The 72,089-nt window shown below is 35.4% G+C and overlaps 4 protein-coding genes and 3 long non-coding RNA genes across 7 annotated transcripts; 2 read left to right on the top strand and 5 right to left on the bottom strand.

The window, feature by feature from the left end:
• Nucleotides 1–784: 784 nt before the first annotated feature.
• LOC128243641 (uncharacterized) lies at nucleotides 785–10,488 on the bottom strand. Its single transcript, XR_008262864.1, has 3 exons — nucleotides 10,311–10,488; nucleotides 3,215–3,614; nucleotides 785–1,037 (listed from the first exon to the last, which is right to left on the bottom strand). It is a non-coding gene; the product is annotated as an uncharacterized LOC128243641 (long non-coding RNA).
• Nucleotides 10,489–11,646: 1,158 nt separating this feature from the next.
• On the top strand, nucleotides 11,647–19,253 carry LOC128243622 (uncharacterized). The gene is made up of 2 exons (XM_052961499.1): nucleotides 11,647–11,778; nucleotides 17,925–19,253. Exon 2 carries the CDS (start codon nucleotides 18,161–18,163, stop codon nucleotides 19,088–19,090), a length of 930 nt encoding a protein of 309 aa, XP_052817459.1. The 5' UTR covers nucleotides 11,647–11,778; nucleotides 17,925–18,160; the 3' UTR covers nucleotides 19,091–19,253.
• A 22,483-nt stretch (nucleotides 19,254–41,736) lies between these two features.
• LOC128244425 (arylalkylamine N-acetyltransferase 1-like) lies at nucleotides 41,737–45,243 on the bottom strand. The gene is made up of 2 exons (XM_052962433.1): nucleotides 45,181–45,243; nucleotides 41,737–42,375 (listed from the first exon to the last, which is right to left on the bottom strand). The coding sequence occupies exons 1-2, from the start codon at nucleotides 45,241–45,243 to the stop codon at nucleotides 41,737–41,739; spliced, it is 702 nt and encodes a 233-aa protein (XP_052818393.1).
• Nucleotides 45,244–47,068: 1,825 nt separating this feature from the next.
• On the bottom strand, nucleotides 47,069–50,496 carry LOC128243642 (uncharacterized). The gene is made up of 2 exons (XR_008262865.1): nucleotides 50,359–50,496; nucleotides 47,069–47,890 (listed from the first exon to the last, which is right to left on the bottom strand). It is a non-coding gene; the product is annotated as an uncharacterized LOC128243642 (long non-coding RNA).
• LOC128243646 (uncharacterized) lies at nucleotides 48,822–50,346 on the top strand. Its single transcript, XR_008262872.1, has 3 exons — nucleotides 48,822–49,229; nucleotides 49,436–49,504; nucleotides 49,780–50,346. It is a non-coding gene; the product is annotated as an uncharacterized LOC128243646 (long non-coding RNA).
• Nucleotides 50,497–53,383: 2,887 nt separating the features above from the next.
• On the bottom strand, nucleotides 53,384–60,608 carry LOC128243618 (uncharacterized). Its single transcript, XM_052961495.1, has 5 exons — nucleotides 60,305–60,608; nucleotides 59,555–60,117; nucleotides 59,286–59,444; nucleotides 58,430–58,520; nucleotides 53,384–56,319 (listed from the first exon to the last, which is right to left on the bottom strand). The coding sequence occupies exons 2-5, from the start codon at nucleotides 60,092–60,094 to the stop codon at nucleotides 53,651–53,653; spliced, it is 3,459 nt and encodes a 1,152-aa protein (XP_052817455.1). The 5' UTR covers nucleotides 60,095–60,117; nucleotides 60,305–60,608; the 3' UTR covers nucleotides 53,384–53,650.
• Nucleotides 60,609–60,747: 139 nt separating this feature from the next.
• LOC128243633 (arylalkylamine N-acetyltransferase 1-like) lies at nucleotides 60,748–62,303 on the bottom strand. Its single transcript, XM_052961514.1, has 3 exons — nucleotides 62,286–62,303; nucleotides 61,824–61,897; nucleotides 60,748–61,626 (listed from the first exon to the last, which is right to left on the bottom strand). Exons 2-3 carry the CDS (start codon nucleotides 61,872–61,874, stop codon nucleotides 60,976–60,978), a joined length of 702 nt encoding a protein of 233 aa, XP_052817474.1. The 5' UTR covers nucleotides 61,875–61,897; nucleotides 62,286–62,303; the 3' UTR covers nucleotides 60,748–60,975.
• Between the last annotated feature and the right edge of the window lie 9,786 nt (nucleotides 62,304–72,089).

The raw sequence follows: 72,089 nt of genomic DNA, 5'->3' as shown, positions 1-72,089 counted from the left end.
TTTGCAAATCAGACTGCTGACAAAAGATCAGATCGCAGATTTGTAGATTTCTGTTCGAAAATTAATGTAATGGCATTCAACATCACTTCTTGAACTTAAATAAGAAAGTATGCAGTCTTATGACACTATTGTTCATGCATTTTCGCATAAATTGGCTCTTTCCAAGCCAAAAAATAAAGAAGTTCACTTCAATCTGTGAGAGTGCAGCTTTAAGTCAATCTTAATCTTAGGGTCATACATCATTGACTAAATTCACTCTATTGGTCAGTAATCCGATTAGCTGTACATATTATTCTCTGATTCAATTAGTCTGACCAATATTAACAGCCTAGTTTCAGTCTAGCAAATAAATTCAACACAAGTTGTTTAATTCTTCTGAGACTGACAAAGAATTAAAAACCCACATTCATGAAAAATATTTTCGATATATGAAAAAAAAACACACAAAAAATAGATTCAAGAATAAAAGAAATATGCATCCTTTAATATATATTGCATATAAACAATTAATTATCTATTATAAAGTTAACCTGAGTTACAATGTTTTATCTATAATTATTGCCATTTATATTTAATAGTTTATAATTATCATGTCTATCAAACAAACCAAAAAAATGTCATTAAATATTTGAGATAAGCACAGGCTGACACAAGAACTAAATATTTAAGTCAAAGTTGACAAGGCAAACAGTTCCTACCATGATATATATATATATTTATACACATGTATGTCAATAATAATCGAAAATTGTTCCACCGCCCCCCCCCCCTCCCCCATCGTGAATCTGCAACGCGTTCAGTAAAGATGAAAGATGTTTGCGGCGAACGTTTGCTGTTTGGTTTCCCGCTTAACGTATATGCGCTGCGTTGCAACAGAGATATAAAACAAAACGTTTGCGAGCGTTTTGTAAACGCTCGCCTGACTGAACGCACTGCTGATATCCTGGCCTCAGAACACTTTTTACATATCCCTCTTCCTCCTCTCTTTAAAATGATCGTCTTTTTGCCATTACTCTGTCCTCTCCATTGAAGTTAGCCTGCAATTTTAGAAAGGAAAATTTTAATTTCACACAAAAATGGCACTTGTTTATACCAGCACATTTGGCATATGACAAGAGCACCACCTGCGGGTTCTGAACGCTCGTCTGATTATATCCTTTTATTGTAAATTTATTTCATATTGTACATTTGAAAGTGAATATTCCAATGTTTAAAAGTGATAGCTCTGATAGTTTGCTTGTAAGCCGCCTTCTAAGCACATTATTTTATTAAACTTAAAATAATTAGACTATAGTCCACAAATACTAAAATATCCCCCATCCTCCCCATTCCCTTCTAAATGAGTTTGATATATTGAAGGCATAATCCTTTCATTTTCTATGAAGAAGCTTAGTGTCCATTTCTCAAAATCAACCAAAATTCACGTTTTTTACCCTAAAAACAGGTGAGACTCAATATCTTTAGGGTATAATGTGAAGAAGGGTATAAGATGTACAAGTTCCCCAAGTTTCAAAGTGACAACTTTGATAGTTTTCATGTAACTGACCTGAACGCAAAACTTAACCCCAAGGCAAGGATAACAATCAAGTGATGACAATTGCTGCTTGTCATTTTTTTCAATAATGTATGAATTTAACAGAGTTTATTAAAGGGACTAGACACCAGATGATACAATTGCAAAAAAAATAGATAACTGTCAAAAACTTACATACAATTGATATACTAGTGTATAACTTTTAATCTTACTTTAATAGCTATATAACATTGCTTAAGACACATAATTTCACAGCTTTTGCACATATTGTCGATATGAAACTTTCTGGGGTGTGTTTACCACATATAATATCCCAGTAAGTTTAAAAAAGCATCAGTATATTTATCAGTATTCATAAATGGATATAATATAAACTTGGAAAACTTAATTCACTATTTTTACACAATGAAACCCAAATGAGATAGTCAAATGATTGCTCTGTTTATTTTAATCATGTAAAATTATTTATTATATACCCATCATTTATCCACACGTAATACATATCGCAAAATACAGTAGTCTGTATTCCACTCTAGTGCACTACAGCCGTTTTCAACTCTTGTGACGTCACGTCATAACAACTTTACAAGTGTCATTGCGTGATGTTAAAATGATGTCATAAAACAAAATAATGTGTCCTTAAAGGGACTGTGTCACAGATTTGCACAAAAAAGTTTTTTCTGTAACGAATCTCAGGACAATTATCTAATAGAATGTGTTACGCTTTGATGTCATAATTGTAAAAAAAGTACCAAAATGTAAAAAAAAAAAAGATTGTGTCGGAGAACGGGTCAAACCCGCGTCGCAAAAATTGAAGTCCAACTTCACGTGATAACACCTTCTAGCCAATCTCGCATGATTGAATGAATTCTACCTTGAACACATACCCAGTAATCTTTTTTAATGGAAAAATACTAAGTAACTGCTAATAACTTAAATAAATTGTAAACTATGTGGTACTTCAATTAGTACGTTTCAATGCATTGTACACATCGATGCCAAGTTTATGTCATTTTTCGACAATTTGTTTTTTTCGCTATTTCATCATCTGTGAGACAGACCCTTTAAAATGACATTTATTATGAAAACATGTGGCTTTTAAGTGATGTAACAAGTAAATTAGTAATGTATATATAATAAAAGGGTTATTAGTATGGCGTTTTGATCCGGGAGGTTTGTGCCTTGTGAAATCCGAATCTGCAAAAATCCACTCAAGTTAAATACAACCTCCCGGATCAAAACACAGTAAGTAGTACTAATAACCCTTTTGTATTATCAGCCTTCTAAATGATCACATCGACAGTTCTAGGCTTATTTTGAAGAAATACTGTACTTGCCAACCTGGTGTCTAGTCCCTTTAAGTTTATGGCTACATTGCACACAAATAAAGTAGGTTATGTTGCATGAACATAATCTTCAATAAAAAAAACCTATTCAAAATATATTGTTGAATACTTCAATAATGTTTTTTGAGACATTAACAAAATAAAAAGACAATAAAAAAAGTCATATGCTCATTGACTTAAAGAATCCATGATAGCAAATTGATTGTTTAGTTTTATTCAATTACATAATTTAATCAATGACGTTCTAATGAGTAGGTCATATTTATGGAATAAGACAAATAACTATATCTTATATACATGTGTATGTCAAAACTTTGCATTCATATATACATACCATTCAACTTTGTCTTTGGTGTTTGTTGCATTTGCAAGTCTAGAAGAAGATGATGATGCTGGTGTTCTTAAAGAGTGTGTTGCTGGTGTTCTTGTAGTTCGAGTAGTTTTATTCGGGTAGCTGTTGTTGCTGATGTTTGTGTTTAGGATGAATTTGTTCTTGAAGCCGATGTTTTTGTAGTTGTCCCTGCAGGAAGTGTTGATGTTCTGGGGTTGAAGTTGTTGTTCTTGAAGATGGGGTTGGTGTTCATGTTCTAGTAATCAGAGTTGTTCATAAATCTGGAGTTGCTTTTGTTTGTTTTTGTCAGAAGTATTGTAGTTCTTATACGCAGGGTTGTTCTTGTAAATTAAGTTGTTGTGTCAGAGGTTGTTTCAGATTCCCACTCAAATATGTCGAAGGCCTTAAAAATAAGAAAATGTGAAGCTGTGACAAGGTTTTTTAAATGACAAAAAAGTTTCACATTTTAATTATATTTTTTCTTATTAAATTTAAGTTAACATTTTATGCTAAAGTTTAGAATGTTACAGAATATATATATATATATATATCCCTCCTTAGTTGAACCACCACTTGAAAGATTAAAACTTAAATTGTCACTATCAAGATGTGTTTTATTACCCCCAATTAACCCCCTAATTCACTCCATTTGTTAGGTTTAGAAGTGTTACTATGGAGACCTTCAAAGCCAATATTTTTAAACTAGTATTTTGCTTCAAACACTTTCAACAGAACCTACCATAAATCAAGAGTTGAAGTGGGCCCTGGGCCCCTGACAGCCAAGAAAGAACTTTACATTTGCAGGGCTTGTGGGCTTGTGATTATTTTGATCACTGATATGATAACATGGACATAATAATGCCTATACAAATCTTTGTTTACACCGATCTGAATTTATTTTTTTCTTCCTATTTTTTTTTGGCGTTTTGATCAAAATGCATTTTTTCAGAGACCTAAAATAATACCCTGATACAGGTCAGTTTGCTAAAGAATTATGGTCGTCCAAAAAAAAGTAATGCCTACCTATCTACCCTTTTTTGGGGGGATGTTAGTAGAAACTAAGAATATTTGTTTCGCCTAATCAAGGATTTAATTTGAAGACAGTTTTGCTGCTTACTGTATATATTTTTACTTTATTACATTGCATTGTGTGGGAGTAGGATTTGATATATTGGTGCAAGGTATTTTGATTATAACAATTCTAGGAAGTTTATCAAAATGCTAATCTTTATGCAAGATGTGTCATGTTTGGTGTCATTATTTTGCTTTTATAATTCACTTTTATATTTAATAATATATTGATAAATTTGTATCAATGTAAAAGTTTAATTTTTATTACAAGCAAATGAGGAAAATCAAAATAGTTCCTCAGTTGGTAAGATCCATCTACATTTCATGTCAGTATTTATCTTAGCTCCGCCCCTTTCACTGGACTTGACATTGCCCCTTTCACTGTTTTTGACATCTGAATGGCTGAGTTAAAATTGCCTTTTAATGTTCTTTATGAATGACAGTTTTATACAGGGAAAGCCTGGTTAATGTGACAATCATTATTCTGAAAATGGTGCTATATAATATGGTTATGAATAGGCTTATAATTTATTTAAGATAATAAACATAATCTGCAGTTATGCACTTTAATTGATCAAAATACATGTTCCTTAATTATGCTTAAAATATAAATCCTTATAATATTGGAAGAGATACATGACTGTCAATTTAGAATTGAACTTCAATTTCATAGCATTTCACAGAATTGATTAAAATAATTGCTTATGGTCATGTTGATTTATAGGCTAATAGCAAAGAGGGAAAAAAATAAGAAATATATATAATCATATGGAAAGGAAAAATTGAGGTGAATTTTATGTGAATATCTTAAATGTATAATTCTCCATTTTGCTAAAGTGGCTAATTGTTATTTAATTCAGATGTTTTTTGTTTTTTTTTGGTACATTTTATTTTGGCATTTTGATATTATTTCAAGGATATTCTGGATATGCAGTTTTAATGTCTTTTGTTTGATTAAAAAATTAGTTTCTATTTGTGTAAGAAAAGCCAGACAAAACTATAATTATTGTTATTATATGCAATTGTTTAAACCTGAGAGTAAGATAACATATTATTGGTCCCAGTTAACATAATTTTGCTTTAAGTGTCTATTCATTATTTTTACCAGCTTTCTTTGTACAGTGCACTTAAAGCTGCACTCTCACAGATTGAACGTTTTGACAACTTTTTATTGTTTGCCTTGGAACCAGCCAATTTTTGCAAAAATCCATGGAACCAGTTATATAAATAAAACTACTAACAAAAAATCCAAAAATGATATAATATGCATTTTCCTTAAAAAACATCAATTTTTCAAACAGAAAAATGTGAAAATATACGATCTGATTTTGTCAGCAATCATAAATTTATTTGCAGATATCTAGGCAGAAATTTGCTCTTTCCAAGACAAACAAAAAAAAAGTTGTCAAAATGGTATATATATCTGTGAGAGTGCAGCTTTAATGTCATCTTACACCTAGATTTTAGAGTAATTAACAAGTCTTACTTTTTGTTTTTAATTTTAAGTTTAATTAGGTTATTATAAGGGCCCTTTCCATATCTTGATTAAGATTTTTTTTTTGGAAAAGTTTAATTATGTTCTCTCCTACTATTTTCTAATTGTGGACTTTTTGTTAGAGAATTTTATCTTCATTATCTCAACAACAACAGGATCAGAGTGGCATAAATGCAGCCATAGAGACAATTATAAACAAAATACTTCTAAAATAGACCTGCCACATATAAAAAATTCATATAACTATACATGAAATAGACTTAAATCATACTGGATTTGCAATTGCAATATTTGTTATCGCTGATTTAAAAGGAACACTATTCTTAGAATAAAGGAGTGGAAATCCTGAACAGAAGTCTCTGACTGTTGAAAAAACTACATCAGCCAACCTCAAATACTCTAAGGCTGACCAACAGTAATCTTTCAGTAGGAACTGAAAACAAGGAGGCACACTAGGGGCGCTACTGTGCTATTCCCCAGTCATTCAAAGTACCCCCTGTGAACGCGTTAGCGGACTTGCGCCCAATTCTTAGCAAAATATTGTGCATGAGTGTAGACATTAGACATATATATTTAAGATATATATAATCAAAATGTGAACTTATTTGACAGCTTCAAGGAATGGAGAGAACTCAGCGGATTATTTTGTTTCGCCAAGGCATGTAGGAAAATGAATCCCATTTCATCATAAATTCTGTTTATTGACTAGTCACTTTAACAATAGTAAAATCTTTCAACTAAAAAAAATAATATTAAGCTCTGCAATTTCAGAGTACCATCCACTCATGATATATTATCATTTATCATGGTGTAATTAATTAAGTCATTTTGACATCCTACTGTTAGTTTTAAAATAATATACTAAAGTAATAATTACCGGTACATGTACATTACCATGACAGTCACGCCAATGGGAAGACTTATTTAGGGACTGACATTATAATTCACCAGTCAATTGTAACCACAGCCCCCCCAGGTCCGGGGAATAGCCGGGACTTTGACTTTCGGTCCAGCCGACCCCGGGTAAAATCCCCTCCCTGCGGGGACGAACTGATGGTTAAACCCCGGCCAAACGCCCCCGCACCCCAGAGACTCTATATAAGGCCCAATCTTGGCTTAATTTGGCCCTTTGACAAAACCACCGCGGTCACCCGGCCCTGCGGGGCCACCTGGAAAGTAAAAACACCGCCCTTTTCTCCGGCTATCCCCGGTATACCCCCAGACCTGGGTGGGGGGGGGGAGCGTGGATACAATTGACTGGTGCATCCATGGGGAGACTTATTTAGGGATATAACATTGGCATACAATTATATAGTAATTAGTTATCCTGACATGTACTTTACACAGATTCGCTACATGGTGACAGTTACTCTGGGACGGACATTACATTTACAAACACTATACTAATAGTATTTCAGACATGAACATTGCAAAGACACACACCAGACACCCTTAGGGTGACTTAATTAGGGACAGACATAACACTGATATACAATACAGTAATTAATTATCCTGATGTGTACTTTACATAGAATCCCTACATGGAGACAGTTAATCAGGGACGGACATTACATTAACACCACTATAGAAATAGTAATTCTGAAATGAACATTGCAAAGACACACACTATGGGGAAAGTTAATCAGGGCCTGTCACACTAAATTGGCATACACTATATAGAAATAGTTATTCTGAAATTTATGAACATTGCAAAGACATACCCCATGGGGACAGTTAATAAGGGACGGACATTACATTGACATACACTATAAAAATAGTTATTCTGATATGAAAATTGTAAAGAAACACACCATGGGGACAGGGATTTCAGGGATAGACATTTCATTGACATACATTTTAGGAATAGTTATTCTGCCATTATCATTGTTATAACAAATGCCATGGGGACAGTTATTCAGGGACGGACATTACATTGATGTATACACTTTTATAAGTACTAGTTATTTTGACATATTAACATTTTAAGACAAGCGCCATGAGGACTGAGTTATTCAGGGACAGATGTTACATTGACTAGACTTAATTGACATACACTATAGTTATAGTTATTCTTACATGAACATTGCAAAGACACACACCATGAGGAGACTTATTTATGGACAGACATCACACTTGACAATAACCATATACTAATAATTATCCTGACATTTACTTTACATAGAATTGAACCATTGGGACAGTTATTCAGGGACAAACATACATTGACTAAATGACATTATACTATAGTAATAGTAATTCTGACATGTACATTGTAATGACACACCCAATGGTGACAGTTATTCAGGGACGGACATAACATTGACACACACTCCAGAAATTGGTATTCTCAAATGTACCTACAAAGAATCTCACCATGGGGACAGTTATTCAGGGACAAGCATTACAATTACATACAATATAGTATAAATAGTTATTCTAAAATGTACTTTATAACAAAAAATGACACTATAGTGACATTTATTCAGGGACGGACATTACAGTTGACTTTCAATATATAGTAATAATCATAATAGTCATTCTAAAATGTATGGTACATTACAAAGACACGTGCCATGGGGTCAGTTATTCAAGGACGAACATTACACTGACATATATATACTATAGTAAGAGTTATAAGGACATTTAGTACAATGAAGAGATACACCCCATGGGAATAGCTATTCACGAACAGACATTACATTCATGTATACAACTTACAAATTAATAATTCTGAGGACAGGTACATTAAAAGTAATCACATCTTTAAACAGTTATTTAGACCAATATAACAGTGACATATACTATAGTTATAGTTATAATGACATTTACATGGAAAAACACACACCATGGATACATTTTTTCTGAGGGAAGAATTTACATCTAACAAGCACAACTATGCTACCAGAAAGTCCAAACAGTAACAAAAATATGTCAAAACATGCACATACTGAGTCAGTCATCCAATTAGACTTTTGAAGGTACAAGCCCGACTTCTAACACTAATGCTTGGCATTAATTTTTTTATCAAGCCCTGCTAAATAAAATTTGGGCTGGTGTCAATTTTGACCACTGCAGTCAGCTAAATATGCCATAAATATATAATAATCATGCGCCAACCTGCAGATCATATATATAGGCAAAACTTTTGTCTGTGTCATAAGAAGCTTACTAAATCTGAAATCTGGGGGCAGATCATGACAGTTTATATTGCATTAGGATGTTGAATGCGCAATTACAGGCAAAAGACTTTCATGAAAAGAATAAATACTTTTAATAATAATGTTGTTTTTTCTCACCGTTTTTTTAGGAGAGTGGGGAGACCATGAATACCAGAGGCCTTACCTAGGGTCCTTGGGGTACAAGTCTAAAATAATAGACGTGTTATACGGGTTTCTTCCAATCCCTAATGTCTAAACGGGTTTGTGTAAAAACCAGAGGTGTTTGAAAAATATTGAAATTGTATTAAGTGCAGTATTTTATGGTTGAAATTGATCATAAAGGCTTATATTCATAATTTACCATACATGTAAAAGAAGTTATTTTGCACAAAACAAGCATTAAATGCATTAAAACACATTTACCTTTCCAATAAAATGAAAGTTGACTGACACAGACAACAATTATGCCAAACGGAACAACTCGACACAATCGTAATAAGTAGGCCACATCCGACAAGCTTCGAGATAGACCGTCAAACTCATAATTATTCGTTGGGTACTTATTTTTGTGTACGGAACTAATATAAAATAACATAATCTGGTAATATTACTTGTTTTTATGATATTTAATGGACGCAATATGCTTTAACCCGGAACAACTACCCACTTTTGGTACAAAACAATTTGTACTTTAAGGATTTGCCATATCAAAAATCATAAAAAAATCTGTCAACGTACAATTATTTGGACTACTTGGGGTACGGGATCATTTGGCAGGGATTTTATCGGCAGTTTGTCCCCGCAGGACAAGGATTTAACCTGGGCTTGGCTTGACAGAAAGCCAAAGTCCCCGCTTTTCTCCGGACCTGGGAAGGCTGTGATTACCGGAGGCCTTACCTAGGGTCGTTGAGGTACGGGATCATTTGGCAGGGATTTTACCAGCAATTCGTCCCTGTAGGACAAGGATTTTACCCGGGCTTGGCTGGACAAAAAGTCAAAGTCCCCTCTATTCTCCGGAACTGGGGAGGCCGTGATTACCCGAGACTGGGTGTATACCGGGGATAGCTGGGAAAATGGGCCTTTGCCCGGGCTTAGCTGGACCGAAAGTCAAAGTCCCTGCCATTCCCTGGACTGGGGGGGGGGGGGGGGGGGGGGGGGGTGCGGTTACAACTGACTGGTGCATAACCAAGAGTTGTCCTACTTCTTAGCCACAGGTGCAAGTCACATAATCAATAATCGCCTTATATATGGGATAAGTGTATTAAGATATTCTTATTAAAATTGTTTGTGTCAAGTAGATCTACCTGTGTTCTTAGCTGATACATATTCAACAAGCCACACAAAAATGCAATAGAATAAAATATATATGACTTACCATGGAAGTTAGGGATATATCCATTTTGCAAAAATTAGTGTCATTCAGTCATTCTGATTCATCGTTCTGCAAAGCTCGATGATTTTGTTTATCTTCTATGAAAAACAAAATAATTCGTCTGACACATTCGTAATTTTCCAGCATGATACATGTACCCTGGTATTGATTATTGTAATTGTATGTTTGTGTTAAACCGGTTTAAAGTCAGATTCAAGTACCAATAATTAAACAATTTTAAGCAATATCATCTTTTTAACGTTACAACTCTTTAACGTCACGTATAATTTTCATTCCTGCATTATTTTTAAAGACGGTTAAAAAAGGAAGATTTTTTTTTAAAAAGGTTACATTACACTATTTCATAAGTTTCGAAATTAGTTAAATTACCTTTAATAATATCATTTACATAACTAACATGGTTGTTATATTAAACATATAAGATACATATGTAGTAACATTTGTTTTTGCTTTAAATAAAGTGCAATAATCGCGTTTAAATCATAAATAGTCAAAACAGGTTTTGCTGGGTTTTTCTCCCGTAAAAAACATTCATAAAATTTCTATTGTTCTTTAAATAAAAAGCAAGTATTTCAAAATCCTTAAACAAGTGATAATTAACATCATAACAATAATATACTAGCTTAGAAGTGGGGTTTTTACGGATTTTGCATTATCGGTAAAATCTTGGAGTTTTATCCCGCAGGAGAAAAACCCCGTACTGAAAAGCGGGGTTTTTTTGTTTCGCGTTATTTCACTTCCGGTGTCGAAGCATATTGCTCCTTTTGATATAAAATGTTGTTTTGAGCTAAAATAACTTGAATCGTGTATTATTGAAACCCCGCGGGATTTTTCCCCAGCTTTTGAAAAACGGGAGAAAAATCCCGCGGGATAGTGAAAAACCCCGTGTTTTTCTGCGAAAACCCCGCTGGGGCCCGAAGTTGGCGGGTCAATTAGACAAACTTCCAAAAACATTTCGCAAACAAAATACACCAAAATCATACCTTAATGAAGCCTTCTAACTAAAGTATAGGCCAGTATTCGATTACACCGTATTTAAAGGGTACTTGAGTTTGCGAAATCTAGGATTTGCAAACACAAATTGGAGGTCGTTCTAACCAAATATGTAGCAAGCAATATATCAATGGAATAAATTCAATAGAGCGAACACAACGTTTTGTATCATTCTTAGTTCTTAACTAATTAATGATTTGAGAAAAATGAAGCCTTGTTATAACCGTTGAACTAATAAGTCTTGGCAAACAAATATTCCAGCCACAAGTGTTCTATTGTAAGCCAATCGCTGTGTTTCGAGAACAAAGTGTACCTCAAGTGTCTAGCAGGAGTATCTGCTTCTGCTTTCACATGCATCGACCTGGTCCCTTAACGAGAAGCGGTGTTTGCTTTCATTCAAAATCGTTTTTATAGCACGAAATGGATCTCTGATTTTTGGATATGATGAAATAATCTTGTAAGTGTTTCTTATTATTTTTTATTCATGATTTTGTTTGAGATATTCAAGGCATGATTGCTTCAATTTCAACTGTGATATACTTGCGTTAATAAGCTGAATATCCGGTAAATGGAAGGAATCACTGAAAAAAAAACTTATTTTATTTGTGCTGTAATTAAATGTTGACAAACAAAAATATGATGTTTACACCTTGTTTAACATTCGAGAATTTCCTTTGGAAATAAGGACACAGTTGTGTTGTGTATTATCCAGCATGCTTCTCGGCTGTGTTCTTTCAAGTATTATGAGTTATGCACATTCTTACAGTAACAAGAGTACTTCAAACGGATTTGATATGTGGTTAATAACATACAAACTACAAAAAAATAACGATCATGATGTGTTTATACCCAGCAATATGTTTCCCATTCATCCAAAGAAAATTGTAGTTCTAATCAGTGTCTACAAGTGTGTATGTATATTACTTATCGTTTCAAAAAATGTAAATATTTAGATGAATAAAATTACCTATTTATATTTGCATAGTGCAGGACTTTACTGGGATGACCTTGCTAAGTTTGTGTATCATAATGATCAACAAAAGAATGCACAGTTTTGTACTGAACTGACTTGATTGGTTATATATTATATTATTATTATTATATTGACTACATTTTGATATATGTTTACACATCCATTTTAAAATCTGGTTTAGGACGTAAAATTCAACTTCAAAACAGACAACCGTACTATTAAGTGCACACCTTAGTTACATTGCGCATGTGCAAAGGGCAGAGCGATTTATGAGAAGTAGACGACTGGACCAAGTCACGTTGGCCGTCAAAATACACCATGCCATATGAATATAAGTGTTTTTATTCACCGTCAAATCTGCTCTACATGATATGGAGCTGCAGTGCATTTGGTAAATCCTCGATTGTCATTGGTACACAAATTAGTGCAAGCACCAGGAAATGATGCGGTTAAGTACCATTCTGTATTAAACTGGCGGACAAAAGTATGAAATCTCATAAGTAACAGAACTTATGGAAGTACCTCGTACAGCATGTTTCATGTATTTAAGGCTCAACAAAGAATTTAACGGAAACGTACTTATCATTTTGTATCGAATATAAGTGTGTTTGTGAAAAAAATAGAAGTTCATTTGTAAGCAAAGTGATTTTATGAAATTTGATTTATTACAGCTTTAAAGTTTTCATGATTTTGAACAGTACACAAATAAATTCATTCTGTAAGCCCATTAATCCACAAATAAATGCATTATTGGTGCTCATTTGTTCATAAATGAATGCATTCTTGATGTTCATTGGTCCATAAATAAATGCATACAAAAGCGCACTGTAGCTGAATAAAATAAATTTAATGTAAGTTAATCTCTTATACGGGGAAAAGAACGAAACTCAAAAGAATACCATCATCGGGGTCAAAATCATGATAGTTCAAATTTCATACGGGTGTGACCTTCAAATTGTGGAGAAGCCGAATTAACAATCATCAGTTGGATCTTTCAGTAACAAATTATATGTATTATAACTGCCGAAAAATGCCATGTCAGCCAATATTAACAGTTTTAATAAATATTTATACAATACCATTCATAAGCAATATTAAAGCATAAACACTTTAATTACAGTCACCTTAGAGCTGCAAAGAGAATCAGTTTGTTAGTTGTTGTTGTTATGCAGAGATTATTATGCACAGGAAACCGTCTTTCTTTGATGTTTTAATGGCTTTAATTGCTGTCTACACATTACATATAAACATATTAACAACACCAGATTCTAAACTAAGGAGAGAGTAAACCAGTGTGTGTGCGTGCGTGCGTGCGTGCGTACGTGCGTGCGTGCGTGTGTGTGATAACCAGTGTGTGTGTGTGTGTGTGTGCGTGCGTGCGTGCGTGCGTGCGTGCGTGCGTGATAACCAGTGTGTGTGTGTGTAATAACTTTAAAGTAAGAAACTCTAGTAAAGTGAACGAAACGGGCTATACATATAAGTGAGGTTGTGGGTATGTCTCTGATATCTGGTTGATATGTCGTCAAACTGTCATATTCTGCCAGTTGGCTTGACAAGCCTGCCTAAGGACTCTCTGAGCTTTTGGAAAGACCTTGACCAGATGAGGAGTCAAATTTGAAAGTGTTTCCCATTACATTGCCTGAAGTGGCCACAGGATCATCGTTAAAAGAATGCACGAAGAAATGGTTCATTAACCGAACTACTTAAATGATACGATAATCAGCATAAACACTGAAATGAACATATTCAAATGGAATCATTGACCATTGTATATATTTATAAATAGGAATGATCTTAAAATGTTTCAATATATGAAGAAATATCGCAGATTTAATCCATTAATATATTTTTATTTGCAACATGTAAATTGATATTTTGAAATATGAAGCAAGACAAAAGAACACACAAACACTTATTTGATTATTTTGAATTAATGATGTGTTATCTGATTATTTGCTGATTTTGTTAGTTGTTGATATCCAATCTGCACTCAACGCGTTAAGTATTCAAGACCACCATCAGTAATTTGAAGTATTAGAAATTGATTTAATATCAATTGACAAAAAGGCAAACACGCTTCTTAATGTAATAAATTATATTTGTTATATCAAGCCACTTTTTTACCAAACTACTAAATTATAAATTATAATTAAGTTCATATTGCACAATTCTGTCAATTTTAACTACTGAAATTGATATAGCGGATTCTGTTAATGAAATATTTAAAGAAACAATTCATACTGAGTTTAAATTGTCGGTTACAAACAGAAACTCTGAAACAAAAAACTTAGCCCCTATACATTCAGTAAGGAAAAAGTCCCTGACATTTTGAATATAACATTCAAACAATAAACTGATATTAGATGTTGTTTTAACCAATATATTCACAAAACTGCATTCCTCCAATGAATATAATATAATGAAATCTACAGGGACAAGCCAAGTAGTCGAAAGAAAACAATAGAAGAACACTTTGAGGTCCAAACAGCAATGAAATAGAGTCACAAATGTATAAACACCATATAAACAACACACTCCTCAGGCAAACCGCACACTCGTCAAAATAATTTTCCATCTTTTAATGCACCAGTCAATTGTAACCACGCCCCCCCCCCCCCAGGTCCGGAGGTATACCGGGGATAGCCGGGGAAAGGGCCGTGTTTTTACTATCCAGGTGCCACCGCAGGGCCGGGTGACCGCGGTGGTTTTGTCAAAGCGCCAAATTTAGCGGAGATTGGGCCTTATATAGAGTCTCTGGGGTTCGGGGGCATTTGGCCGGGGTTTAACCAACAGTGCGTTACCCGGGATTGGCTGGACCGAAAGTCAAAGTCCCGGCTATTCTCCGGACCTGTGGGGGGGGGGGGTTATAATTGACTGGTGCATAATATTTGTCAACATATTTTGGGGTTATTTAAACCACGATACCGTAGAGCCTTTTACCTTAATAACTATCGGTATATTTTTGCAAGACAAAAGGACAAACCAAAAATTTGCTTCATACCTTAACGACAAAATACAATTATCACCTATCGAATTATTCAAACAGAGCGACTGTGCCAATTCGATGTACTTTTAATACAGTGCAAACTACAGGAACGATCCAAAAAGCCATTTATTTGCTGTGGACAACGAAACTATAATGATGAAGCAGATTATAAATTATAATAAATGTTTGGTCAGAACGTATCGAGGTAATAAGGACTTAAAAGACGTATGCAATTATCATTTATTTTCTGTTTCTGAGGAAGTTTTTCCTAATCTGCTTAATCATAAATCCCATGACAGCGTTATCAACAGTATTGCCATGAATGGGATAAACAATTACTTTTAACCCATTAATTACGACCGATACAAATCTTTGAATTCAATATCTGTAATCGATGTGTCTATGTAAATGATTTGCATCAATATTTTCTAAGTAGCTTGGTTGTAAATGGTATTGTTATTAACAAACATGAACCTGATTACAGGTTAATTGATTTTTTAAAGTTATTTGTACTCCTTTATGCGGACGATACTGTTATATTGTCTGAATCTGCTATAGATTTACAGAATGCACTAAACCTGTATGAGAACTATTGTTTACAGTGGAATTTAACTGTTAGTACTTCAAAAACTAAGGTTGTCATTTTCTCTAGAGGTAGACTAAACCACCATACGTTTTCTTTATGTAATGATACAATAGATGTTGTTACGGAATATAAATATTTAGGAGTTATTTTTACTAAAAGTGGCTCGTTTTGTAAAACAAAGGACTATATTTTAAAACAGGCAACAAAGGCAATGTTCTTTGCTTAAAAAGTCAAAATATCTATGTTTATCTATTGATTTACAAATGATTTGTACAACAAAATTATCAAACCTATATTACTATACGGTTGTGAATGTTGGGGTTTTGGCAACAATTACATACTCGAAAAGGTCCAATTGAAATTTCTAAATATATATTAAATGTTAAAAGTAGTACCAACATGTATGATATATAGTGAAACGGGTGTTAAGCCTTTACAAATAGATATAGATTAACGTATGGTCAATACTGGTCCAACTTGATTGTTCCATCATGTCATAAACTCTCAATCTCAGTATACACGTCACATTGAGTAAATTCATGTATTCTGACAATGTTAGAGCTAATGACTTTAAATGGATTAAACATGTTAAGAATATTTTCATCAAATGTGGTCTTATTAATGTTTGGCAAAGCCACGAATTTCCAAATAAAAAATGGTTACACAAGAGTGTTAAGCAGAAATTGTCTGATTTGTTTTTAAACGAATGGTACACTACTGTGAACTCTTCAAGTAAATGTGTAAATTATAGCTTGTTTAAAGAACGTTTTGAATTTGAAAACTATCTTGTTAAAACACCGCCAAAATTATTGTACTATTTTATACGATTTATAACAAGAAACAATCATTTTCCTATTGAAGTAGGTAGTTGGAGGAATATAAATATAAATGACAGAAATTGCCACCTTTGTGATTCAAATCGTATTGGTGATGAATTTCATTATTTGTTAGAGTGTAGTTATTTCACTAACGAAAGGCGACGTTTCATTGATAACTGTAATTTTAGAACTCCGAATATATTGTCATTTAAACGTGTTATGAAATTAAACCCAGAATGTATTATGTTTTCAAAGTTGTGTAAATTTATAAAATGTATCATTAAAAAAGTCAATTATAGAATATAATGTACTCCTCTTTATACTATGATGTTAATTATTATTATGATTGAAGTTCATTTTTCAAAGCCTCTCTATGTGTAACTGTATAATATGTTCATTGCAATTCTCATTTTGTCATGCATGTATGACATGAGTTTACTGAATAAACTTGAAACTTGAAACTCTATGAAAGCGTTCTTTTAGAGATACATTTCCAGTTACAAACTCCGATAATAGAGAACTTATCATAAGGAGTATACATTAGGTTTATTCATGTGAGGACTCGATTCTGATTCGGTTAAATGGTGTTTTTGTTACAAACTCGTTACAAATGTTACTTTCCTCTGAACGAACTCCAGCATTAGGTTACATGCTTTGCACATCAATTATTTCCAGGAAGACCATCAATACGCTTAATTAAATGCAGGATGCAGAATAAGTAAGACTTCATCTGGATAGGGTTTACGATACATTTCACTGATATCTTGTCTATGATAGTAAGATAAGATAAATTTTATTTCCAATCATGGGTCATGTTATATGACATGTTTATCACAGTTTACAAAATGCAGAAAATAAATTGAAACAGTAAGGTAACGTATTTAGTAAATGTAAATAAGGCTTCATTTTGATTGTTTAACACAAATAACATAATCTCATTTTTAAAATGAATACACATGTTCCCCATTTCCTTTTTATGCCTTACTAAATTGTGTTTTCAATTGTTGTGTAAACACATTTAATGATTTTATTTTCCATGGGCACCTGGATTTAATTTAAGATATACTATAAGTTTGCATTACTATTGTCTGTTATATTGCAGAACATTAAATAAACTTATATTTAATTGTATGGAAGTTTACCAAAATTTAAAATCAAATCTTATGTGCTGACATGGATGTAATATTTAGTTTTTTAGAGATTTAATTAAGGATTAAAAAAGTAATCTTATTCCTTGCAGGTGGCTGAACGAATCCAGGGTGAGCCAAGCAGTACAGACAAGATGGGCAACAGGCAAGCTGTTCTACTTGATCAACGTGAATACTTGAATCGAATCATTGAATAATGGGCTTCTCCAGTCAATCAACAATCAAAACATTAACAAGCTATGTCAACACTGTTCTATTTCATTACCGTTAAAACCATTGAAGAGTTTCCCTTCCCTCAAAATCGAATCATTGGATAATGTGATCAGCTATGTCAACGAAGGATGCCAAGCCAGTTATTGGATTAGTCGTACTTGGATTTTCAGCGCTGTCGCAACTTGTTTGTCTCTTTCTAACACGTGTACTTGTGAAATTGAAACATGGTGACTATACATCGACTATGAAGACCCTGTTGTACACATCATCATTCCTGGAACAAATTTCATTCATGGTATTTCACATCAAGTACCAATACATGAACATTGATTTCGACAGTACAGACGAATGTACAGTCCTGAGGTTTCTGTCCACATTTTTTGCGGCGTTCTCAACCATGTGGATACTGTGTATCTCCGTTTTCTATTTAGTGTTGACCATTAAGCCCCAGAAGTGTTTCAGCTTTCACGCACGTTTCCTCTCCCACTGTACTGCGTGGACGTGGACGTGCGTCAGTTCTCTTATGTACCTCGTGCTCGCTTTCCTCCTGCGCGAGAGATACATGCACGAGCTTACGCATCAATGCTGGAGTAACATCCGGGACACTATTCACATGTACAGCACCTATGGAAATGAGATCATTCCGCTGATGTTCGTCATCATGGTTTCATCCATAGCAAGACTTCGAATCTCAAAAACGAGATACCAACTGGGGAATTTCATGCAGAATTCGGAGTGTAACATCAATGGATCGCGTCTAGTCTGTACTTTAAACGGTTACGTTGTTTTATCTTCTCTCTTAGTTCTATACTACATATTACTTACGTTTAGGATATTGCTGGATCCGAGGGGATCGGATATCGTATTGATGCTATTTCAGGCCGGTAGGGGCTACGCTATAGCCATTACAACGTGCTTTCTGGATGAGGACGTGCTGTCTCTCGTGTGTAAGAGAACGTTTCAAAGACCAACAGTAGTGACGTCCACAAATGGACGATCAGCTTTTGATAATAACCAAGAAATGCAAACCTTTATATTTCAATAGCGCATTTGATATTAAAATTGGAAAAATCGAATATTTTAGAGAAAACTTGTTTTAGTTCGTGACCATATATCGACAGGACATTTTGTATCATTTGACATTTTGACCGAGTTGTGGCACACACAAGAAATGAAAATTCTGTAATTGTTATAAGTGATTTTTTCGAGTGTTAACATACAACATATTCCGAAACAAATATCATTTTAGTTCTAGTTATTTTGTATTCGCCAGCATTTTATTAGTTTATGTTTACAACTTTAAAATCAAAACCATACAAGACTCTGTGTACCAGCTTTTTCACTCAAGTGGGAGTTAAGAGCTTTCCAATCATAAGTGTTACTGGTTTTGAACGTTTGGCTGCTGAGATAGTAAGCTTGATTCGCCTTTACGCAGTAGTATGTCTGTCATTATGCTTTGAGAAATGGCCAAATATGAACAATCTTAACTCTTGTATATGTACTAAAATCCAACATTTTGGAATAACAAATGTGTTCCGTTGAACAGGTTTTCAAGTACGTTCAATTAAAGTTGTTTTCTTTAATATCAATAGCCCTAAGCGTTGAACATTCTCCATTCCAAGTTTCACGCTGTGTTACATAATTAACGGTAGATTAGTTTTGCCATTAGGGAATATGATCACAAAACAACCACACTATGATCAATTCAACAAATGTTTTTAGATAAGGGCTATTGGCGAAGACAGCTCAAGGATATCGAATTTAATGATAATGTATCAATTGCAACATGACGCATTATGAAAAGAGAGTTTTATCAATATTTGTAAGTTTGAATTCGTCGAGAGGAACACGTGTGTTCTCGTTCAGGCAGTCGATGTTCACAGACAATTGACCAACAAAATAGAACTAGCTCAAAACAAAGATATATGAACAAAGCTTAAGCGACATCAAACAGAACAGGCATCCTCTCAAGACAAACAGACACAGGTTGAACAAATAATAAAATATCGTGTTGAATAATTGTTAGATTAATAATATTGGAACAGCCGGTGATATATATATATATATATATATATATATATATATATATATATATTTACCGGTGGGGTTAAACCGCTTATTCAGCTGAATATTTCATGTTTTAACGTTACGGATGCCATGGTTTGAAAAAAGATGTTATAAAAAGGTAGTGTGACTCACGGATGTATATGTTGATGTGGGGGATGACATACTCGGAGTTATTTATGTCCCCCTTATGTCCCAACAATGTTGCCAACATAATAATACTGTCCTATGCGTGGTGTCGTCTTAAAAGATAGTATTTAAAACGGTTTCATTTTCAATTTTTAGCTTAACCCGAAATAGTATGCGCTTTATTCGAAATCGTATAGACAATACGTATCTCTACAAAAAATATGTATGAAAAATGTAAGGCAAACTAAAACTTACTTAAAAGCTCAGATTATCGCTCAGAATCGGCATTTAATGAAGTTGTTTACATTGAAAATTTACGAATGATTGGATGGATGTGTTATATGAGTGTCTGGTGATCGTAGTCAATATACGGAGCGGGATTCCGTGAACATCGAACGCAGCAGTCGCATTTTTGCAAATATTACACCTTGCATAGTTGTGTCTCTATTTTGTATTTACAAAGGCGCTCAGTCCCTATATCACTGTTTTTCAATAAAAATCCAGTCAAATGACCTCAGCGGTTCATAACATTTGTTTTTTTGCAGGCCCGGACCTGTCCAAAATATCTTATAAACCGCTGACCTTATAAAACAGTTGAGTGAGGCTTTGTGATGTTCACAACGGCGAAAACCCCTAAGCGATGCTATATTATTAAAAGGTTGACATGTTTGTGAGTTATTTCTTATGTTCAGTAAAAAACAAAAAAGCGCTTGAACTATTAAATGGTAATATAAAATGTTTGTTATATTAAAACAAATTCAACACACCACTTCATGGCATTATAAGTACTGGCTAATCCCCGAAGGTGATACCCCAGTCCTTGTACTGTTATATACGTGACCTTCTGAGGTGTGTAATAGTTCATGTTCTTGAGGTAGCAGCTAAGTAGTAATATACCAACAGGAAGAGCAGCTATATGCTAGAATATATGTTTTTATCAACTAATATAACAATGCTGTATATTTATTATGCCTTATAAGGGAAACACATACTGTTAAAGACGATACTAATTGGCTGCTGCTCACTATTATTTGATTACTTCCCTCAAGCATGGAAGTCTTCATGAAATTATCGCTTTATGGAGAACATTAGCATCTTAATCATTATTATTGAATGTCCATCCTTGCTTTATGAAAATCATGTAATATTTATTTTGGAAATCTGGTTTTGAAAACTGTCAGGGTCCACGAGGACAAGTACATGTATGCCTCGCATAACTATTTTTTAATAACAGCAAACTCTTTCAGTGATGTATACAAATGCATATGTCTTATTGGAGAAATTCAAGGGGAAAAACATGTTGTCGCAGTAAAAGGATAAATTGGGACATATAATGAATCTAAAAGCCAAAAACGTTGTAATTATACTTATATGGAAACAACTCGTTTCCTCCGATATGGGCTTATAATGGGGATAACTCAAGTTTCAAGTTCAAATTAAAGTATATTCATATAAAATTATGTTTCAAATACCTGACGGACAGAGCATGAGAACATATAGCATATATACAGGGAGGCATTTCAAACAGTGTTCATATTAAGTATAAATATGTATCCATTTAATATATTTATATTTTCTTAACATTAGTATGTGTCATGTTTAGAAAATAACACACTTTAATAAAAGTATATACAGTCTAACATATAAGTTTTAATAGAGAAGTTCATTGGGTTATATTTTTCAAACTAAATTTATCAACAGCATGCTTTGGAAAAGTTTACAAAATTGTATGACTTTGGTACTGTTTTCACAAGGTTTAGTCTGTAATACTTTTTTGGAAATTTAAAACAAAATATGCTTCCACCGTAGTAAATTGGTAAGCTATGTTTATTGAACACTAACACCTTTTTGAATATCAAGTAAGTTGTGGTGTTCTGTTATATACATACTGGACTGGGCGATATGCAAGTTTCGGGAAAGCCAGTTCAAAAGTGTTCAGAGATGTCTTTCAATTACTTTTTATTATAAAAATATTGAAACAATACGTCCATGACATTGAAATGAAATGGAAGCCCTCATCCGAGAGTTCAACAGATCAGATGTTATCAAACCAGTACACAAACATTTACTCTGAACATCATAATAAAATGGCACATAATCCTTCTTCAGATTACGTTTCTGGTGGTATGTAGAGATTTTTTTTATTATTTTACTGTTATAACCAGTAAAATAACAACTGGATATGTTCCACTGTTTTAAAAACATCAGCTGGCACAGGCCTTGGGCCAATTTAAACAATATCAAAAGTGACGGTTACGTATGAATAAAATATGCCGGGCTTATAGGCACATAATAAACATATTTCATTTTATTTCAGGGGTGATCGCAAAATATTTCAAATTGTGGATACCAAATGTAATAAGTTTTCATCGTGGCTACGCCATTCGTAAAATATAGCTTAAATGTTCTAATATTTCTCATCTGCGGCCAGAAAAAAAACACCTCTTAATACACATATGAAAGATTTCATGTCAGAACATAATATAACTGTTTGTCTGCATACTGCATGGAGATTAGCAATACCCGGGGATTTTGCTTAAACATACGACTTGGCATTTATAATTATGACACGTCTTTATACAATATACGTCTTTTTAAACCATATCTCCACAACTTAGAACTGGGACGAAAATTAAGGGAATTAGAAGTGAGGAAATTGAACGTTGCAAATGACTCTGATAAATTGAGTTTGTAATGGATATATCTTGTGAACTTATTTATAACCTCATTGTTTGAAACGCGGAATGGTAATGACAAAACACGGGCGGTAATGAAAAATCAATGTCATATTTTACTGGATATTTTGTATCAAGGGCAGATAAATACTTTAAAAAGAAAGTACGCTAAAAACGGTCTTTTCTCGACGGGGATTATAAAGAGCAAAAATCGTGGTTTAACGACAAATGTAAGGGCAAACTGTGCAGGTACAAGGAAGCTATTGAGCAATTTAAGGGCCGGCAGCGATGCAAAAGTCGATTGAAGGACCAAAATTTAAAATGTTTAAAAAAATCAATATCTATTTAGTTTTGAGGTTCAATTATTTAACAAGCATGATTCATAGATCCTTGTAATTGTAACATGAAACGCTGAAAATATATCATTATGAACTCTCAAGACATTGTTTAATATGTAGTCTTGGGCATGTTGACATAAAAACAAAGAAAAACAGACTTTTCCAGAATAATGTAAATACTTTTTTATCCAAAATCTGATAAAATATTCTTTTGTAAAATTTGTTGAACTCCTTATTACTCCAAAAAATGCAGGCATCCTTTCAAATTGGACCATATGGATCTCACCCAGGTCATAACAAACAGTGTGATTGTTTGAAATGTCCCTGTAGTTCTCGTTGTATATCAATAATTTGGGGAAATTAAAATATTAAAATTTAATTCCAAACACATCATTTTGTACCACAACGCGAACAGTCTTGACTTAGATGTTTAAGACTTACGTAATATCATCCGGACTGAATTGTGACACTCAAGCAATAACGTCCTCGCTACTGTGGGAGTATGTCTGATATACATGAACTATTAATTGGAAATAAATGGCAATACAAGCACTAAAAGAAAGTGTTGTTGGCAACTTAGTAAATAACTAGTTTTTTTTATAAACAATACAATTGAATCTACAGGGACGAACCCCGTAAACAACAACAGCGATAACCCTGTTGGAAGGCACAGGACTTAAGGCCGACCCTAAACGAGAGACAAACAACATACACAACAGCACACACAGACAGACTACACAGACTATCTGTATTTTTAATGGTGGAGTTTCATTACAACTATTAGCAAAACAGGAATTCACTAACAGTTAAAACCTCACATTTGTTTCAACATTTATCAATTATTTGCAAAATTCCAAGTAAAAAACTAATACAATGAAAGCTACAGGGACAGGCCCATACCATACACACAACAACATAGCTCTGTAAATAAATGATACGTTTACCACCTTGCACGGACCTGCGAAACACGAACTACAGTCGAACCCCGTTGGCTCGAACTCGCTTGGCTCGAATTCCTCGTTGGCTCGAACTAGATGTAAAGGACCGCTTTCTTTAAGATAAAGCCAAGTATTTCCGCTTGGCTCGAAACTTCCGAGGCTCGAGGTTTTTTCGCCGGTCCCTTGGAGTTCGAGCCAACGGTGTTCGACTGTTGTATATATGTACGTAAACTAACACCAGTCCCGTGTATAAATCAATTATTACCAAAATAAAAATATTTGCCTTATTTGAGCGTGCATCATCGTGAAACAATGAACTGTTGAATAAATGTATCCTATTAAATGATAAGGCAATTTTAAGAACTCTAGGAGCGGATACATACATCACCTTCACATGATAGAATCAAGCCGGGGCAACAGTGCCAACTCTTAGAAGGTACGATTCAATCATTCAATATGCCTCATCGGAGACAGCATCAACTTTAAAACAATTCAAATAAAAATAACATAAAACGAAACAAATAAGCTGACGAGATACAAACGTCACCAAAACGAATTAATACAATCATTCAATGTGCCTTCAATATGACAATTAATGATGAGTAATATAAAACAAATCACATTAGCTGATAAGTTAGCGACGAGATACTGACGTCAGCAAACGAATTAATCCAACAGCGCTTATTTCTCGAAGGTTTATTTTTCATATGGTCTGATAATTCAATTTAAATTATTAGTGCAGAAAAAAACTACTTTAAAATGTTTTAGAGACACATCATAATGGTAAGGTGCGGGATAAATCGTGATGTTTGATATTTCTCATCCATCAGAGGGTATTGTAGCAGGAAGGAAATGATGGAAATATGATTGTACTGAAATACCGAACCAATCGGCTTCTGGACATCTCAGTTGTAGGTAAGACAATTTAAGCTCGTCCGGCTATTAAGAAAACGTCTGGATCGATATGTAAAATCATGATTATACTTTCAAGTCGCTAGTGGTCGTATTGTAAAAACACATTAATATGGCATCTAATAGAGGAAGATGTGATTTAATAAACTTAAAAGACTATTGTTTTATGTATACGTTTACCTTTTGTTTTGTCCATAGAACGTCAGTATTTCCTAGACAACCTAGCTCAGAATGACCAGTTCCAGGTATCGTTTAGTGTAATCAAATGTCAAAAGAATAAAAGTGTGGTCGAAGTGTTTAATTGTAAATTGTGCATATGCGGCCAATTTCCATGTTTTAAGATTAATCTAGTTTGATGACGTAGTTCACTAAATCGTGTAAACGAGTGCGTACATGTACAAATAGGGTGTACACATAGCTCGATGACGCAGTTGACAAAATACTGTACACGAACACGTACATGTACAAATAGCGTGTACACATAGCTCGATGATGCAGTTGACAAAATACTGTACACGAACACGTACATGTACAAATAGCGTGTACACATAGCTAGATGACGTAGTTGACAAAATACTGTACACGAACACGTGCATGTACAAATAGCGTGTACACATAGCTAGATGACGTAGTTGACAAAATACTGTACACGAACACGTGCATGTACAAATAGCGTGTACACATAGCTCGATGACGTAGTTGACAAAATACTGTACACGAACACGTACATGTACAAAAAGCGTGTACACATAGCTAGATGACGTAGTTGACAAATACTACTGTTCACAAACACGTACACGTGTATGTACAAATAGGGTGTACACATAGCTAGATGATGTAGTTGACAAATACTACTGTACACGTACACGTACATGTACAAAAAGCGTGTACACATAGCTAGATGACGTAGTTGACAAATACTACTGTACACGAACACGTACATGTACAAAAAGCGTGTACACATAGCTAGATGACGTAGTTGACAAATACTACTGTACACGAACACGTACACGTGCATGTACAAATAGGGTGTACATATAGCTAGATGACTTAGTTGACAAATACTACTGTACACGAACACGTACATGTACATGTACAAACAGCGTGTACACATAGCTAGATGGCGTAGTTGAAAAATACTACTGTACACGAACACGTACATGTACAAAAAGCGTGTACACATAGCTAGATGACGTAGTTGACAAATACTACTGTACACGTACACGTACATGTACAAAAAGCGTGTACACATAGCTAGATGACGTAGTTGACAAATACTACTGTACACGAACACGTACATGTACAAAAAGCGTGTACACATAGCTAGATGACGTAGTTGACAAATACTACTGTACACGAACACGTACACGTGCATGTACAAATAGGGTGTACATATAGCTAGATGACTTAGTTGACAAATACTACTGTACACAAACACGTACATGTACATGTACAAACAGCGTGTACACATAGCTAGATGGCGTAGTTGAAAAATACTACTGTACACGAACACGTACACGTACAAATAGCGTGTACACATAGCTAGATGGCGTAGTTGAAAAGTACTACTGTACACGAACACGTACACGTACAAATAGCGTGTACACAAAGCTAGATAACGTACTTGACAAATACTACTGTACACGAACACGTACACGTACAAATAGCGTGTACACATAGCTAGACGACGTAGTTGACAAATACTACTGTTCACGAACACGTACATGTACATATAGCGTGTACACATTGGTTGATGACGTAATTCACAAAAATATGTACAAGTACACGTACCCAAACAAGTAGTGCAACTTCTCGTACCTATCGTGTGACGACGCTGTTAAATGATAACACGCACTACCTTTCGGTTGTTTTCTGTAAACCATTTACCATTTATTGAGTTTTTAACACAATTGAATAGCTTTGATTAAATCTTTTGTTTCTTTCATGTTTTTTGATGAAATATGGAGTTTTATCAGTGAAATAACATCAGTGGAAATATCAATTTGATATTTTCACTGCAAAATAGGGAGTGTAAATATCAACTTTCAGAACTACTGTCAAAATTCATTGTAGCTTCTTCCCCTTGATCAAAATAGAACACTTCACTTTGAACCAGAAAATGTTGGCAAAAATTAAAAGATATGTTCCATAAGTTTAAAAAAAATATTTTTTGGAAATTAACAACTTACCGTTTATTGGGAAAATGGTTATCCCCTTTTTCAAATGTTTTCTTGATCTTGAGGCTGAATGTCGAACAATTGCTTTCATACGATGAATACAGATTTAAGACGAAAACAGCTGTTTGAACATAATTAAAATGTTATATCATCGTTCAAATGTATTTTGAACTGTCTTTCGTTGTATTACTTAATACGAACTTCCCGGAAAATTTAAACAGAAATTTACAGATTTACTGATTTTTCATTACCCAACCCACGCCTCAAAATTTGTAAAAACTAGCGTGGTTCTCATTACCTGGTAATCGACCTGTCTTCAAAGAAAATAGATTCGGTCTCTTACAGTAAGATGACTGAATATCGATCCATGTATAGATGTGTTTAAAGAAATTAAGACAAATTTTGAACAATCTTCATATCTCAGTCTTGTTGAAAATACAAAGTATAGAAGTATTTTATCTAAATTACGCCTATCATCCCATAAACTAAATATAGAAATAGGTCGACACAATAAGGTTCCTACGAATGAAAGAAAATGTTCACTCTGTAATCTAAATGATATTGAGGACGAATTTCATTTCGTCCTCAAATGTCCAGTATATCGGACCTTAGACGTCAATATATTCCGAAATATTTTACACTCATACGAGTTTGGTGAAATATATTGTTTTAATGCAAAGTAACAACCAAACCACCCTAAGGAAGTTAGCGCTTTACTGTTATTTTATAGTTGTCACATGCCATGCATTATTTCTATACATATTGTTGTGACGATGAGCTTTTTATGCTTAAGTCAAATAAAATTTCTGTTCTGTTCTGTTATGTTCTGTTCTGTTCTGTATCATTAAACACACTCTAAAACTAAGAAAAAAAGTTTTATATTCAATGATAATCTGCAGTTGTTTTGCTAACACATTCGAGCTTTCAAATTTCATTCAATAATTGGCGACATAGAAATTTGGTTATGTATTCATTCCCCGCTAAAAATAAGTGGTTTCGTTATTTTTTGGAACATAGATGCACTAATAAAACTTCATTGATTACTGCTCATAAAATGTTTGCACTAAAGAACGAGCGAAAAAATAACTATAAAAAAACATAAGAGATTTTTTTTCAATAGACCGGAAATAGAAAATAGAAAAACAGCTACGTTATCGGCTGTTAAAATATAGAATTTGCGTGATGGGCCTCCCACGGGTAATTGCGTAAAAACACACCTTTTTTCCAAAAAAGGGCGATATCAAGAAACAAAAATACTAATAATACTCCGATAAAAGAAACAGAAAATTTGTATATTTCAGTGTAAGATCGTATTCTATTTCACTCGTGATCATAGAAAAATTATATATTTTCGCTGGTGGCGAACTGAAATAAACAAATATCCTCTATATCTCATCTTAGGAAGGTTATCGACAATAGTTCGACTTTGCTCGATGCGATTCTAAGCTCACAGCTGCATAATGTCAGCATTTAATCAAGCGCAAAAAGCACAATATTTTACAATTCCATACGGATGCATCGATAGAGGATTCGACAGAAAATAACAAATTTGAGCGGATAATAATATATTTTGTCCAATTTAATTAACTAAAAATAAAGATATATAGAGGGGAATATTATACAGTTAAAACATGTTATGCCAGGTATTCTATTAGACAAGGATATTTATCTGCAATGCAGTGTATTCGTCTTTCAGTTTGCAAAGAAATCAGAAGTGTTTGCACCGTATGCGCCAACATTCATCCTTTTTATTACTTAGTATAATTATATAACCTACATCTGGGACCAATTTCCCCTGCCAGCTTACATCCACGCTAGGATGTACTACTGATACACTTACCCTACGTATAGTTCATGCATTTCAAGAAAGTGGCAAATAAGTTACCGATGTTTTCATTGATTGTAGGTAACTGCATTCCGATATCAAAACATTAGTGGTTTCATTCGTATAATAACTCTTGTGGCTCTCCGTTAATATAGTAGTATTTACTCGTTTTCATTGCTTCGCCTAAAAGTACTAAGTCAATGGCTAAACTACTTAGGGCTCAGGGGCATGCCTCTGCAAATGGGATCGCAGGAAAGATTATCATTTACTCATTTAGAAGAGCGCCGACAATCCAAAATCCATTAAGCAAATTGCAAACGCCTACTTTCCATTTAGACATCCTCGGGGCATTATGCGCTGAACACTAAGAAATGTAGTACTTAGTTCTGTGCCCGTCCTGCCGCCTGATAGATTTACAAAATTGGAACATTAATTACTACATAGAAAATGACCTGTTTAGCACCAAGCAGTTTAACAAAATAAAAATGCAATGCTATATAAATTGTATAAGTAATAGTTAGATGACATGAAGTTAATTCTTAATGATAAAGAATTCACTTCATGTCATCTAACTGACTTAGAATACAGGAATGACGTCCCCATTACGTCATATGTACTTCCGTTGTGTGGAAAATTCTCAATAAAAAACAAATGTTCTTATGATTGATAGACATGTTTTCACATGCTCAATACACTGTAAATCAAAACTATCATTATTCCTGAAACTTTTATACCTAAAGTATCTATTCTTGCTTGATTTATCATTTAGAGTAGAGATTAAAGCATAAACCGCTGCCCTATAGTTGAAAGGTCATTTTGGAAGATCTGTCATGGCGGATGGTGCAATTTTTAGAGTTTGTTTTTCAAGTGGATTGATTTTTCTTAGGAATAACTTGACCCCCCTTTTTTATTGGCTTAAAAGGTAATTTAAAGCTTCTACTTTAAGAATATATGTGGTTATCATAGCCTGCATTCGCTCGAAATGCCTTTAAATGTTGTCTAAACATTATAATTTTACATTGAATTATATAGGGAATAACAATGGTGGTGTGTAACCTACAAACGCATTGGCTGATACGTTGTCGACGCAAAATCTGACGCAGGGAATGTGTATCGGATGATTGGCAGTAGGCAGACCTTTAAACACCCGCGAACGTTGAGATTCTTAATGAGAAGACTACTTAATGGTTGCCTCTCTGCAATCTCATTGGTTGAAAATTTAGGTTGTATTCTAAGTTTTCCATGTAAGAGTATCTGACAAAGAGTAACTTTTGTGATAAGTAATGATGCACTAACTATCTAACATGCAAATAACGTTAGTAAATGACTGAGATTACATCATTGTTCTTATTGCAGATGTAGATATGTTGAAGATGAAGAACCCGTATGGACGAATCTGTTTTCACTTAATAGTAATAACAGGAAATTACAAAAAAAGCGTTCCAGGCAAGCACCAGGCATTCAAACGGCCCGTGCAATACATTGTCATAAACATTATTCAATTATTACCTTAAAATACCGACCGGGTTATGTACATGTATGCCTTTTTATCAGGTTCAAGACTTCTTAAACCCCTTATAACAGGATTAAGCTAAGCTCACTATTTTTGTTTTTAAATTAATTGCGTAACATTTACGTCTTAAAGAGTTTTTAGACTTAAGATATAAATTAGCTATATGATAATCAAAATGAACCGTTTTGAATTTATCAAAAATCAATTAAAGAATGTATTTCCGCTAATTAAAATAAGCTACTAAAGCCTGTCAAGCTAAAGAATTTTTGAGAAATTGGGGCCTGAATTCTAGCGCATAGCGTGATTATATTTAGGCGTTAATGCTGCGTTAATATAATACACTTTGAATCTAAATGATGCAGCAGCCATTGGCACCCAATTTGATTAAAGACGTGTAAGGCTGTTCTTCTCCTTTATCCTCGCATTTTTCCAGTGAAGAAGACATATTTAATTCATGATCACATAAAGTAGAGCATATTCCTGAATCTGCATAATCGTATTTCCACTGACAAACGGTATCAAAGGCAATGTAATGAATGGGATATGCACTAACATGAACACTGTTGATTGCGTCAGATACAATCCCTGTAATTAAACAATTATATTCGTTGTGCCTTTGAAAACTTCCGTTTAGATAATCATTATCTGATTAAAGGAATCCCATTATTCATCATCTTTATTGATGTGAGGAAACAACTAATTTGTGTTAGTGTCGTTAAAAAGTGTAGCCTGAAAATTTTGAATGATTTTCCCATCGACTATTATCGTAGTACAATATTAGATTAAATGTAATATATTTTACATCACTTATTTTCAAGAAGAACATGCTCAATTGAAAAAGGGAACTTTGTATAGCAGATTTAGGACATTTTCGTCCGGATATAACTTATAACTTTATTTTGCATTTCTCTTTTTCTATTACTGTAAAACATTTTACGATACTATTTTTATATTTTATTGAAGTAAACAAAACGTCAAGCATAAATTATAGTGTTCTAAAGGTAAAAAATAAGAAATTAAATACAGGAATACACTCTCGCTTTCTTATTGCTTGCAGGTGGCTGCGCCCTTCCAGTTTTCAAGAGCCAAGCAGTATGTGTAACATCTGGGCGTGCGTTTTCTCTAAATCGAATTAATGCATTATTTGCTTACACGGTGATGTGAACTAAAGGAATGCCAACCTATATTAGTGGTGTACGCAATGCCAGTGTTATGCTGTACGTCATGCGATACTTAGGTTAATATCGTAATATTAAGGAAATATTAATTAAATGCGGGCATATTAACATTTGGCAGAGTCATGACTTTTTAAACAGATCATGGTTAAAGAAAACTGTTTATCAAAAATTGTCCGATCTTTTATTAATTAATGGTTTGCTACTATAAATACTTCTAGAAAATGTATAAATTATAGATTGTATAAAGAAAAGTTTGAATTTGAAAATTATCTTGTACAGACACCTTACAAACTCTTGCGATATATGATAAAATTTAGAACTAGAAATAACAAATAACCTGTGGAAATTGGAAGTTGGAATAATGTAGAATACAACGACAGAACATGTTTATTTTGTAACGATAATAGCATAGGAGATGAATATCATTATTTGTTGGAATGTCAAGAATTTGCTGGTAAAAGAAAAAGTTGTCTTGATAATAAATATATTAGACATCCAAATATTATTAAATTTGAACAAGTAATGCAAATAAGACCTGATTCAGGTATACATTTTGAAAAACTCTGTAAGCTTATTAAAGAGATAATGGTTCGATTCTCATAATGATACATACATTGATGCATTTTGTTTCCCTTTAAATGCCTCCTCCATTATAAAGGTATAATGTTAATATTGGATGACACTGATTGAATTTATTTATTCTTATAGATTATGTCTTAAAATATTCTCGTTCTTTACATAGTTATATATATATATATATTTCAATACTCTTTTTGTCATGTTTTGTGACATGAGTTATACGAAATAAACTTGGAAACTTGTTAATATTGTTTTGTTACTTGAAACCAGACTCATAATATTAGCGTTGGGTTATTTACAAATTATTTGTTAGATGTTTTTACACCTGTTATTTGAAATATGCAACTGTGTTTGTGACAGGTTGGCAAACGCCATCGAATTAGGATTTTGCTAATAACCAAACAAAGGAGAGGTGTCAGTCGAAGCCAGATTTACTTAAGCTAACTGTTTTATTGTTTCTTTGTATCTAATTTAGCACTTTGACATATGTTTTGATTGAGAACTATTTGAACTCAGAAGTAATTAGTTTGAGCTGAGCTGACAGTCTTTTTGAAGTATTTTCTGATTTTCTATTGGTTAAATTTATGTAATGCATGACCATGTAACATGTTTTTAAATGTTTAGAGAAAAAAGGTAGTTCTTCATAGAAAACGGACACTTGAAATTTGTCTGTGCTCGGAGGTGGTTTTACCACAGTCCAGAAATCTATAGCGTTGTACAATGTATTTGGTGTTAATTTTTGGACTTCACACACTGTGTTATTACATCAAGTATTTGTTAAGGAAAGAACAACATAATAAAATCGTGAAAAGATCTTGGTGTCGTGAAAAGGATTTTGGTTTGGACGTGAAAGCTAATTCCCCATTGGTGCTCCAATCCACTAGTAGGTATATAGTTAAAAAAACGCATGGCACACCAACAGTCAATGGAAAGGCCGTTTCTGGATGCTTGCGCTGTCACTTGTTTTCTGCTTCAATCTAGCACGTGTGATAATGAATTGAAATCTATGCATGGTCACATATCGACTGTGAAGACCCTGTTGACTTTACCGCATAACTAGAAAAGAAATGTCAAACAGGTATTCCACATCAAGAATCCGTTTTACACCTTGATTTCGACGTTCTAGTTCAATGCACAGTTGTGCGCCTCTTCCATTGTGTGGTTACCAGGGATCACTTTATTTATCTCATGTTGAGGCTTCGCTATAGCCTTTACATAATTCCTTCTTTAAGACGATGTGCTGTCTTTCGTGAGTAAGGTAACATTAAAAAGACCAATCATAGAAAAACATAAAAAACACACATCCGAACCGGATTAAAACTAAAGAACAAGTGAGAAAGGCGCCAAAATAAAGAAGGGCGGATAAGATAGTATTCGGCGCTGATAAAGAGTTCCCTCCCTTAATAATTATTAAATTTCCTCAAAGTATGTTAAATGTTGCGGTCATTTAAACTCATATTACATATGTGCGACACAGGAGTTATGACGGTTACGATGTGTGTGATATAGTTGATTTACATGATTGATTATTCTAAAAAAAGATCCAATAGATTATTATTCTTAATATATTTGAACAATTCATTTTTTACATTGTCTATTCCATAATTACGTAAGTCATATTCAGCATATTTTTTTCATATTGTTTTCAGTACGTTCTTATTGAAAAAGCATCAAATTAGCTTTGAGAAGGTTGTGTTTCAAACGCATGGTCGTTTTTTTATTAGTAATTTCTTAAACTGTAGTCCATATATTCAACTGGATGGTTATATTGCGTTTGGTTTATCGGAATGGTAAAACATCGGTTTTATTCAAACGGTATCAAGACTATTTTTTCGTCAATAACTTATATCAACATTTATTTTTGGACGAAGAGGAAGTTACTCCATGCTTAAAGATATTTGAGACTTTAACGATTTATCTGCCGTAATGTTATAATAGCACAAAGTAATACTCTATATATTTGATATAACCAATGTCCAAACTATATCGAAATGGTTTCAATCTGAATATCCTCTAAAACAGCCATTTACTTGATGATGAGCACGGTAAACAGCTCTTTCAGTCATGGTTCCCTGCCCAATATACATGGAACGAAAAACAAGCAAAGGCACAATACAACACACATATCATACTCGTGATATTGTATACATTCAAATATGTTTATTGATAAATGTTACCATCTTTGAACAACAAAACACACATAGCATTTCAATAGGCAATATATAGATATAGAGTATTGCTTAGTATATAATGTAATACCTAAACATAAAAAAACACAGAATGATTTTATGGAACGTCACTTACTTCTCTGGAAAACGAACCTTGATCGCTCGTATTTGTCAATGCTGTTTTCGATAACATTGAATGTTCTAGACGCCATAATGTCTATTTTAAATTGCTCAAAGTCATCGCTAGTCGTTACTTTACATCCGACAAGTTCAATTGTTATTGAATGATGGCAATCGGAGATTTGCTCTGTAAGTGTTTTCAAACATTTGACGGAGAAACGTACTCTTCAATTTGATCACAGAAAAACTTAGCATTTCTTTCGATATCGTCAGTATTTTGTCCCATAAATCGGTTCGCTGTAAAATCATAGTCTCCAGTGCCAGTAGTGTGAGAATTGCACTAATCATCAGATCAATATCTTGTTCACTCTTCAGCTCAAAACAGCTGAAGACGCGTAGCATGGTTGATCTTTGTAGTCCTTCAAATAAAGTCTTCAAAATGCAAGACTCAAAAAATGCTCCCAGTACGCAGTCCTCGATCGACACCGGGACCATCACATGTGAATATGGAAGTAAGTTCACTTGTAGTATTTTCAGACTTGTTTGCTTCGACAGGTCGAGACTCAGTTCTTTGCACGAAACATCGTAATCTAAACAGTGAATGTCCCCTAATCCAATTTGTTTAATGCAAGTTTTCTTTTCAATACTAGAACTCAACACCACTAGTTGGTTGTATGTAAGATGCAAGTCCCACAGTGACAAAGTTTCAAGGTTCATCATGAGGCACATGGCATTAAACGCTTTCCCTGAAAGAGAGACATAATGTTCCACCCAACGCATGCTTTTCCAGCAACCAGAATGAAATATCAAAATATTCAATGTTTCTTTCGCACTGGTAAATAAATGGTCAATCTCAGTTTCGCCGGCAACGGCTCAAATATCAAGTCTTTCGAATTGAGACATGTAATTGGTTGGCATTTTACTTAATACGTTTTTAAAATCTTCAGATGTGTTTACGTCATTGATGTGCAGTGTATTCGCAATCGACGTATCGGATGTTAAGTTCCAAAACGCTTGATTTATTTTATTTGTATCGTCTATGAACACAAACGCTAACTGAAAATGGTTCATTGCGGCATTGCTTTCTATCTTCGTATTCCATTTGACATGATAAAAACATGTCCTGCAAGTCCTTTAGTGGCGCAACATCTTCCCAATACTTCAGCAAAGACCCATGAGCAAGATACATTTTTCGCTCCTTACTAGCTATTATTGCAGGCTGAAGTTTGGAAAATATCTCTGAAGCGGTTGCAGGGGACAAACCGCTAAAAATATGAACACTTTTGAGAACTCCAGTATGATGTTCATAGTAGAGCACATTGTCAAAAGTGACAGCTGCATCTCCGATTTGCCGGACTCTAGACAAATATGAACGGCTGCAAAGAATTCCTGGAATGTTTTGTGCGGAAAGGACACTTCTTACACCCGTCTAGTTAATTTCCGAGCAACCTTCCGCTGTGTCAATAAACCAGACTTCAAAACCCTCTGAAAAACTGTTTCTCCCAGTGTTTTGATACATTCCAAACGACTAAATAGCAGTGATCTCTCGCGATGTGAGTCAAATAATGTATTGAATGCTTGTTTCGCCAATGGCTTTATTGTTGAGTGATATTTGCTCTCAAATAGGCCCTGAACGGTTTTGTTTACGACTCCTTCGCCTGTATCTTGACACAAGTTTCCATCTTTCTTCTCAGCTCTGAAGAGGTTCAAGTTTATAATATTACAGAAAACATCACACATGGAGTCTCCCAGTTGCATGTCATCACACCAGACACAAAGAAGATGCACTAAAAGCAGTGGAATTTTCTGAAGATGACCTATGTGTTTCTTCTGCAGTTCGTCTTTGAATTGCTTCATTGAACATTTGGATGTGTGTGTGCGTGCGTGCGTGCGTGCGAGCTGCGTGCGTGTGTGCGTGAGTGCGTGCGTGCGTGGGTGCGTGCGTGCGTGCGTGCGTGCGTGCGTGCGTGTGTGTGTGAATAATTACTTATGAGTATCATAATAAATGGGGACATAAAGACTGAGGTAACTTGTTTTAAAGGTAGTACTAGAAATCCTTATTAGTTACATGTATATCTTTTATCTTATAACATTGAGACACCGATAAACTGCATGTGCTCAGGTATACTAATGCAAAGAAAACATGTTCACTTTTGTAAGACATTAATTAATGTAATGTACGAGTTAGCCCTTTTTTAGTTTAATCTAGCACTGAATAGATTAGAATACACAGCAGCAATGTTTAGTCATATGATTATACTGATTATTCAATTTCACAACGGGTAATGTTTTAAATGTGCATTTTTATGTAGCCAGCTACAGCAAAAAACACACAAAACAGCACAACCACTTTAATTAGAAGTCTATTCGTACCTTCAGTTGTCAAAATGTTTTGACTTGTATCAGTCGAGATCAGCAGAAATATGGACATAGACTAAGGCCATAGACTAACCAAAACATCTTTAATCGACTGAAATCCTTACCGCATGTTAATGGATACCTTGCATGCGAATATTCAGGTCACGTTTTTAACGTTGATAAATGACCCGACTACATTTTGGGTGGTATTCAATATTAGTGTTCATTTGATTTAAGATTGATGTAGCCAATCGGATTGCATCGTATTAATAACCAACATATACCATTACAGTGTGAGGAAACAATTTTGTCACGTGGCACACAACTGGTAAAGTACACACAGGAAGTAGGGCAAAAGAGCAAAAATCTGGTCAGTATGTTGAAATATACACACAATACAATGTATTAAGGGTCTCCAATACACAAATACAATTGTTGAAATATTATGGGATTCGATTGACGTCTGACAAAAGCCTAAAGGCAGTGTGTGCATACCACGTGATAAATAACGTCATATATGCTACCTCGGAAGGCAAATATTTGCTTAAAATGAAGACTTAAATCAAACATAACTTTTCATTTACAAAACCATTTTAAATTAAAAAATGTGCAGTCGATGTCGCTTAAAGAGCCCCGCATTTGTTTTATATCCGAACTTTTATGAGGTCATCAGTTTTCTCAAACACTTCGACAAACTTGTTTCCAAAATAATGTTTTGACAGTGCTCCGCCAGACGGCCGTATTGTGAAAAGGTTTGTCGAAGTGTTTTAAGAAACTAAACTGGCAATCAAATTCTGGTAAAAATCCGAAGGTAGGGCTCCGAAAACGGCGTAGAATGCGCTATGTTTCTCTTAAAATGGTGAAGAAATAGTGAAGTTATCTTTGTTTAAAGTATTTTATCAAATCAAGATATTGCCGACGTAGCATTTATGACGCAATTTATCACGTGGTATACACACACTGATAGGGAAGGTTGCTTAACGGCGCATTGAGAAAGGTATATGGTCTTTAGAGCCCAATTGTATTCAACGCGGTTCATTTAAAGGAACTTAGGGTACACAATATAGTTTAATTGTAATGTATATGGAAAAGGAAAATGTTTTTTATGACAAGTGACAATTCATTAATAGTGTTGAGTATACGATGCTCAAACGAAAACATGCAAGATATTGCATCGAATCTCGCGTCTTAGATCTGCGGTCCCTAAAGTAAACGTACTTTACATTCTTTGAAAGGTTAATAATAAAACATCTGAGCAATCTGATTGAGTGATAAAACTGTTTTGGAAGAGAGATAAATACGTTCTGGAAGAGAGATAAATACGTTTTATAAGTGATATCCTATTGAAACACGTAATGCATCCAAAGAAGGAAATCAAGAGTCTCAGATTTACTGAAACTGTTCATTGATACTGATAGTAAATGCAACACTGCCAACAACTACTTATTGCTTTAGCATGGAAGATCAAATTACAAAAGAATATTCACTAGATATAAAGTACATTGCAATCCTTGAATATGTAAACGAATTTGAATGTAATTGTTTGAAAATACAGACAGTTTTCCTCGTAATTTCCTGTCATTAAATGTGTATCTTTTAGCTCACTTTTGAAACAATTTTTCATAGTTGACTGAAAAAATCGCATTTGAATCGCCATAAACGTGCCAATGTATGCTTATAAAAGCCGCTTACTGCCGAAATTGTCAGCGAAATGTAACAAAAAAAAAGTGAATGAACAATATATTTCGACTAAATAAGACATGTTAACAACTCGCGTGACTAGTACATTTTCTAAAAATAATTGAATTTCACAAGCAAAGAAAGTGTGCCGGTTATTTCCAGAAATACCAAGTTTCGATTTGAAGCGTTTAACACAAAACATTTAAAGATGATAGAGAAAGGTAAGCCTTATTTCAGTCAAAATTTTCATCTCATCGATAGTCAATTACATAACTGTTTTAGGTTCAGCTTATATCTATTTAGTTACTCTATTTTATTTCATCGTATAAAACGAGATTTTAACAAGTTTAATGATTATTGTCCGTTTCAGTTTTATATCATTACACCGACCTGGAGTCGGCGACGCTCATCCGAAATAGTGGACTGATAAAACGATCTGTGTACAACGCTAGATTTGGATCGGAGGTCTACCTAATTTAAATGCATCCCACTGCGTCCTTCAACGACGTGCGTCAATACTATTCTTATTATAATTACAATAATATACAGAAGTATATTCTCAACACCGCTTATTATTTTAAATAATTATTGGAGTAACGATTGGCATTTGGTTGAAATACAATGGCTATAGACAAAAAAGGTGTTGAGATCTTACCATCCATAATTCGTTTTTAACGATGAAATAAAATAGAGTAACTAAATAGATATAAGCTGAATATAAAACAGTCTGGTACTGCGTTCTGATCTGTTAGGGTTGGTGTATTAGCTCTTTGTGAGTCTGTGAGACCCCAAGATGATCTTAACGCGGTTACAGGCAGTTAATCAGGACCCCGCTCGCAGCACCCTCACAAGCACTACCAAGATAACAGGGTACAGAGGTAGACCAGCTAAGACCCTGTTTGAGAAAAATGGACGACGAAAACCCTATTGGTCCCACAGTGGGAGGGGCTCACACTTACCGACGTATTGTCGGGAGGTAACAACCCACGACCAAACCCCCGGCCATAACCAACAGATGCCATCTGACGCCCGCCCCTTTCCCTAGACAATCGCAAATGGGCTTCCCCATTTCCTTATAAAGTGATACTCATATTTATAATCAATAAAACAAACATAGATTTTGAGTGATAAACCTTTAATAAACTGATAACAAAATTGTAACCGTGTATTTAATAGCTGAAAAGGCACAAGTTAGGTGGAACATTTTTTCTGCACGGTACCCTTCATAAAATCCATGGTGTTCGATATTTGTTCATCCTTTTCGGTATGTCATAACAATTTTGAGTAAGAGTGAATCATGAAAACAGCCTCGAGAGGGGAAGGTATCCTGAAAGATGAAGCCATGACCGTCTCTCCCTGGAGAAATGTCCTAACCTAAGCCCCTCTCCTCAGACGGCGGGGAATGAACTCGAACCCACGTGGCGCGTTTCTCCCCATCATTAGATACATTGCCAGGGACATCAGATTGCGAATCGGAAAGAATAAACACACAAGAACAAAATACCAAAATTCTTTCGTGGATTAAGGCACACCGCTTCGAACAATAACCTATTTATCTATCCCGAACGTATTTTCAGGAATAAAACCACGCAGATTCTTTGTGCCCCCTCCCCAGACACTGGAGAGAACTCCCCGAACATTTAAATTGTGCAAATCAACGACTTTCATTGGGGTGACATTTACACAAACTCCATGGTACCAAGCATTACAGACACATGAATAAAGCTCCCAGGCCGTTTGAAGACAAAATATGCCTCTTCAACATCTGAAATATCCATAGCCTCATCATACCAATCCTTTAGATTCATTAACCATTTCTGGATGTTCTCATCCCGACACGGCTTCATTCAATTATGATAAGCCGTCATAACCGCATGTTCAAGCTTGAACCTGTAAAGATACGGTGTTAGATTCCCCAATAACCACTGGGCTCTACCAATGTTTGGCTAAGTTCGTACGTTTACCCTTGCCAACCGCAGGGTCACTTAGATGAACAGGATATCCACCTAATTATAATCATTTTGTAGCTGCTTGGTGTAAGTAGATAACTACTCCCTTAAACCCCACATGCCCTTTGAGTGACCCTGGCGGTGTCAGCGACATAAATATCCAACTTTCGCTCCCCTTGGTGTGGCAAAGGAAAAACATATGATCACTCAAAAAATGTACAGCTCCACTGTAGTTTTTAATGGGTGGTAAGGAGTGGCCCCTGTCTTACAATAAAGGCGAATCAATTTACACCATTTTGTAATCTGGCTAAGTACAACTAACACATTCTCATTTCCAAAGGTGCTTTTACGAAGTGGAAGAAACATAAGTTAATAAGCAGGCCGTTTAATGCCCGCAAATATCACGGCAGTCTGGCTTGGCTGATGAGTTTTAAGCACCAACAACGGCAGTTGGATGGAAGCGCTTAGCCCTTGAACAATGATTGTTAAGAACCTGCCGGGTAAACAACACTCTTATGCTGATGCTCTCTCTCGGTTTAACCCCGGGTGGTCGTGTCCTCTTTTTAAATAGAGGGTTTAGGGGTGAAAATATTTCAATAAATCATGACAGTAATATTTCATACTGATCTCTGAATGTGATGAAAATAAGCAAATTCTGAAATCAACTATCCAAAAAATTTTACAGGGCATTATTTATAAGGATGTTGAACAGTACAGGTTAAGACTTTCATATGTTTTTTTTTTTAATTTTTTATTTATTATTGGGATTTTTTCCCGAAGATTGGGAATAATAGCATATATTTTGCTTAGGGAATGGGTCCGATAGTCGGAACCGTGGGTACTAAAGAAAAGGCCCTGTCACTTGATGCAGGTTACAGATTGTATATATATCATAAACAAACAGAGAACAAATGTTTGATTTATTGAGTCTATGAACTTAAAATCTTGTATGTCTTTTTGAGGAAATACAATAAGATTATATAGCCGAGTGTATAACAAAACATTGCAATACATTTGATACTTGGTAAAACGACACTTTAATCGGGGCACATTGCATGCCCAATGTTAAATCGCTTTCCCGTAGATCTTTATCGATTTGTGTTCTCCAGTATTCTGAATACTTTCTTTCCTTCGATTTCAAAATCTTCATAGGCCGTTCCAGACAAAACGTCAAAACCTAACCGTTCATAAATCCTCTTTGAAAAGTTCGAGGAACATTCACCTGTGATATAGCAAGGGCTGATGCCGAGGTTCTTGGCCAACTTTATTCCACTTTCCATAAGCAAGGTCCCAAACCCTCGCTTTCTATATTTCCTTGTGACTCCAAGTCCAAGGAAATGAACGGCTTCATCAGTGCTGTAGTGGTCGTAGATATTCGCTTTCCCTATTGCATAAAGCAAGAACGCATCCTTTATTTTCAGACTCTCGTCATCAAGCTTATTCAAATCCGGCATATTTTCTTTTCTTAATGAGTATTCATTTATTCGGAAGCCAATGATATCGTTGTCTTCGGGATTAACAACCATCAATGATATTCCTGTCTTTAGCGCCTTTAACCAGAATGATTCAAAGAATGGGGACCACTTAATGCCTACAGCTTTTCCAATAGGCTCATCGATAACGAAACATTCTTGGACCTTTTCTAAAACATCCTTGTACCTGTCTTCTGTAATCAGCGTAAGCTCACCGAATGGCAAGTGCATATCCTCTTTTGTCTTCCGAAATGCCTGCAAACAATAAGGATGACTTAGTTCATACAAAACTACGTTTGTAATATTTTTATTTGGCCAACCGTTTTGATTCAGATATGAACCTACCTCGTGGGGACTGTTATTATATATATGGTAAGCGTTATTAGACTTATTCGTCAACAACGTTTATGAATTGTTCAATATTCATCCAACAATTCATATCATAACCATTTGAAATATTTCAATTAACAAACTAACTAAAAGATAACATGTTGAAACTTATTAGTGTTGTATACAATTGGTTGCTAATGAAGTATATTTTAAGTCAAGTATGTCAATATAATTGGTTTCTCCTTAAGATTAAAGTATGTCATCAACATGTGATTGACGTGAAACTCTACACATTACTTCCGAGAACTAATCCTCATTCAAATAACGTTAACGATGCGTTCGCCAAGGTGAAAGAGACTTTATACCCTACCACCACTTTCCAAATGACATCAAAACAGCACTTATTTCTACCCATTTTGGTAGGCAATTTAACACACATTAAGGTTATAACAGCTTCAAGCAAACATAGTTCTACCGTTTGTATTCATTAGACAATTATCTAGCTCGCTTTTGAAATAAAGTATGTTAATATATGTTCTTGTCGTCTTCTCACGTTGATTTATTGTTATGTCATTTACATTCATTTGCCTAAATTTCCTAAAACTATAGAGTAAATTATTGTATTTAAGTGAGGCATTATACTTTCTACGCATTTGATCAAGATCTGGCACACAATTGGTGTCTTCAAGGGCCGATTTAAATCATGTATGAGTGTATACCAGATATTAAAACTATCATTATTGTATCTATGTGAGATATTTCACTTTCAATGCAGTCGAGCAAGATCTCGCACACAAATGGTATCTTCGAGGCCGATATAAACCATACATGCGTGTATACCAGATATTGAAACTATCATTATTGTATTAAAGTGTTGTATTTTACTTTCAACGCAGAAGAGCAAGATCTAGCACACAGGTTATCTTCAAGAGCCGATGTGAATTATGTATGAGTGTTTATTGTGTGCAAGAAGGAGTCGCATTGCCTTTAGGAAGAATGGACGGATTAATAATTGTATATAACAAATATGTGTAACAGGGTACAATTCTTTGTATGGATTAGGAATTGGTTGTATGTAACCTTTTTATGCTCGTTTAGTTCATTCACTGTGACCATTGAATTTTCAATTACTTTTCTTTCGACCACGACCATATAGGCATAGGTTAATATGCAATTTGTGATCTGTCACATGATTGCAGTTATTTTTCATAGTTTGATGAAGGAGGTTGGACTTCTTGTTCAGGATAACGAAAACATGCAAGATATTGCATCGAATCTCGCGTCTTAGATCTGCGGTCCCTAAAGTAAACGTACTTTACATTCTTTGAAAGGTTAATAATAAACATCTGAGCAATCTGATTGAGTGATAAAACTGTTTTGGAAGAGAGATAAATACGTTCTGGAAGAGAGATAAATACGTTTTATAAGTGATATCCTATTGAAACACGTAATGCATCCAAAGAAGGAAATCAAGAGTCTCAGATTTATGAAACTGTTCATTGATACTGATAGTAAATGCAACACTGCCAACAACTACTTATTGCTTTAGCATGGAAGATCAAATTACAAAAGAATATTCACTAGATATAAAGTACATTGCAATCCTTGAATATGTAAACGAATTTGAATGTAATTGTTTGAAAATACAGACAGTTTTCCTCGTAATTTCCTGTCATTAAATGTGTATCTTTTAGCTCACTTTTGAAACAATTTTTCATAGTTGACTGAAAAAATCGCATTTGAATCGCCATAAACGTGCCAATGTATGCTTATAAAAGCCGCTTACTGCCGAAATTGTCAGCGAAATGTAACAAAAAAAAGTGATGAACAATATATTTCGACTAAATAAGACATGTTAACAACTCGCGTGACTAGTACATTTTCTAAAAATAATTGAATTTCACAAGCAAAGAAAGTGTGCCGGTTATTTCCAGAAATACCAAGTTTCGATTTGAAGCGTTTAACACAAAACTTTAAAGATGATAGAGAAAGGTAAGCCTTATTTCAGTCAAAATTTTCATCTCATCGATAGTCAATTACATAACTGTTTTAGGTTCAGCTTATATCTATTTAGTTACTCTATTTTATTTCATCGTATAAAACGAGATTTTAACAAGTTTAATGATTATTGTCCGTTTCAGTTTTATATCATTACACCGACCTGGAGTCGGCGACGCTCATCCGAAATAGTGGACTGATAAAACGATCTGTGTACAACGCTAGATTTGGATCGGAGGTCTACCTAATTTAAATGCATCCCACTGCGTCCTTCAACGACGTGCGTCAATACTATTCTTATTATAATTACAATAATATACAGAAGTATATTCTCAACACCGCTTATTATTTTAAATAATTATTGGAGTAACGATTGGCATTTGGTTGAAATACAATGGCTATAGACAAAAAAGGTGTTGAGATCTTACCATCCATAATTCGTTTTTAACGATGAAATAAAATAGAGTAACTAAATAGATATAAGCTGAATATAAAACAGTCTGGTACTGCGTTCTGATCTGTTAGGGTTGGTGTATTAGCTCTTTGTGAGTCTGTGAGACCCCAAGATGATCTTAACGCGGTTACAGGCAGTTAATCAGGACCCCGCTCGCAGCACCCTCACAAGCACTACCAAGATAACAGGGTACAGAGGTAGACCAGCTAAGACCCTGTTTGAGAAAAATGGACGACGAAAACCCTATTGGTCCCACAGTGGGAGGGGCTCACACTTACCGACGTATTGTCGGGAGGTAACAACCCACGACCAAACCCCCGGCCATAACCAACAGATGCCATCTGACGCCCGCCCCTTTCCCTAGACAATCGCAAATGGGCTTCCCCATTTCCTTATAAAGTGATACTCATATTTATAATCAATAAAACAAACATAGATTTTGAGTGATAAACCTTTAATAAACTGATAACAAAATTGTAACCGTGTATTTAATAGCTGAAAAGGCACAAGTTAGGTGGAACATTTTTTCTGCACGGTACCCTTCATAAAATCCATGGTGTTCGATATTTGTTCATCCTTTTCGGTATGTCATAACAATTTTGAGTAAGAGTGAATCATGAAAACAGCCTCGAGAGGGGAAGGTATCCTGAAAGATGAAGCCATGACCGTCTCTCCCTGGAGAAATGTCCTAACCTAAGCCCCTCTCCTCAGACGGCGGGGAATGAACTCGAACCCACGTGGCGCGTTTCTCCCCATCATTAGATACATTGCCAGGGACATCAGATTGCGAATCGGAAAGAATAAACACACAAGAACAAAATACCAAAATTCTTTCGTGGATTAAGGCACACCGCTTCGAACAATAACCTATTTATCTATCCCGAACGTATTTTCAGGAATAAAACCACGCAGATTCTTTGTGCCCCCTCCCCAGACACTGGAGAGAACTCCCCGAACATTTAAATTGTGCAAATCAACGACTTTCATTGGGGACATTTACACAAACTCCATGGTACCAAGCATTACAGACACATGAATAAAGCTCCCAGGCCGTTTGAAGACAAAATATGCCTCTTCAACATCTGAAATATCCATAGCCTCATCATACCAATCCTTTAGATTCATTAACCATTTCTGGATGTTCTCATCCCGACACGGCTTCATCAATTATGATAAGCCGTCATAACCGCATGTTCAAGCTTGAACCTGTAAAGATACGGTGTTAGATTCCCCCAATAACCACTGGGCTCTACCAATGTTTGGCTAAGTTCGTACGTTTACCCTTGCCAACCGCAGGGTCACTTAGATGAACAGGATACCACCTAATTATAATCATTTTGTAGCTGCTTGGTGTAAGTAGATAACTACTCCCTTAAACCCCACATGCCCTTTGAGTGACCCTGGCGGTGTCAGCGACATAAATATCCAACTTTCGCTCCCCTTGGTGTGGCAAAGGAAAAACATATGATCACTCAAAAAATGTACAGCTCCACTGTAGTTTTTAATGGGTGGTAAGGAGTGGCCCCTGTCTTACAATAAAGGCGAATCAATTTACACCATTTTGTAATCTGGCTAAGTACAACTAACACATTCTCATTTCCAAAGGTGCTTTTACGAAGTGGAAGAAACATAAGTTAATAAGCAGGCCGTTTAATGCCCGCAAATATCACGGCAGTCTGGCTTGGCTGATGAGTTTTAAGCACCAACAACGGCAGTTGGATGGAAGCGCTTAGCCCTTGAACAATGATTGTTAAGAACCTGCCGGGTAAACAACACTCTTATGCTGATGCTCTCTCTCGGTTTAACCCCGGGTGGTCGTGTCCTCTTTTTAAATAGAGGGTTTAGGGGTGAAAATATTTCAATAAATCATGACAGTAATATTTCATACTGATCTCTGAATGTGATGAAAATAAGCAAATTCTGAAATCAACTATCCAAAAATTTTACAGCATTATTTATAAGGATGTTGAACAGTACAGGTTAAGACTTTCATATGTTTTTTTTTTAATTTTTTTATTTATTATTGGGATTTTTTCCCGAAGATTGGGAATAATAGCATATATTTTGCTTAGGGAATGGGTCCGATAGTCGGAACCGTGGGTACTAAAGAAAAGGCCCTGTCACTTGATGCAGTTACAGATTGTATATATATCATAAACAAACAGAGAACAAATGTTTGATTTATTGAGTCTATGAACTTAAAATCTTGTATGTCTTTTTGAGGAAATACAATAAGATTATATAGCCGAGTGTATAACAAAACATTGCAATACATTTGATACTTGGTAAAACGACACTTTTAATCGGGGCACATTGCATGCCCAATGTTAAATCGCTTTCCCGTAGATCTTTATCGATTTGTGTTCTCCAGTATTCTGAATTACTTTCTTTCCTTCGATTTCAAAATCTTCATAGGCCGTTTCAGACAAAACGTCAAAACCTAACCGTTCATAAATCCTCTTTGAAAAGTTCGAGGAACATTCACCTGTGATATAGCAAGGGCTGATGCCGAGGTTCTTGGCCAACTTTATTCCACTTTCCATAAGCAAGGTCCCAAACCCTCGCTTTCTATATTTCCTTGTGACTCCAAGTCCAAGGAAATGAACGGCTTCATCAGTGCTGTAGTGGTCGTAGATATTCGCTTTCCCTATTGCATAAAGCAAGAACGCATCCTTTATTTTCAGACTCTCGTCATCAGCTTATTCAAATCCGGCATATTTTCTTTTCTTAATGAGTATTCATTTATTCGGAAGCCAATGATATCGTTGTCTTCGGGATTAACAACCATCAATGATATTCCTGTCTTTAGCGCCTTTAACCAGAATGATTCAAAAATGGGGACCACTTAATGCCTACAGCTTTTCCAATAGGCTCATCGATAACGAAACATTCTTGGACCTTTTCTAAAACATCCTTGTACCTGTCTTCTGTAATCAGCGTAAGCTCACCGAATGGCAAGTGCATATCCTCTTTTGTCTTCCGAAATGCCTGCAAACAATAAGGATGACTTAGTTCATACAAAACTACGTTTGTAATATTTTTATTTGGCCATACCGTTTTGATTCAGATATGAACCTACCTCGTGGGGACTGTTATTATATATATGGTAAGCGTTATTAGACTTATTCGTCAACAACGTTTATGAATTGTTCAATATTCATCCAACAATTTATATCATAACCATTTGAAATATTTCAATTAACAAACTAACTAAAAGATAACATGTTGAAACTTATTAGTGTTGTATACAATTGGTTGCTAATGAAGTATATTTTAAGTCAAGTATGTCAATAGAATTGGTTTCTCCTTAAGATTAAAGTATGTCATCAACATGTGATTGACGTGAAACTCTACACATTACTTCCGAGAACTAATCCTCATTCAAATAACGTTAACGATGCGTTCGCCAAGGTGAAAGAGACTTTATACCCTACCACCACTTTCCAAATGACATCAAAACAGCACTTATTTCTACCCATTTTGGTAGGCAATTTAACACACATTAAGGTTATAACAGCTTCAAGCAAACATAGTTCTACCGTTTGTATTCATTAGACAATTATCTAGCTCGCTTTTGAAATAAAGTATGTTAATATATGTTCTTGTCGTCTTCTCACGTTGATTTATTGTTATGTCATTTACATTCATTTGCTTAAATTTCAAATAACTATAGAGTAAAATTATTGTATTTAAGTGAGGCATTATACTTTCTACGCATTTGATCAAGATCTGGCACACAATTGGTGTCTTCAAGGGCCGATTTAAATCATGTATGAGTGTATACCAGATATTAAACTATCATTATTGTATCTATGTGAGATATTTCACTTTCAATGCAGTCGAGCAAGATCTCGCACACAAATGGTATCTTCGAGGGCCGATATAAACCATACATGCGTGTATACCAGATATTGAAACTATCATTATTGTATTAAAGTGTTGTATTTTACTTTCAACGCAGAAGAGCAAGATCTAGCACACAGGTTATCTTCAAGAGCCGATGTGAATTATGTATGAGTGTTTATTGTGTGCAAGAAGGAGTCGCATTGCCTTTAGGAAGAATGGACGGATTAATAATTGTATATAACAAATATGTGTAACAGGGTACAATTCTTTGTATGGATTAGGAATTGGTTGTATGTAACCTTTTTATGCTCGTTTAGTTCATTCACTGTGACCATTGAATTTTCAATTACTTTTCTTTCGACCACGACCATATAGGCATAGGTTAATATGCAATTTGTGATCTGTCACATGATTGCAGTTATTTTTCATAGTTTGATGAAGGAGGTTGGACTTCTTGTTCAGGATTTGGACATATGTTTTGGTGCGTATTATTTCTGATATTGTATCTGCAATTACCCTTTCTGTATTTTCAATGAGTTGATATGTGCTTTGTATTGATGAATTATGCATTTGGTACACATTTACTTTTCTGCACGAGTTTCTCGAATTCAAGATGGCGGCAAATTCTAATCTATTTACAATCACTTTTCTACATCTTTTAAACTTTTAAAATAATCCTTATTACAGCTTACCTGTCATGGACTATTCCTAGAGGGAGAAGGTTGAGAACGTGTATATCCTTTCATTTCACAAATGGTAAGCTATTGTTGTGTGTGTGCTTGATTGTATTGTATGTACAGTCGGATAGGTTTTGTATGTCATTGTACTTTTTTAAGACTTGTGTTTATGTACTATTGTTTTCATCGTAGCCACTAGATTTATGTCACGTTTCATTGTTATAAACTGTTATAAATCGCGTTTACATATACTGTTGATTTATAAGGATAAATTATATCTGATATATGTATATATATAATATGTATACGATTAAGCATTATCTTATTCTTATGATTGTATTTGTCTATTTTCAGAATGCGATTATCGTGGTTATTCTCATGGTTATTATCTTGATTATCATAATACGTTTCAACCTATACAGTAAACCGTAAAAACCGGACCATAGTGTGGACGTTTTAATACGAATATGAACGAGCTAATATAACTAATTACATACAACTTATTATATATGGACCAGCAGGGCATGTAACCTGTATATTACATAAGTATGTGTGAATATATAAACATTGCATATTAGCGTTATACAATTATTATATGTTGATTAATTGTGAAGGAACGGGACCGTTTGATTGAAACTGAACGAACTGTATTGACGCTATGTTTTGCCTACAAGCGACGGTTCATAATCTGGCACATTTCGGAAAGCTACTCAAGAGGTGGTTACATTCCTTTCAGCATAGTTAAACAATGTTTACGATCAGAGGATAAAACCTCCAAGGGTAATGTTTATTAAAATGATCCCTGTTATATGATATATAATTCATTGATAAATAAACATCAATCGTATCGATGAAGAACACTTGACTCCTTATATCAATGTATACGTTTTCAAGCAAATAATTTTGTGAAAATAGAATAAAATTTAAATTCACCTCCTGTATTGTCTCCCGAGAAATTGATTCTAATCCTGTATTTTTATTCATTGTATTCTAAATAAATTAAAACGTCATTTAGATAATGCAGCTGAAAGGCAAGTGTTCAGTTACCTCGCGGTCGGTGTTCGACATCCAATATATATGTAGTTTGGGCGGAGCTATGAATATAAAAATATAATTGTGAAAAAGCAATGCCGTACTGTATTGTGGTTATGTTATTCTCAACTACAAAACTACGTAGCAAATGTCTACTCGACTTTGGTAATAGTTACTGTTCTTGGCCTGATATTAGAAAGTGTGACGAATCATGTTCAGTATTATTTGGGCGAATTAATGATTGAATCTTATCAAGTGTAATGGAATAAAGTTAAAAACGTTATCGTCAGGGGTATTGCATGAAGGGTATGGCTGTGCGTACATATAGGCCTTACTAGAATATAGTCATATACGTATAGCTAAATGTAGAACGTCCAATTACGTTGTATTTCGCAACCCGTAACATCTTTAGTAAAAACACTGCATTCTAGGTAAAGTAACAACATGTCACCGTGATTTTGTGTCAATATTGTAGAAATACAATGTTCGTCAACGTGTCCCCTAGCGGATACAACCGCATTGGCTGATACATTGTCGACGCAAAATCTGACGTAGGGAGTGTGTATCGGATGATTGGCAGTAGGCGAACCTTTAAACTCCCTCGAACTTTGAAATTCTTATTGATTAAGTCTACTACTTAATGGTTGCCAATCTGCAATCTCATTGGCTGAAAATGTAGGTTGTATTCTAAGTTTTCCATGTACGAGTATCTGAAAAAGAGTAACTATTGTGATAAGTAATGATGCACTAACTATTCAACATGGAATTAACGTTTGTAAATAACCGAGAAGACATTGTACTTATTGCAGAAGTAGATATGTTGAAGATGAAGAACCCGTATGGCCGAATCTGTTTTCACTTTATAGTAATAACTGGAAATTACAAAAAAAAACGTTCTGATGTTCCAGGCAAGCATCAGGCATTCAAACAATCCGTGCCATACATTGCCATAAGCATTATTTAATTATTGCCTTAAAATACCGGGTTATGTACTTAAGCGCATTAAGGCGCTGCGTTGACAAAATACACTGTGCATCTAAATGATGCAGCACCCAATGTTTTTGGTCAAGTTGTGTTGTAAGTCTCATTCATTCCTGTAAGGAGGCTGTGTTGGACTACCACAGTAGTCGCATGGATCATTCAGATTTGCAATCTTCCAGTGAAGAAGACATATTTAATTCATGATCACATAAAGTAGAGCATATTGCTGAATCTGCATAATCGTATTTCCTCTGACAAACGTTATCAAAGGCAATGCAATGAATGGGATATGCACTAACATGATTACGTCAGATACAATCCCTGTCATTAAACATATATATTCGTTGTGCCTTTGAAAACTTCCGTTTAGAAAATCATGTTCAGAACCATTATCTGATTACAGGAATCCCATCATTAGCTGTATTCATCATCTTTATTGATGTGAGGAAACAACTAATTTGTGTTAGTGTCGTTACAAAGTGTAGCCTGAAAAGTGTGAATGATTTTCCCATCGACTATTATCGTAGTACAATATTAGATTAAATGTTATATATTATACATCACTTATTTTCAAGAAGAACATGCTCAATTGAAAAAGGGAACTTTGTAAAGCAGATTTAGGACATTTTCGTTCGGATATAACTGTATTCTGTTGAAGTAGACAAAACGTCAAGCATAAATTATAGTGTTTTAAAGGTAAAAAAATAAGAAATTGAATGCAGAAATACACTCGCTTTCTAATTGCTTGCATATGGCTGTGCCCTTCCAGTTTTCAAGAGCCAAGCACTATGTGTAACATCTGGGCGTGCGTTTTCTCCAAATCGAATCAATGGATTAGTTGCTTACACAGTGATGTGAACTAAAATAAATGCCCACCTATGTCTGCGGTGTACCCAATGCCAGTAAATGGAAAGGCCTTTTTTGGATGCTTGCGCTGTCACTTGTGTTCTGCCTCAATCTAGCACGTGTGATAGTGAATTGAAATCTATGCATGGTCACATATCGACTGTGAAGACGCTGTTGTACTTTACCGCATAACTAGAAAAGAAATGTCATGCATGGTATTCCACATCAAGAATCAGTTTTACACACTGATTTCCACGTTCTAGTTCAATGCACCGTTTTGCGCCTCTTCCATTATATGGATACCAGGGACCACCGTTAATCTGATGTTGAGGCTTCGCTATAGCCTTTTCATAATTCGTTCTTGAAGACGATGTGCTGTCCTTCGTGAGTAAAGGGAACATTAAAAAGACCAACCATAGACCAACATAAAAAACACACGTCCGAACCGGATTAAAACTCAATAACAAGTGAGAAAGGCGCCAAAATAAAGAAGGGCGGATATGATAGCATTCGGCGCTGATAAAGAGTTCCCTCCCTTAATAATTATTAAATTTCCTCAAAATCTGTTAAATGTTGCGGTCATTTAAACTCATATTACATATGTGCGACGCAGGAATTATGACGGTTACGATGTGTGTGATATAGTTGATTTACATGATTGATTATTTTAAAAAGATATCCAATATATTATTATTCTTAATATATTTGAACAATTCATTTTTTACATTGTCTATTCCATAATTACGTTAGTCGAATTGGTAAAACATCGGTTTTATTCACACGGTATCCAGACAATATTTTCGTCAATAACTTATATCAACATTTATTTTTGGAGGAAGGGGAAGTTACTCCATGCTTAAAGTTCTTTGAGACTTTAACAATTTATCTTCCGTAGATGTTACCATAGCACGAAGTCATATTTCGTAGATTTAATGTATCCAATGTCCAAACTATATCGAAATGGTTCCAATCTGAATATCCTCTTAAACAGCCATTTACTTAATGATGAGCACGTTAAGAAGCTCATTCAGTTTTGGTTCCCTGCCCAATATATATGGAGCGAGAAACAAGCAAAGAAACAATACAACACACATTGTACTCATGATACTGTATACATTAAAATATGTTTATTGATAAATGTTACCATCTTTGAACAATGAAACACACATAGCATTTCAATAGGCAATATATATTTATAGATATAGAGTATTGCTAGGTATATATTGTAATCTCTAAACTTAAAATAAATAAAGAATAAAATTAAAAATAAATCCGTTACGAGTCGTATGTGTATAATATTGCACTTGTCCTTTTTCGCACTGAACTTGAGAATTATTATCTGAACACAGAATGATTTCATGCAACGTCACTTTCTTCTCTGGAAAACGAACCTTGATCGTTTGAATTGGTCAATGCTGTTTTCGATAACATTGAATGATCTAGACGCCATAATATCTATTTTAAATTGCTCAAAGTCATCCCTAGTCGTTACTTCACATCCGACAAGTTCAATTGTTATTGGCTGATGGAAATCGGAGATTTGCTCTGTAAGTGTTTTCAGGCATTTGACCGAGAGACGTACTCTTTTTAATTTGATCACAGATAGACTTAGCATTTCTTTCGATATCGTCATTATTTTGTCCCCTAAATTGGTTCGGTGTAAAAGCATAGTCTCGAGTGCCCGTAGTTTGGGAATTGCACTAATCATCAGATCAATATCTTGTTCACTCTTCAGCTCAAAACAGCTGAAGACGCGTAGCATGGTTGATCTTTGTAGTCCTTCAAATAAAGTCTTCAATACGCAAGAATCAAAAAATGCTCCCAGTACGCAGTCCTCGATCGACTCCGGGACCATCACATGTGAATATGGAAGTAAGTTCACTTGTAGTATTTTCAGACTTGTTTGCTTCGACAAGTCAAGACTCAGTTCTTTGCACGAAACACCGTGATCTAAACAGTGAATGTCCCCCAATCCAATTTGTTTAATGCAAGTTTTCTTTTCAAGACTAGAACTCAACTCCACTAGTTGATTGTGTGTAAGATGCAAGTCCCACAGTGACAAAGTTTCAAGGTTCATCATGAGACACATGGCATTAAACGCTTTCTCTGAAAGAGGGACATAATGTTCCACCCAACGCATGCTTTTCCAGCAACCAGAATGAAATATCAAAATATTCAATGTTTCTTTCGCACAGGTAAATAAATGATCAATTTCAGTTTCGCCGGCAACGGCCCAAATATCAAGTCTTTCGAGTTGAGACAAATAATTGGTTGGCATTTTACTTAATACGTTTTTGAAATCTTCAGAAGTGTTTACGTCATTGATGTGCAGTGTATTCGCAATCGACGTATCGGATGTTAAGTTCCAAAACGCTTGATTTATTTTATTTGTATCGTCTATGAACACGTCACAAACGCTAACTGAAAATGGTTCATTGCGGCATTGCTTTCTATCTTCGTATTCCATTTGACATGATAAAAACATGTCTTGCAAGTCCTTTAGTGGCGCAACATCTTCCCAATACTTCAGCAAAGACCCATGAGCAAGATACATTTTTCGCTCCTTACTAGCTATTATTGCAGGCTGAAGTTTGGAAAATATCTCTGAAGCGGTTGCAGGGGACAGACCGCTAAGAAATATGAACACTTTTGAGAACTCCAGTATGGTGTTCATAGTAGAGCACATTGTCAAAAGTGACAGCTGCATCTCCGATTTGCCGGACTCTAGACAAATATGAACGGCTGCAAAGAATTCCTGGAATGTTTTGTGCGGAAAGGACACTTCTGACTCCCGTCTAGTTAATTTCCGAATAACCTTCCGCTGTGTCAATAAACCAGACTTCAAAACCCTCTGAAAAACTGTTTCTCCAAGTGTTTTGATACTTTCCGACCGGCTAAATAGCAGTGATTTCTCGCGATGTGAGTCAAATAATGCATTGAATGCTAGTTTCGCCAATGCCTGTATTGTTGAGTGATATTTGCTATCAAATAGGTCCTGAACGGTTTTGTTTTCGACTCCTTCGCCTGTATCTTGAAACAAGTTTTCATCTTTCTTCTCAGCTCTGAAGAGGTTCAAGTTTATAATATCACAGAAAACATCACACATGGAGTCTCCCAGTTGCATGTCATCACACCAGACACAAAGAAGATGCATTAAAAGCAGTGGAATTTTCTGAAGATGACTGATGTGTTTCTTCTGCAGTTCGTCGTAAAATTGCTTCGTTGAACATTCGGAAAGGTTAATACATTCATCTTCAAATTTGAGCATGACATTTTGTATCAATTCTTCCGAAGCTTTGCCTTCAATTCCAGCTATTTCAATATGTCGATCAATTTGACTGGTTTTCAAATTGATCACGTCTATCTTCCAGGGACGGGTTGTTGTCAATATAGTGCATTTGGCTCGTGATTTTCTGTGAGGTACATTTGATTCTTTCAATCGACACTTTGAGACAGCCCTCTCTGGGTGTTTCCATTCATCTAGCCCATCCAGAACAACTAGACAGTGTTCGCATGTCAAGACCCTTTCCACAAATGCAAGAGAATACGACTGTAATCTTGGTAATTGTGAAATTACTTGATTGTATATCATAACATCGACATCGCATTCATCTTCAAGACACTCTCTAAGCAAAATAATGAACACGAAATCAAACTTGCGGATGGTTTCGAGATCGCCTGGTTCGAAATTTCGGGTAGTTTCGAGGTCCACCGATTCCTGGTTGAGGTATATTGAATCACACCAAAGGTTTGCAAGATATTTACTATAGACCGTTTTCCCTAAACCAGCATCTGCAGATAGATATATTTCATTGCACCTCTTTGATTGATTGTGAAATATCTCATGAAGGCTTTTGACCTTCCGTCTTTCTTTTGAACGAAGTCCTTCGAAAGAGGAGCCAAGACTTTCAACAGAAAAAAGCGCTGGTTGGACATATAATTCTGCCAGGGGTACTTCGTTCTCTTCCAAAAACGACGAAAGTGGGACCGAAGAATGGTGTTTTCTGTTGAACGATTTCAGATCTTCTTCCAAGTCTGAAATATTAACGTTTTATCGAAAAATGAAATGATAACAACAGAGTGATAAATGTCAATAGATGTAGTTTTGATTTGATACTTTATCATGCATTTGTTTGGGGTTAATCAACAAACAATTTGTTACAATTCATTAGTCACAGTATATGACTTGTTTTAATGTTCGCATCAAACTACTTGACTTCACAAACTCATAATAAACTCGATTTGAAATCTTGGCCAAATTTAACACAGAACAGATAAAGGTTCAGTGTTCAATTCACCTATTTAAACAATCTGCCATCAATTCCCTAATCGTATCTTACATGCGTGATGCTTATTACGGATTTAGCGTACCTAGTAAATGCACGAAAAGATGATGCCTTCGAAACGAAAACGATAACTTTTACATGATGAGACAATTTATATATTTCTGCATTTTCCGATCAATGTGATATAATAGGGATATTATTTAGGACTTCTTCAATAAACATTTTAATCGACATGTTTCGGCCTATTATGAAGGTAATATCCGACATGTCACTATTTTCAACTATACCAACAAATAATTACAATACTATTTAACTTTTTAAAGTACAGTGTACTTGACTGTTAAAATATAAATAGAAACTATTATTACTCCACATAAGAACATCGGTTTCCTGTTAAATAATGTGACATATAAAAACGTATGTAAAAACACTTAGGCAAAAAAGAATACCTGTGTTTCCGGTAACCCGACCGACCCTATTTTTTTCCTCGCCGACCATAATCTTTTTTTAGACATAAAAGTAAAAAAAATAAATATCAATTCTATCGTAAAAAAAAATATTTATTTTTTAAATATATTGTCATTATTTTCGTTGTTTGTCTTTCTATGTCCCCGGGGAATAAACGTTCATTCCTTATTATGTATTACCGAGACGCTATGTCAACAGGAAAACAAAATGGCGAGGGCGGCGAACCCTGTCCGATATCTTCAAATTGGCAAACGCATGTTTACGGTCCAAACACGTGATTAATCACAAGAGACATATTTTGCTGTCTTTAAAATGAAAATATTTAGGATTATAGCTCACGGTGTTATTTATTCATGTCTAAAAAATAACTTCCTTTTTTACGATTAGGCTTTGCGTATACCATGCAGGCTTCTTACGATTAGGCTTTGCGAATTCATGCAGGCTTACTGCCAGGTTCCAATACACATTTCATTAATCGTTACATTAATTTATCCGCAAAGATCAATCTTTATTTATTTCGCCTTATTTAATAAGTCCGATCAACTGAAATCCAAACAAAAACCTTCAAAAGTTAACGACACATTTATTGGAATGTGTCGGCTGCAGATCAAACGTTACAATTTGTGACGTCAGAGCACGAGCGGTGATAATATCATAGGCGTGTGGCTATGGTTTGTATTTAATTCGGTCAGTCGGATACCGTATGATCCCATTTGATTGCCAGCATTTCGCCTAGGTTGGTAAGAAAATACCATACGATCGAAAAAATAATAATCAATAATCGTTGTCTGAGAATCTTATAACAATGACCGAAATTTTTGAATTCACTATAAAAAATATTAATGAAACTTTGATTGTACGAAAATAAGAAAAGTAAAATAAAAAAATATCCGCGTTTACTTGTTCTATTTTCAACCTGCCTCCACTCGAAGGCCTAGTTTAAGGAGCTCACAGTTGACAAGAAAATCGGCGATTTTCCTCAAGCAAATTAACAAATTTAGTTGATAATTGACTGTTTGCGTAGAACATTATCACTGATTTGTAGAAATTGAAGTGCTGGATTTGTTCTAAAAAACGATCGCGACTTATAAACGAGTATTGCATACAAAAAACACCAGATTTCATGGGCAAAATTGGCGGGAAAATATGGTAGTCGAAGGTAAGGAAATGATTTCAGACATTAAAATATCTGAATAGCTTTTTTCAGCTCTGACTTTTTGTAAATTTTGAAACGCTTAGATATAACATAATTGATCTAATTCAACAGAAAATTGCATGATATAGAAACTGCAAAAAAAAAATCCCGACCGACCGACTCTATTATTTTTCGCCATGTTACCGGAAACACAGATATTATGTTTTTGGCCTTATGGATTGCAATGAGCACTTACAGAGCTTAAGCTTCAAGTAATTTTCCTCCCGGGCACTTGCGCACATGGCGTCTGCCTCTTGAGAAGAAATACTAAAGTCTTCCATCTGTAGCTATAAATAGAAATACGAATTTATTGAACGTCAAACGTGGCATTTGTTCAGAAAAGAAATTTATTAAATTAATAAGAGAACCTTGTACACGATTTATATATAATGCTTTGCCTATCGAAATAATGAAAAAAAATAACCTAATCACATACTTAAGTACATGAATTCAACCAAATAAATTTTCTGCATTTGATCCATTTTTGAGATTCCTACCATTTGAAATAACTTGTTAAATGGTAATATGGCATACTTGAATTATGATGCAAGGGAGGCAACAGTGATTTAAACCAGAAATACTTCTCATACTCAAATGTATAACTATTTAGCTGCATAAACCTATTAAACGTTTATGAGTAAGGATGAACAATGCTTTACACCAGTAAAATTCAATACACATGGCCTATTAATGTAGATCATCAATAACACATGTTATCTCATGTGAATTTGATAATTTGAATGATTCTTCTTTATAATGTTTAAGACACATTAATGATATTAACGATTAAACTATCGTAGACTTGGGGTTTTTGTTCATAAACCTATATATATATATATAACTCTTTACATAGTATAAAACATGAAACCGTGTGTTTTTTAAGTAGGCAAATTCTGCCAATATTGTTCGACGTTTTTCAATTTAAAGGTAAAGTGCAAAAGTTTTAGAACAATATGTTCACGTGCATAAAACAAAAAAAAACAGTCGTTTTAAAACCGTTTTTAGTCTAACCGTACAATATGGTATTTAAAAATATGTAATTTCAATTTTACCTTTTTGAGGTTCTCAGTAGCTGCTAATGCGTTAACATCCTTGCTCAGAACGTCACCATCAGAAAGAACATCGATCATCTTGGCAATGAATGTTTGGACTTCGCCATCTTGAAACTCGAACGTACCGGAGTGAAGAATGGTATTGCGAAGATCTCGGGCCTAAATCAACGAACAAAGGATATGGTATTTTTTTCAAACTTTTTTCTGAACTGATTAAACCTTGTTGAGTTTAATCATTCTAGTTTCAAAGGCTATCAGCATGCTTTTACCTGTTCAAAATTCCTGATGTTGGCGATCACTGAAGCTATGTACCTGCAGTTAATGCAAATGCTCAATAGACCGGACGAATCCATGTCTTCTTTGTCAGTCGATTTGTACCCTGTTGTACTGAGGAAACATTTCGCAATCTCCCAATGGTCGGAAAGCCATTTTGATGAATCCGTATTCGACCATATTGGATCATTTTTTTGATGTTCATCTACTATCAGGTCGTATATAACACCACACATACTTTTTGGACACCCCTTCCGTCGTGACTTTCCCTTACAGTTGCAGTTTTTTGGATTTGCAGTTCGACACGGTTGATTGATTACACAATGATGTGGTATAATGTCACACAGATTACAATTGCATGAAAGGTTACCTGGGGTACCTAACTGTCCTTTGAGGTAGGTAAGAAATGCATCATGCATCAAACTAGCCTGATCGTCAACAAAACCTTCTAATCCATCCTTCAGGTATTTCAGAGCAAGTGAAGATTTTACCCAGTTTCTATACAGTTTGTTCTTCAGCTGGTCTTCGTGACTCATTGTTTCACGCTCGAGTTAGTATTCTGTAAATGATAGCAAATTTAGGAAATAATTCGCATGGATTTAAAGTAAATATGTGCATGTCAGAATTGAAACGAAAGTAAAAAATGACAAATGCGAGTATAGTATATAGTAGCTAAAGTTTAACGAGGCCAAATAAACAATAACAACAGGCTTAACCTGCCTTTCAAATTCTTTAGTTATAATTACCTGCGAAATCATATATTCCAGCTATAAATCACAACATCAATGTGCGTCTTACTGGTATCGACCGCTTGCATCTCAAATTCATGTCATCCGTGGCTTAAGTGGTTTTCCCATGACTCATCGACATGATATCAAATCCACTTTCGGTTAAGTCGTTAATAATTGTTATGTATTTGAGGAGAGTGAATAACATGGAAATATAATCATATTTCATCTCACTCATTTTAAGAAATAAATCCATAAATATACAGTTGATGATGTAGTTACAGTGTACCTTACATACGTCTGTTATTGACTATCACCTTAGTTAAACCATGCCGTATTGGTATTGACAGTAGGTTACACACGACCAATAAACCACAAAACTGCAAAACGGCGTATTAAAGTTAGCATAATTATGCGGTTATACATAATATAAAATATGTTCTTGTTCAAAAACATCAATAAGCGATATAATCCGGTTTATTTGTATTCATAATGAAAGCAAGGATAAATAGCACAAAACACATACGGCAATTTACATATTAACAGGCCTTTAAAGCGAGTTGATCGAAATAAATTATAAAGGCTGTTTACGGTATTCAACAGGTAAAAGTCCATATACATTTAAGAGGTGTTTCATATCTTATGCATTAACATTGCACTCATTGTGAACAGAATAATCATTGAGTCCGTTATATGCAGTGAAGTCCATATACTTTAAATGTTTTATGAACACCGGTATTCTTAAATACTATTTCACCGTTTACTTTGTAGTCCTCAAATGCGACTTCTTTCAGTGTCTCAAATCCTATTTTCTCGTATATCTTCTGGGAATACGCCGACGATCCTTCGCCATGAATATACGGACATATTCCAAGGTTTTTAACGAATTCTACTCCTACTTCAAGTAAATATTTACCGTGTCCCTTCTTTTGGTACTTCTCTGAAACAGCTAATCCTAAGAAATGAAACGATTCTTCAACACCATATTTTTCATAAAACCTGGATTTTTCAACCTCTTGATGAATAAATGTGTGTATTTTTCTCAAGGCGTCGTTTTGTATTTTGCTTGGATCAATCTCTTTGTTTTTGACATCTTGTTTTATAATTCGTATACCTATAGCTTCACCATTGTTACTATCCAAAAGCATCAGCGAGAGTCCTTCATCAAACGTCCTTCTCCATGAAGATTCCCTTTCTTTAGACCATTGTAAATTTAGTGATTTTCCCAACGGCTCGTCCCAGTTCTTGATAATAGTAAAGGCGTCTTCGTACTGATTCTCCCTTAGCCGAACTAGTTCCGTGTCAGGACGTCGACATTCTTCATTAGTCTTCTGGAACGCCTGCAAACATAGCGGATAACTGTACAAAGGTAACCAGAGTGCGCGACCATCATTCAGAACGAGAAACACATCAAAATAGCAGGGTAAATTTATACAAAATAATTTGTGATAAATATGAACATAGTCCATATATAGTGAATGTATTCCATAACTTGTAATTAAAACAAATTATGCCTTCCATAATATATTTAACATACCTTTTCGATTGACGCATCGGTTAAGCTTGATATACCTTTCTTCTCCGCCATCTTTAAAGTGATGTTTACCTCTCCTATACACACAGATAAAAATCAGAAGATCTCGAAATTCCTTTGCCTCTGAGTAGTGTTTCAGTGATAAAAAAAAGTTAATACGTGCATTTACAGCTAAACAAATACATTTATAAACCATTCGTTTACGCAGCGTATCTTCTGTTATCTTATGTTAATTTGAGGTAATAATTGAATCAGTTTGGGTAAATTTACTCCAACCAAATAATTACTGTTAATTTAATGCACATATATTGCATATGCTCATGAATGTATTTTCGGATTTGTTTTTGTCTATTGAATACATAATACTAAATTTACTACTACCTACTTATACTTATGCGGTTTAAGTGACAGTTAAAATGCGAAAATGAATAACATCAACTGTAAACCCACTTCCCCTGTGCGTACCAAATACACCATTTTCTACCTGAATATTATTTACCACAATCTATTCAACTGTTTGTGTAACATGAACTTCTTAGTTTTATTTTATATATGCGTCTCTTTGACCCTCCCTTCTAAGTCCAAAATACCCTGAGCACCGCGAACGATAAACGGGTTGATAATCATGAATCATTGATAATGTATTATATGTGTGTTAAGTTGAATATTCAGTTTACCGCATTGGAAAGTTTCAAAAGGGTTTCACATAACACAATTTACCAGCCTCCTCCCATTTTTATATCTCGATGTATCACTTATGTGATACTAGTGATACTAGTTATCCATCGCACCCGGCGGCCGTTGTAACATTACATTTTGACCCCGTAAAAATTGTCAAGGGATCATTTTATGACATTGATAATTGACACATTTTAACATTCAATTTAATTAAAACAGTTGTTGAATACTGATCAGCATAAACATTTTTATCAGTAATAGAATCATTATTATACAGTAAATTAAATTTAAGATAAACATCACAGACTGTCAGTAGAAAAATGGCATTTATGTGTTTATTAAAAGAACAAGCGACTCCCGCATTCTGGCTAGCTTCTTTTCACGAAATGCCGAGCCTAGGCCCGAACCATCATCTTTCCAGACCGAGTTTTAATGCATAAAAATCCACCTAAATTAGATTAACAGAATGCATCACGGTTTCACATACACCACTGGTTCTTTCGTAAGTATAATACCAATGTGACTTCGGTTTCAGACCATTTATATGAGCGCGTGGAAGTAGAACCAACAAGTTTTAGCACGTTAATAACCAGTCGACCACAGATTTCAGCTAAAAACGCATGATTCGTTACTCTGAAAAAAATAGCTATTCGCGGCGTATGTCTTCCAAACAAATACAGGTATTTCAAAATATATACTTAGTCCTTTTTTCTACATTTGCTCTGCACGCTTTGGTGTGTATGCGTGTGCGTGTGTGCGTGCGTGCTGCGTGCGTGCGTGAGTACGTACGTATGTGCGTGCGTGATGTGTGCGTGTGTGTTTGTGTGTGTGTGTGTGCGTGTGCGTGTGCGTGCGTGCGTGCGTGCGTGCGTGCGTGCGTGCGTGCGTGCGTGCGTGCGCGTGCGTGGGTGTGGGTGTGGGTGTGTGTGTGTGCAAATATTTACTCCTAAGCATCATAATTAATATGAACATAAAGTCTGAGGTGACTTGTTTTAAAGATAGTACAAGACGCCTTCTTTCTGCTTCGCTTCAAGTTACATGTATATCATTTATCTGATAACATTGAGACACCGATTAACTGCATGTGCTCAGGAATACAAAGCAAAGAAAACATGTCTACTTTTTTAATGTACGAGTTAACCCTTTTTTAGTTTCATCTAGCACTTAATAGATTAGAATACACAGTAACAAGGCTTAGTCATGTGATTATACTGATTATTCAATTTCACAAAGGGTAATGTTTAAATTGTGCATTTTTATCTAGCTAGCTACAGCAAAAACACACACAAAAACAGCACAACCACTGTACTTAGAAGTCTATTTGTACCTACAATTATCAAAATGTTCCGACTTGTATCAGTCGAGATCAGCAGAAATATGGACATATACTACGGCCGTATAGACTAAGCAAAACATTTTAATCAACCGAAATTCTTACCGCATGGTTATAGATACCTTGCATGTGAATATTCAGGTCAGGTTTTTAACGTTGATAAATGACCCGACTACATTTTGGGTTGTATTCAATATCATCAAAAGTATTTATTTGATTTAAGATTGATGTAGCCAATCGGATTGCATCGTATTAATAACCAACATATACCATTACAGTGTGAGAAAACAATTTGTCACGTGGCACACAACTGGTAAAGTACACACAGAAAGTAGGGCAAAGAGCAAAAATCTGGTCAGTATGTTGGAATATACTACACACAACACAATGTTTCAATGGTCTCCAATACACCAATACAATTGTTAAAATATTTATATGGGATTCAATTGACGTCTGACAAAAGCCTATAGGGAAGGTTGCTTAATGGTGCATTGAGAAAGGTATAAGGTCTTTAGAGCCCAATGGTATTCCTGGCGGTACATGTAAAGGTAATTAGGGTACACAATATGGTTTAATTGTATTATAGATGGAAAAAAGAAAATGTTTTTAATGACAAGTGACAATTCATTATTTACGTTGAGTAGACGATGCTCAAAAGAAAACATGCAAGATAATGCATCGAATCTCGCGTCTTAGATCTGCGGTCTCTGCAGCAAATATGCTTTTCATTCTTTGAAAGGTTATTAATAAAATACCTGAGCACTCTGATTGAGTGATAAAACTGTTTTGGGAGAGATAAATACGTTCTGGAAGAGGGACAAATACGTTTTATTAGTGATATTCTATGGAAACACATAATGCATCCAAAGAAAGAAATCAAGAGTCTCAGATTGAAACTGTTCATTGTCACTGATATGAAGTGCAACACTGCCAACAACTACTAATTGTTTTAGCATGGAAGCTAAAAATTACAAAAGAATATTCAATAGATATAAAGTACATTGCAATCCTTGATTATGTGAACAAATTGGAATGTACGAGTCTTTGGAAATACAGAGAGGTTTCCTCGTAATTTTCTGTTATTTAATGTGTATCTTATAGTTCTTACTGCCTAAATTGTCAGCAAAATGTGACCATAAACAAGTGTACGAACAATAAATATCGACTAAATAAGGCATGTAAACAACTCGCGTGACTATTACATTTTCTGAAAATGATTGAATTTCACAAACAAAGAAAGTGGGCTGGTTATTTCCAGAAATACCAAGTTTCGATTTGAAGCGTTTAGCATAAAACTTTAAAAGGTGATGGAGAAAGGTAAGACTTATTTTAGTCAAAGTTTTCATCTTATCGATAGTCAAATACATAACTGTTTTATGTTCAGCTTATATCTATTTAGTTACTCTATTTCATTTCATCGTTAAAAAAACAAGATTTTAACAAGTTTAATGATTATTGTCCGTTTTAGTTTTATATCATTACACCGACCTGCAGTCGGCGACGCTCATCCGAAATAGTGGACTGATAAAACAGTCTGTGTACAACGCTAGATTTGGACCTGGGGTATACCTTACTGAAATGCAACCCACTGCGTCCTTCAACGAGGTGCGTCAATACTATTCTTATTATAATTACAATAATATTCAGAAGTATATTCTCAACACCGCTTTATATTTTAAATAATTATTGGAGTAACGATTAGCATCTGGGTGAAATACAATGGCTATAGACAAACAATGTGTTGAGATCTTACCATCCATAATTCTGATGTCTGGTACTGCGTTCTGATCTGTTAGGGTTGGTGTTTTGGCTCTTTGTGTGTCTGTGAGACCCCAAGATGGTCTGAACGCGGTTCCAGGCAGTCAATCAGGACCCCGCTCGCAGCACCCTCACAGGCACTACCAAGGAAACAGGGTACAGAGGTAGACACCAGCATCACTGTGAGGGAACACAATCTCAAACGGGCTAAGACCCTTTTTGAGAAAAGTGGACGACAAAACCCCATTGATCCCCTAGTGTTGCCATGGGAGGGGCTCACACTTTCCGACGTGCTGTCGGGAAGAAACAACCCACGACCAAACCACGGTCATAACCAACATATTCCATCAGTCCGCCAGAATAGGGCGGGGCGGCCGCCCGTTTTCCTTGACGTTCCGCAAATGGGCGTCCCTGTCTCCTCCTTGTAAAATGATACTCGTATTTATAATCAATATAGCAAACATAAAGTTTGATTTACAAACCTTTAACTACTTACTAAAGGAAATTATCAATTACTGATAATTGTAACCGTGTATTCAATAGCTGAAAAGGCACAAATTGGGTGGAATTACCCTTGATAAGGACCATAGTGTTCGGCATTTATTCACGCTTTTCTGTATATTATAACGCGTTTGAGTAAAATGATTTCATGGATAAAGGCACACAGCTTCGACCATATTTACCTATCCCGAACGTATTCCTTGCGTCCCTCCCCCTCCATTGGAGAGAACACTCCGAACATTTAACAAATCAACGGAATTCATGAGGGCAACATTAACACAAACACCATGGTACCATAAGGTACCTTATAGACACCACACATGATTATGAACCTCCCAGGCCTAAGCCATAGTATGCCTCTTCAACATCTAAAATATCCATAGCCCCATCATATCAATCCTTTTGATTCATTAACCATTTCTGGATGTTCTCATCCCAACACGGCTTCAGGCAATCATGGTTAGCCGTCATTACCGCATGTTCAAGCTTGATTCTGTAAAGATACGGTGTTAGTTTCCCCAAATAACCCCTGTGCTCTACCAATGCTTAGCTTAGTTCGTACGTTTACCTTTGCCAACCGCAGGGTCATTTATATAAACAGGACCCCCACCTAATCGTTTATCAGCTGCTTGGTGTAAGAACTACTCCCTGACAACCCCACATGCCCTTTGAGTGACCCTGACGGTGTCAGAGACATAAATGTCCAACTTTCGCTCCCCTTGGGGTGGCAAATGATCACTCAATAAGTGTACATGCACTTGTCCAGTTGCTGATGTACTATAAGGAGTGGCCCCTCTCTTAATGAAAGGCGAATCTATTTACACCATTTTCTGACCTGGCTTAGTATAATTAACACCTTTTCATTCCACACGGTGCTTTTAGGAAGTGGAACAAACATAAGTAAATTGTCAGACCGTTTGATGCACGCACATATCACGGCAGTCTGGCTTGGCTGATTCGTTTAAAGGACAAACAAGGGCAGTTTGATGGAAGCGCTTAGCCCTTGAACAATTATTGTTTAGAACCTGCCGGGTAAACAACAATCTTGCGCTGATGCTCTCTCTCAGTTCAACCCCTGATGGTCGTGTCCTCTTATTAAATAGAGGGTTTAGGATAAGGACCTTGTCAAAGTGTGGGTTTGCAGAAATCTATTGACATTGACGTTACAGTGCCGTCAGGGAAGGGCTGAAACTATTGTTCTTATTAGTTGTAGACCAACCCATTTTTACTTTTGCGATTTGAATGTAAGTAAGTGTATGTATAATTTGTATGACTTGATGCAAAAACAAGAGAACAATACAATACTATGTAACTAAGCAACCCCCTAATGCATCCGGACGGTATGTTATCATTAGCCCCAACCTAACCCCCGGAAAGACAAGGTGCAATTCCACATCCCCTTCCCCCTAAAGTACAATAACTTTGCAACCTCTGATGCTACCTCTGATGCCACCGCCATTGTCAAAATACCATCTGGATATCCGTATCCTTGCCCTGCTCACTAGAAGTTTTTCGAGCCCATTTTTATGAATAAATCTCACTTTTTGGGGGTTAAGTTTTAGCTTATGCAGTCGGTACTGAAGGTCAGCCGATATTGCATATGAGCCTCCCCTTCCCCCTCATAATGTGCAGGAGTGTTTTATAATGCCTCATTATGTGCTGGGCTAAGCCCGTGTCAATTGAATTTGCAATGCCCTGAAAGTCCCGCAAGCCAAACTCATTTTGTGCAAAGAGGTCATGAAATTCTAACAGGAGATATCCAAAAGTCTTAAAGTGACCTGCCGACAAATGGAAATAGTCCCTTTCAAGCATTTCCTTTAAAAGCTATGGTGTTATCTTTACCATAGCCACCCTAGGGAGATCAGAACAAGTACTCCTATAAGAACACTGCCAGTCTCCGGGGGAACCCCCAGTCACATCGTCTCCCAATATAAGATCATCATCGTCTTCGCCAACCACAAGAGCAGGCTCCGCTAACCCGATTTAGTACATAAAATTGTTTGACGGATTAATCGCTGTCAGAACAGGTTCCATGCTACACCCAAATAGCGCACTAGACATCATGACCTAAGACCCTCCTGGAATCGACCATGTCAGGCCCAGACTCTCCCATCCCAGATTTTAACGGGACGGCACTAACACACTTTTTGTTACGGTAACTTTGTTTACGCGGGCCGCCGGACTACTCTTTGGTCACCGCGACGGATCGGTACCTTTCATCCCCCAAACGCCAATACACATTTGCGAGGATTAACAATTATTTTGAACCTTCTCAGAAAATCTTCCCCTTATAAGTGTTATCTTCGTTCGGTGCCACATGAACAGTTTCGTAGAATGATGCTGCAATATAAAAGCTCAAGGGGACAACTGCATGACCCGTCATTGAATAAACTCGTCCCGCATTCATGAGATGCACATGGTTGAGCACGGGTGGCGTTGATTTGATTCCCCTGTACAGGTTGTCAGAAATAGCAATCACTTCTGTCGCCGTATCAACTATGGCTGAAGCTTCAATGCGACCCTACTTAGCCACAACTAAGCTGAGGAAGGTCAACCTAACCCTCGGAACAATTTGTTCGGATTTTCAGGTGAGATGACTAGACCTCGACGGGGAACCTCCCGAAATAGGGACTACATCACCCTTTGTTTGGGACACCTTATTCTCGGCTTTTATGGAACCAATCGACGGAAAGGCAGCATCATATTTTGGGAGGGCATGTAAAAGTTCCCATTTACCTCATTTTCAGTAAGGGTATACCAACAACATAAGGTTGGACCTGCATAAGGTGTATCTCAACAACAGATCCCGGATCAAGAGATTGTTTAGACTCTGCAAAAATGACTGTTTCATTTTACTTAGGACAATCTCATTTTAAGTTGATAAAGACACCTTCCCCTCCACTCAGGAGGGGGACTCCGACTATGTTCCCCGCACGTGGGACCAAATCCTACAACTTACCAATGGGAAAAGTAGTTTTCGTCATACCTAACAATTTGGCTAGCGTCACTGTCCTGCTCAGTAATGATGATTGTGTGTGCCCAAATTCCCTGTGGTCTCTTCCATCCCAGTAGAAAACTCCTTTCGACCATTGTTAGTATATGGGTACATTGTGATCGGGGGATTCTGTGACCTGGTGCCGCTATGTCTGAACCCTATGTCAATCTTTCCATAATGTGGTAGGAACCCCAAGAATCGTAATGAGATTCCGTATATGTCTTTTCTCTTTATCTATGAAATGCGGGTATCCTGTGTATTTGATATAGTGGGACTGTGTGCCCCTAAATCCTACCCTTTCCTCTTCCCGATGAACTTATACTTGACATTTGGGGGATTTTTCACTAACCCCGAACGGCTCTGCGGTCTTTGAGCCCGTTATCTGAATATGACTCTCCAGTATTCCTATTATCATAGGAAAACACCCCGGTTTCAGGATCAAAGATCGTGAATCCCCATTCATCAACTCCTGGTAAGGTTTTTCATTCCTTTAGGTATTATGACTCTCATTAGAAACCATAGAACATCAGGGCTTGTCATTGTAAATGAAAAGCTCCTGGGTGCAATTAAGTTGTGGTCCCCACAATCCCGTTCCCAGGAGAATGAGTGCACTGGAGTCAGCTGACATAAGTGATAGACCCTCATGTTTAAGGTCGCCCCCCTGAAACATTCCTACCGGGGACCCCTATCTATCAGATCTATATCTGTGTAAAGTAGGAACATTCTCTCCGCTGGGACTGGCGGGGCATAAGCCCGCATCAACCTTTCGGGGGAGTTGCTCGAATGATTAGTTTCTTCAAACCTGTTTCCAAAATAATGTTTTGAAAGTGCTCCATAAGGCAGCGGTTTTGTGAAGAGGTTTGTCGAAGTTTTTTAAGAAGCTAAACTCTTAATCAAACTCTGGTAAAATACCCGAAGGCGGGGCGGTGTAAGCGGCGTAGACTGGGCTTAGTTTCATTTAAAATGGTGAAGAACTAGCAAAGTTATCCTTGTTTTAAATCTTCATTCAAAGCAAAATATTGCCTTCCGACGATGCATTTATGACACAATTTATCACTAGGTATACACACACTGTGGTATGCACGGGTTGGAAATACAAGCTGAGTGTTCAATTCATATAAAATGCAACCCAACACAGGGACCAGGAATATATATCAAAATAAGCCCGTTATGTATGACACGGCCGAAATTACAATGAATAAGACATCAAATATACGCCTGGAAATCAATGCCGGAAGCTCAATTTGTAAACATCCGGTCAATTTAGCATGGTAGACAATAGCTTTGTATTAGTAATACACACATACGTGTCTTGCTTGAAAAGCGTTTAAACGGACCAATAAATAAAAACTGTAATGAAAACATCATTTAAAATGCGTTTAAAAACGCTGTAGACAAAAGTTAAGGCCTACATACTTCTATTGGTAGTCATGTGAAACTCAAAACTTAAAGTTATGTGACACACCAACATTAATTTATTTTTGTTCCGCAGGATTCCAAAATATAATACAGGAGTACTTGGTACGCAAGATGGGGGATGCGGGAGAAGGGGTGGCGGTTTAGTTGTTTCAACCTCAATGAGAATGATCATTAAGCAATGTTAACATTTCAGATTCTTTTCAACAACTATGACGACGATGTGGCAAGGTCACAGTGGAATCAACTGATCGTGCAAAGAGGGATGAAATGTGAAGTTTGCATCGAGCTGAAAATTAGCAGCCGTCTGTTTCAAGAAAAGGTCATGCAGTGCGAAACAGGGCGAAGCGTCTTCTTGTATAAGGGAGACTTGATCTTAGCTCAAATGAATGATTTCGTATTCCGTGTTCGCTAAAACACGTTAAATACATCGCGTCAATTTTATTATATATATTAAACATTACAGGACCAATTTTTAAAGATTTTCTTTACTTTCTAATACTATTAATTAGATGTTCTGTCATCTGCATTTCTGTGAGACTACGATAAATAAACAGCACACACAATCATGTACATGGAAATATAATAGTTACTTGAGTTAAGTACATATCTACATTAGTACACAGTTGAATATATTGTTTTATCATTGGTGACACTATCGCCTAGAGATAACTTAGAAAATATGTCTTTATATTAAATTATGCAAAACACGTTTTCACCATCACTGACCGGTACTTTCACCAATGGTTTGCAGGCTGCGATGATAATGCGACATGATTTTATTCTGAATAACAGACTTAATGGAGTATAATTGCAACGTATCAGACGCTCAGTTTGTATTTCGTAAGGGAATATCAACTACGGACGCAATTTGCCGTTTGAATAGTATGGTAAAGCACATGTTGTTGTGTTTTTCAAGGAAAACGTTAACACGCTAGTACATTAATGTTTTAACAGCCTATATAGGAACGGACTGTGGCACAAGATCTATAAACAGATTAGTATATGTGGTACAATGTTAAAAAATATAAAGAACATGTGTGTCACTGTGCGAGTACAACTCTGGCACTTTGGTTGCTACTCAGATAACCTCAATACAGCTATTGTTTTTATACGCTGATGTCGTGGTTATTTTAGTTTTAACGGGCAAAATTCTAATATGTGTAAGCTTATTTAACTACTTCAAACGATAATAAGTAAGTATTACACAAGACTTCTACTTTATTTTTGCGCAATATAATTGAGAACAAATTAGGTAAATAAGTAATAACCATCATTAGTCATTTTGAATGTTTAAAATATTTGTATAAATAAGGCAAATATCATATAAATGTTATTTATATGTTTTATTCATTCAATTATTACATTTCGCATTAAAATATCGCTTTAATTCTATATTACTTTGTTTGTATGACGAAAGGCTATGTAGTCAAAATTTTCTGGTCTGCACTGTTCATGAATGTACATGTTACGGCAATGTCAATTGCAAAATATATAGAATGTATATGTTGCACTGCTAAGTGACTATGGTAAATGTACAAAACAAATGCAGTTAGCTCTTATCGAAAGAACTTTCTTCATTCTGTTA

The sequence above is a fragment of the Mya arenaria genome, chromosome 8 (assembly GCF_026914265.1).
Source record: "Mya arenaria isolate MELC-2E11 chromosome 8, ASM2691426v1".
Lineage (NCBI taxonomy): Eukaryota > Metazoa > Mollusca > Bivalvia > Myida > Myidae > Mya > Mya arenaria.
The sequence above is the reverse complement of the archived record's forward strand: the minus strand, read 5'-3'. Positions and strand labels throughout refer to the sequence as shown.

Coding starts and splice junctions, on each gene's coding strand:
- LOC128243622 (XM_052961499.1), top strand. CDS start 18,161: ATGTCAACGAAGGATGCCAAGCCAGTTATTGGATTAGTCGTACTTGGA.
- LOC128244425 (XM_052962433.1), bottom strand. CDS start 45,243: ATGGCATCTGTTGGTTATGGCCGGGGGTTTGGTCGTGGGTTGTTACCT. Junction 42,376..45,180: donor TACCTCCCGACAATACGTCG/GTAAGTGTGAGC, acceptor TATTGTTTGCAG/GCATTTCGGAAGACAAAAGA.
- LOC128243618 (XM_052961495.1), bottom strand. CDS start 60,094: ATGAGTCACGAAGACCAGCTGAAGAACAAACTGTATAGAAACTGGGTA. Junction 58,521..59,285: donor CTACTGAGAACCTCAAAAAG/GTAAAATTGAAA, acceptor TTCTATTTATAG/CTACAGATGGAAGACTTTAG. Junction 56,320..58,429: donor TTACTTGAAGCTTAAGCTCT/GTAAGTGCTCAT, acceptor TTAATATTTCAG/ACTTGGAAGAAGATCTGAAA.
- LOC128243633 (XM_052961514.1), bottom strand. CDS start 61,874: ATGGCGGAGAAGAAAGGTATATCAAGCTTAACCGATGCGTCAATCGAA. Junction 61,627..61,823: donor CCGATGCGTCAATCGAAAAG/GTATGTTAAATA, acceptor CTATGTTTGCAG/GCGTTCCAGAAGACTAATGA.